Raw genomic sequence first — 72089 nt, 5'->3', positions numbered from 1 at the left:
TGCAGGGGGGCGCATTGCACAAACAGTTCACCAGAACTGTTTGTGCAATGTTAAATGCCAACAGCAAATGCTGACAGCATTCAGCGATGTCTGGCGGACATGATACGCTACAGCATATCATGTCTGCCATACATTGATAAATCGGCCCCTAAATCTTGACCCAACTTACTTGCCACTAGTATCTCTCTAAGAGATCCTTAAACAAGATTGAGCACTCGTGAAAGACTTTTATAGTGTACGAGCCTTCAACAACATATTTGAGCGGCATCCCAATTTTATCAGAAAGCAAAAAGCCATTTCGGGAGCAAATAGCCAATAGATTATGATCAACCCCTAAATTAAATAACATACAAGGAAAAGCCTCTTAAAATTGCATTCTCTATCTGAACCATGAATGCTTAATTTTGACTTTGTACATTTAAAGTCTGTGAATCTTAACAATGGTTGGCCTAAAGCTCAATATCAAGACTAGAGGGTAGTGCTAGTATGTAGATTTGTCATCTGCTACCATATATTATTGCTTTTGTAGTAAAATCCACCTATTTTCATTTTCAAATTTTAATGCTTTTTTTTTTTTACATTTTATTCCAGGGCGGGACAGTGAGAGCAGTGGAAAAAACACACAGGACCAGATTACGAGTGGCTTGTTAACAGTTTTTAAGAGGTTTATCGCGGCTGTTTGCGCATTTCCGGGTTTTCCGCTTGTATTACAAGTTGAAAGTGAGTGTGATTGCTTGAGCACATTTGAAGTTAAAGCGCATTGGGTTAGCATGACCTCAGAGCTCTGGTTAACTGTTTTGTGAAACAAAAAAAGTCTAAAAAACACATTACAAAGTACAGTTACACTCATAATAACGCCATCTAATAAAAATTATATATATATATATATATATATATATATATATAAATATATATTGCACAAAGAAGTTATAAAGGTTCAAAGATATGAGGTCCCAGGTGTTAGGGAAAAAGCAGGCAAAGGACTTTAATACTGAGACACATGCAGATACATGTCTGAAGATGGATATGTATGTGTATATATATATATATATATATATATATATATATTTATTTGTGTATATATGTATTTACAGATATATATATATACACATATAAACACATAAATACATATGTACACATATATATATATATATATATATATATATAAGTGCATTGTAGAAATATTCATATTTTAAGTGTTATAGTGTATATTTACTGTAAATATATCACATTACAATGTTCTGCACATAGCAGAATATGTACTATGTATTTAGAAATATATATATAAAACTATATAATATATACATTATATATATATATGAATAGAACATATTCTGCTATGTGCAGAACTTTAGAATGTGAAATATTCATATTTTCATGTCGGGTTGGGGCACTTGATAATATGAGATCGGGTTTGATTGCGAGTAGGTTTTTTTCCCACTTTGTTGCTCTATTGACTTCTATGGGGGAATATGTTATTGCACGCACAATATTCTAAGTTCAGCTTTTTAGCGCGCAAGGGATAGCAGTTCACATTCAACTTGTTATATGATCACAAGCGGACACGAGAAAAAGCTACCTTTTAGCGCAGTTAACGCTCGAGCAAGAGCGCTAAATAGCGCTCCACATGTAATCCAGCTTACAATTTGTACAATTAGAGGAAAGGTGGGCAAAATAAATAAGCACATTTTAAAGTTGTTTTGCTATAAGTAATTAAAGGGACATAAAACCCAATTTTTTAATTTAATGATTCAGATAGAGCATACAGTTTTAAACAATTTTCTAACTTACTTCTATTATAAAATGTTCTTTGTTTTGTTGTTATTCTTTGTTGACAAGCAGGGATGTAAGCTCAGGAGTGTGCACGTGTCTGCAGCACTATATGGCAGCAGTTTTGCAACAATGTTATACATTAGCAGGTGCACTAGATGGCAGCACTATTTCCTGTCATGTAGTGCTTCAGGCATGTGCATGCTACCTACCTAGGTATATTTTTTTTTTTTTTTATAATAATTTTTATTGAGGAATATGCAAAGGCATACAATAGTCATAAAAACAGGTTCTTGCATTGCATGCCACATACAGTAAGGTTTAGTATTACAAGAATGAAAAGACAAACACAGGAAATAAACGTAAGTGTAACAATTGACATATCATGCAACCATGAGATACATAGAATGCCAAACAGTGAGATGCCTTTTAAATAAAATCCTAGGCCACTCTTGGACCATCACAAGCATTAAGATAAAAGAAGGCATATGCAAACGAAGGAGACCACTTGTGGATCTCGTTAGTAAACCTCAGTTTTTTATAATTTTATCTCATACTAATATAAATAGTATGTAGGTTAAATAAATTGCTAAAGGGATAATATTATTACGTGCATGTATATATATATATTTGGACAATCTTACGTAGGTTAAGAGAGAAATAAAACTGAGTATAATGATAACCTGCAAGATTTAGCTAGAAAGGAGGGTAGATAGGTTGCGGTATATGTGAGAGAAACCGCATATTCAGTCCTCCCACTAGGGGAGGCATATTAGGTGGAGTGGGGGGGTGGAGGTGATGGGTTACCTTTGAGAAGCAGACAAGAGATGTCAGCATGTCTTCTGAATTTGCCAAACAGATGCACATGAAATGGGTTGTTATTGGGCAAACTGCTATAAGTGGTTGTTTAAACTAGGTAGGTAAAACTTAACAAGACTCTAATTAAGGTCTCAAGAGCATGTGGATAACTAGGGGAGAAGTAAATATAGATTAGCTATTTATAATAGTAACGCTGTAATAAGAGTGTTGCAAGTATATAGATCCCAAATAATGGGAATGTTAATGCAGGGCCAGCCCGCAACAGGAACATACCTGGAGTATTGAATTGGTGTTATACTTCATATTATGGTTGGGCGTGATTTTAATATGTATGCTAATCAATATATTATTGAGATAACAAACAAAAGATAGGGAGTAACATTATTCTACGTTGAAATTGGTATTTATCTAGGTCGAGGGGAGGAACAGAACCTACTGTAGGCAGGCTCAAACCTAATAGGTATTATTATTAGTAGCTAGTTATCTAAGGGGATCTTGCCCTTGAAAATATGTGAACAGGGAAGCGTCTCCTCACCCCAAAGAATTACGCATTTGGACTGAAGAGATATTCTGATATGCAGAAAAGTATAAAATGCAATTGCTATAGGAGGATGGTTCCTATAGGGAGTTACTCGGTATGAACTGGATTGTATAGCCATAGTAGCAGAACTATTATCACACAATAGTGGAGACGCTTAAAATGGACTAGGATGGACTGCATGACAACCTTATGTGTCAAAATAAGGCAGGGGAGTCTACTTGTTGTAGAGAAATAAAATTAGAACAAATGGTGTGTATGTCGGATGTGGGTTGGGAGGTGGAACAGGTTTTACTCAATATGCTCTGTATCTAATCATTTAATCTTGTATCCATATGTGTTCGCAGTGAATGAGCAATAAAAATATAGATTATAGGCTAAGGATTAACAGACGTTATGAAGATGCAAGAACAGAAATACTAAGATATCAAAAAGAGGATGCATGATATATAACTCCAGAGTAATGTTCTCTTGATCACGGCAAAGTGTATCATTTAACATTTAGTGTCAATAAAAACCCAACTTTTATAGTGTGAGAAAATAGATGTATAATTATAAATAAATGGTGTGAATCACACCCTGATATTACTGGAGTCTGCATTGATTAATGGGGTATAAACAGAAAACTCTGAGTTTCCCTACTTTTTAAGTGATGTAAGTTATATCTATAGAAAAAATAACAAATGTCCTATAGTTATTATAAGGAGAAATAGGTCAAGATCTAATAACATTAACTATTTTGTTAGCATAGCGTTTTTGTAGCTGTAGGAGAGACTCACATAAAGATAGTATAGTAGCTGCTATATATATCAAGGGCTACTAGAGTTTGAAACGATGGGTGATAAGTAAATGTGTTGAATATGAGCTCCCTACAAATTTGTCTTCCCTAAATGTCCGCTAGACATAAAGCATGTATAGTAATAACTTATACCCTCCACTTCAATAGAACAGTATCCAAATACTGGAACAAAACTCTAATAACTTAAGCCTTTCCTTATGATCATGATGTAATGAAGCCCCTGTAACATGTATTTCTGTATATATAAAATTAGATTATGGAGACATGCCACCTCGGCCGCTGGAGGCATACCGCTTGGTACAAGTGAAGGGGTTAGGTAAGAGAGGACAAATAGTAAGACACACTAGAAATATTCTCCTAGGTAAATAGTTACAAGCAACTACACAGTAAATAGGGTATTGGAGAGGAAGAAATAGTCACACCATCTAATACGTAATATTAACATCAGCAGTATATAAAAAAGATCTTAGTAATGAAGTAAGACAATGAACCGTTATATGAGACATCCCATGGTATATTGTAATAAGGAGACCAAGCTTGCTAATACCACAACGCTAGCTATCTCTGCATGAACATATAGGACAGTAGATTTTCCTGGCCCATTCTCTAACATACAATTGCAATGTAAATACCAGCAGACTCATCTTTAACTGTGTCTGTAAGCAGAGCATAATAAAATCAGGAATATAATTACACTGAGTCCAGACATAATAGTCTAAAGGCAAAAGAAGTATATATGGTCGCCCCCATTGTTCAAGAAAATGAAATACCAGTCTAGCCAATGCCACATCTCTGCCCGCACCTAGAAGCATCTTGTTGGAGCCTCAAAACATCGCAGTGTGTAGGGAACCTTTTACCAGCCTGTTTCAGGGACTCCTGCAGCGCCACAGCACCGTGAACAAACAGAGCAGTTCTCCCATCCGGCTCCCAACCTGCAGCACACAGGATAGGTGGTATATCAAAAAACAGGTAAGTATGACTAACAGGAAGATGAGCCTTTAAGTCCATAGAAGCCGGCCTCACAAGAAAAGCCGAGCTTGCAGTTGATTGGCACTCCCACGTGGCTCCATTTTCTCCTGACGGCTGACACACGGTTGTAGAGGCAATAGGCAGCAGTGACGGGGGCCCTACCGCCCTGCCACCCTCGCTATGCACTCCGATAACCTCAGACTTTAGGGTGATGAATGCTGCCTGCACAGTTCCTAAGAAGGCCAACCGGTGTTCATGTAGTAGTGAACTGATCGCTTCCAATATGGCGGCTGGGGTCATCATTTTCCTCCGTGTATAGTAGGAGCAGACAGAGCTATCAAGGCTAAAGGATGATGCTGCGATTGTAGTATTCTAGTAGTAGCACCTCATTAATAAATACACACCAGCAAACTTTAGGTGATGGCTCTCAAACTGTGCTGTAGTTTTTGCCCTGCGATCTTCCTGCCCAGCAAATGAGAAGGATGTCCATTTATATTGCAGCTGCTACTGGGTGCTAGATGTATGCTAGATGTCTTTGCTAGGGAGATTAGGCTTTCTTGAGATAAAATACCCTCAATTAGTAAACATTTTTAAGGCTATATTTAAGGAGCTTCAGGGATCTGCGTCTTGTCTCGTTGCAAGTTGGCTCCGCCCCCCCCTAGGTATATTTTTAACAAATGCCACATCTCTGCCCGCACCTAGAAGCATCTTGTTGGAGCCTCAAAACATCGCAGTGTGTAGGGAACCTTTTACCAGCCTGTTTCAGGGACTCCTGCAGCGCCACAGCACCGTGAACAAACAGAGCAGTTCTCCCATCCGGCTCCCAACCTGCAGCACACAGGATAGGTGGTATATCAAAAAACAGGTAAGTATGACTAACAGGAAGATGAGCCTTTAAGTCCATAGAAGCCGGCCTCACAAGAAAAGCCGAGCTTGCAGTTGATTGGCACTCCCACGTGGCTCCATTTTCTCCTGACGGCTGACACACGGTTGTAGAGGCAATAGGCAGCAGTGACGGGGGCCCTACCGCCCTGCCACCCTCGCTATGCACTCCGATAACCTCAGACTTTAGGGTGATGAATGCTGCCTGCACAGTTCCTAAGAAGGCCAACCGGTGTTCATGTAGTAGTGAACTGATCGCTTCCAATATGGCGGCTGGGGTCATCATTTTCCTCCGTGTATAGTAGGAGCAGACAGAGCTATCAAGGCTAAAGGATGATGCTGCGATTGTAGTATTCTAGTAGTAGCACCTCATTAATAAATACACACCAGCAAACTTTAGGTGATGGCTCTCAAACTGTGCTGTAGTTTTTGCCCTGCGATCTTCCTGCCCAGCAAATGAGAAGGATGTCCATTTATATTGCAGCTGCTACTGGGTGCTAGATGTATGCTAGATGTCTTTGCTAGGGAGATTAGGCTTTCTTGAGATAAAATACCCTCAATTAGTAAACATTTTTAAGGCTATATTTAAGGAGCTTCAGGGATCTGCGTCTTGTCTCGTTGCAAGTTGGCTCCGCCCCCCCCTAGGTATATTTTTAACAAAGAATAACATGAGAATGAAGGAAATTTGATAATAGACGTAAATCTGAAACCTTTTTACATTTGTATTCTCCATATGAAAAATGAAATAATAATTTTGGATTTCATGTCCCTTTAATCATTTATGAAGAGTCTTATGTTACTTTAAAGTTAAAGTTGATAATTCATATATTATTTTAATTACAATTTCTGAAAGCTTAATGACCAAAACTAGTCTGTGTGCTTTAAAAGTAGAAAATGATTGGCTTGAGTAACCTTAAACACTTGACTGCACCATTTTATATAGCAGTAAATTGCAGCCAAGTGATCAAAAGGACATTATAGCTATTATAATAGTTTATATCAGCAATTGAGTATTGAATTGCAAAGACCTACATACAAAGAATGACTTAAAAGCATTTAAAACATTCACTTAAAGGGCCATGATACCCAAATGTTTAAACACTTGAAAGTGATGAGGCATAGCTGTAAAAAGCTGACTAGAAAATATCACCTGAACATCTCTATGTAAAAAAGAAAGATATTTTACCTCAAAAGTTCCTCAGTAGCCACATCTCATTGTAAAGGACTTCTAAGCAGCAAATCAGTATGTCTGTCCCGGGACAGCCAAAGGGATGAGCCTCGTGCACTCTCATGTTATTTCCCTATTCAGTTTAAGGAAGTTTACTATGAAATCTCATGAGAGTTAAGTCAAATCTCATGAGATCACAGTGAAAGAGTTCATGATGACCTCAGCACTGTTGATGCTGATTGGCTGCTGTTCATTTCTTCATTTTTTTTTTTTTTTTTTACCTGCAGCTGTGCAGCAGCTGAGTATAACTTTTTACACAGAACTTACTCTGGTGAGCTGAGGAAATTGCGAGGTAAAATATCTTCCTTTTCTCCTACATTGGTGTATCCGGTCCACGGCTTCATCCTTACTTGTGGGATATCTTCATTCCCTACAGGAAGTGGCAAAGAGAGCACACAGCAAAGCTGTCCATATAGCTCCCCCTCTGGCTCCGCCCCCCAGTCATTCTATTTGCCGCTCTGAACAAGTAGCATCTCCACGGGGGTGGTAAAGAGTATGTGGTGTTAGTTGTAGTTTTTATTTCTTCTATCAAGAGTTTGTTATTTTAAAATAGTGCCGGTTAGTACTATTTACTCTACAACAGAAAGTGATGAAGATTTCTGTTAAAAGAGGAATATGATTTTAGCACCAGTAACTAAAATCCATTACTGTTCCCACGCAGGACTGTTGAAACCAGAGAACTTCAGTTGGGGGGAACAGTTTGCAGGCTTATCTGCTTCAGGTATGATCAGTCATTTTTATAACAAGACCAAGTAATGCTAGAAGACTGTCAGTTATCCCTTCTGGGATAGGTAAGCCATTTTCTTAGACTCAGTAACAGAATTAAGGCTTATAACTAGGGCTTTATGCTGGTTGACACTATTGTGGGCTAAGTCGATTATTTTTTATCATGTTTATGTGACATTTTAAGTGTTTTTTCAGTCTTGAAACACTTTTGGGGAATTTTATTTACGCCTGGCAGTTGTTTAGACACCTAGTCTTGTCAGAAAGGCCCCTTCACTCTGGAATGCAGAGGAAGGAGGCCTCATTTTCGCGCCTCAGTTGTGCAGTTGCTAGGACTGGGTTTTTACTCAAACCTGTTTGTAGTTCCCAAAAAGGAAGGAACTTTCAGGCCAATTCTGGATTTAAAAATCCTAAACAAATTCCTCAGAGTTCCATCATTCAAAATGGAAACTATTCGAACAATTTTACTATTGATCCAGAAGGGTCAATATATGACTACTGTGGACCTAAAGGATGCATACCTGCATATTCCGATCCACAAGGTTCACCATCAGTTCCTAAGGTTCGCCTTCCTGGACAAACATTATCAGTTTGTGGCTCTTCCTTTCGGATTGGCCACTGCTCCAAGACTTTTCACAAAGGTATTAGGGTCCCTTCTTGCAGTGCTAAGACCAAGGGGCATTGCGGTGGCACCTTACCTAGACGACATCTTAATTCAAGCGTCGTCCTTCCACAAAGCAAAGGCTCATACGGAGATTGTTCTAGCCTTTCTAAGGTCTCACGGGTGGAAGGTGAACGTAGAAAAAAGTTCTCTGTCCCCGGTCACAAGGGTTCCCTTCCTGGGAACAATAATAGACTCAGTAGAGATGAAAATTTTTCTGACGGTCAGGAAGTCAAAACTTTCAAATGCTTGTCGAGTTCTTCATGCCATTCTTCAGCCTTCTGTGGCTCAGTGCATGGAGGTAATCGGTCTAATGGTTGCGGCAATGGACGTAGTCCCTTTTGCCAGAATTCATCTCAGACCACTGCAACTGTGCATGCTCAAGCAGTGGAATGGGGATTATGCAGATTTGTCTCCCCAGATACAAATGGACCAGATAACCAGAGACTCGCTCCTCTGGTGGTTGTCTCAGGATCACCTGTCTCAGGGAATGAGTTTCCGCAGACCGGAGTGGATGATTGTCACGACCGACGCCAGTCTTTTAGGCTGGGGCGCGGTCTGGGACTCCCTGAAAACTCTATGATCTATGGTCTCAGGAAGAATCTCTTCTCCCGATAAACATCTTGGAACTAAGAGCGATATTCAATGCGCTCCTGGCATGGCCTCAACTAGGGGAGGCCAAATTCATAAGATTTCAGTCGGACAACATGACGACTGTAGCGTACATCAATCATCAGGGATGAACAAAGAGTTCCCTGGCGATGAGGCAGGTATCCAGGATCATCAATTGGGCAGAGGATCACTCCTGCCACCTATCAGCAATTCACATCCCAGGTGTAGACAACTGGGAAGCGGATTATCTGAGTCGTCAGACTTTCCATCCGGGGGAGTGGGAACTTCATCCGGAGGTTTTTGCACAGTTAACTCAACTATGGGGCATTCCAGATCTGGATCTGATGGCGTCTCGAAAGAACTCCAAGGTTCCACGCTACGGGTCCAGGTCCAGGGATCCCAAGGCGACATTGATAGATGCCTTAGTGGCGCCTTGGTCGTTCAATCTAGCTTATGTCTTTCCACCGTTTCCTCTCCTCCCCAGGCTAGTAGCCAGGATCAAACAGGAGAAGGCCTCGGTAATTCTAATAGCTCCTGCTTGGCCACGCAGGACTTGGTATGCAGACCTGGTGAATATGTCATCGGCGCCACCATGGAAGCTACCTTTGAGACAGGACCTTCTAGTACAAGGTCCATTCGAACATCCAAACCTAGTTTCTCTGCAACTGACTGCTTGGAGATTGAACGCTTGATTCTAGCCAAGCGTAGGTTTTCGGAATCAGTTATAGATACTCTGATCCAGGCTAGAAAGCCTGTCACCAGGAAAAATTACCATAAGATATGGCGGAAATATCTTTGCTGGTGCGAATCCAAGGGTTACTCATGGAGTAAGATTAGGATTCCAAGGATACTTTCCTTTCTCCAAGAGGGATTGGAGAAAGGTCTGTCAGCTAGTTCTCTAAAAGGACAGATATCTGCTCTGTTGGTCTTGTTGCACAAATGTCTGGCAGCCGTGCCAGATGTTCAGGCGTTCGTACAGGCGTTGGTCAGAATCAAGCCTGTCTACAGACCTGTGACTCCTCCATGGAGTCTAAACTTAGCTCTTTCAGTTTTTCAAGGGGTTCCATTTGAACCTTTACATTCCATAGATATTAAGTTATTATCTTGGAAAGTTTTATTTGTGGTTGCTATTTCTTCTGCTAGAAGAGTTTCTGAATTGTCGGCTTTGCAATGTAATTCACCCTATCTGGTGTTTCATACGGATAAGGTAGTTTTACGTACTAAGCCTGGTTTTCTTCCAAAAGTGGTTTCCAATAGGAATATTAACCAGGAAATAGTTGTTCCTTCTCTGTGTCCAAATCCAGGTTCTAAAAAGGAACGTTTGTTACACAATCTAGATGTGGTTCGTGCTTTAAAATTCTAGAAGCAACAAAGGATTTCAGACAGACATCATCCTTGTTTGTCGTCTATTCTGGTAAGAGGAGAGGTCAGAAAGCTACTGCGACCTCTCTCTCCTTCTGGCTTAAAAGCATTATCCGATTGGCTTATGAGACTGCCGGACGGCAGCCTCCCGAACAAATTACAGCTCATTCTACTAGAGCTGTGGCTTCCACATGGGCTTTCAAGAACGAGGCTTCTGTTGAACAGATCTGTAAGGCAGCGACGTGGTCTTCTCTGCATACATTTGCAAAATTTTACAAATTCGATACTTATGCTTCTTCTGAGGCTATTTTTGTGAGAAAGGTTTTACAAGCAGTGGTGCCTTCCGTTTAGGTAATCTGACTTGTTCCTTCCCTTCATCCGTGTCCTAAGCTTTGGTATTGGTTCCCACAAGTAAGGATGAAGCCGTGGACCAGATACACCAATGTAGGAGAAAACAGAATTTATGTTTACCTGATAAATTTCTTTCTCCTACAGTGTATCCGGTCCACGGCCCGCCCTGGCATTTAGTCAGGTTTAAATTTTTAATTTTGTACACTACAGTCACCACTGCACCCTATGGTTCTCCTTTTTCTCCTAACCGTCGGTCGAATGACTGGGGGGCAGAGCCAGAGGGGGAGCTATATGGACAGCTTTGCTGTGTGCTCTCTTTGCCACTTCCTGGAGGGAATGAGGATATCCCACAAGTAAGGATGAAGCCGTGGACCGGATACACCGTAGGAGAAAGAAATTTATCAGGTAAACATAAATTCTGTTTTTTACATAGAGATGCTCAGGTGATATTTTCATGTCAGCTTTTTACAGTTATACTGCATCAGTTTCAAGTGATTTAGCATATGAGTATTATGTCCCTTTAAGTGATGATTTGCAAAAGTGTTGAAAATCTGTCTAGTACGCTTCTCTTACCTTCCCAAACTGTGCACAATTAGAGCTAGTTTTAAATTACATTATCTTCTGTTCTAAGCAATCATGGCCTAGTTTGTAGTTGGTTTTGGCATTTTTCAGCATTTTGAATAAAACCTTTGTTACTTAGTTTGCCTTCAGGCTCTTTAGCAAGCATGGCACAAGCACAGATGTTACTAGGGATGGGTGAATGTGTTTATATTCAAATTTGAATGTTAGGACAAATGTTATTGTAGAAATTCGATTTACATAATGGAATTTTGATAAGAACGAATATTCTTAAAAATTCTATGATCGAATGTTATTTACAGTTTTCGAATGTCACCTTTAAATTTTTCAAATTTAAATATTACATTTATACAACACAGTTGTAGACTAGAAATACTATTTCAAATTTGAATGTTACATTCAAATTCGAAAGTAACATTTAAATTGGAATGTAGCATTTAAATAATACATTTATTAAACACAGTTGTAGACTAGAAAACATAATTTATGCTTACCTGATAAATTCCTTTCTTCTGTTGTGTGATCAGTCCACGGGTCATCATTACTTCTGGGATATAACTCCTCCCCAACAGGAAATGCAAGAGGATTCACCCAGCAGAGCTGCATATAGCTCCTCCCCTCTACGTCAGTCCCAGTCATTCGACCAAGAATCAACGAGAAAGGAGTAACCAAGGGTGAAGTGGTGACTGGAGTATAATTTAAAAGATATTTACCTGCCTTAAAACAGGGCGGGCCGTGGACTGATCACACAACAGAAGAAAGGAATTTATCAGGTAAGCATAAATTATGTTTTCTTCTGTTATGTGTGATCAGTCCACGGGTCATCATTACTTCTGGGATACCAATACCAAAGCAAAAGTACACGGATGACGGGAGGGATAGGCAGGCTCATTATACAGAAGGAACCACTGCCTGAAGAACCTTTCTCCCAAAAATAGCCTCCGAAGAAGCAAAAGTGTCAAATTTGTAAAATTTGGAAAAAGTATGAAGCGAAGACCAAGTTGCAGCCTTGCAAATCTGTTCAACAGAGGCCTCATTCTTAAAGGCCCAAGTGGAAGCCACAGCTCTAGTGGAGTGAGCTGTAATTCTTTCAGGAGGCTGCTGTCCAGCAGTCTCATAGGCTAAACGTATTATGCTACGAAGCCAAAAAGAGAGAGAGGTAGCAGAAGCTTTTTGACCTCTCCTCTGTCCAGAATAAACGACAAACAGGGAAGAAGTTTGGCGAAAATCTTTAGTTGCCTGCAAGTAGAACTTGAGGGCACGAACTACATCCAGATTGTGTAGAAGACGTTCCTTCTTTGAAGAAGGATTTGGACACAAGGATGGAACAACAATCTCTTGATTGATATTCCTGTTAGTGACTACCTTAGGTAAGAACCCAGGTTTAGTACGCAGAACTACCTTGTCTGAGTGAAAAATCAGATAAGGAGAATCACAATGTAAGGCTGATAACTCAGAGACTCTTCGAGCCGAGGAAATAGCCATTAAAAACAGAACTTTCCAAGATAACAATTTTATATCAATGGAATGAAGGGGTTCAAACGGAACACCCTGTAAAACGTTAAGAACTAAGTTTAAACTCCATGGCGGAGCAACAGCTTTAAACACAGGCTTGATCCTAGCTAAAGCCTGACAAAAGGCCTGGACGTCTGGATTTTCTGACAGACGCCTGTGTAACAAGATGGACAGAGCTGAAATCTGTCCCTTTAATGAACTAGCTGATAAACCCTTTTCTAAACCTTCTTGTAGAAAGGACAATATCCTAGCGATCCTAACCTTACTCCAGGAGTAACCTTTGGATTCGCACCAGTATAGGTATTTACGCCATATTTTATGGTAAATCCTTCTGGTAACAGGCTTCCTAGCCTGTATCAGGGTATCAATAACCGACTCAGAAAAACCACGTTTTGATAAAATCAAGCGTTCAATTTCCAAGCAGTCAGCTTCAGAGAAGTTAGATTTTGATGTTTGAATGGACCCTGTATCAGAAGGTCCTGTCTTAGAGGTAGAGACCAAGGCGGACAGGATGACATGTCCACTAGATCTGCATACCAAGTCCTGCGTGGCCATGCAGGCGCTATTAGAATCACTGATGCTCTCTCCTGTTTGATTTTGGCAATCAATCGAGGAAGCAGCGGGAAGGGTGGAAACACATAAGCCATCCCGAAGTTCCAAGGTGCTGTCAAAGCATCTATCAGAACCGCTCCCGGATCCCTGGATCTGGACCCGTAGAGAGGAAGTTTGGCGTTCTGGCGAGACGCCATGAGATCTATCTCTGGTTTGCCCCAACGTCGAAGTATTTGGGCAAAGACCTCCGGATGAAGTTCCCACTCCCCCGGATGAAAAGTCTGGCGACTCAAGAAATCCGCCTCCCAGTTCTCCACTCCCGGGATGTGGATTGCTGACAGGTGGCAAGAGTGAGACTCTGCCCAGCGAATTATCTTTGATACTTCCATCATTGCTAGGGAGCTTCTTGTCCCTCCCTGATGGTTGATGTAAGCTACAGTCGTGATGTTGTCCGACTGAAACCTGATGAACCCCCGAGTTGTTAATTGGGGCCAAGCCAGAAGGGCATTGAGAACTGCTCTCAATTCCAGGATGTTTATTGGAAGGAGACTCTCCTCCTGATTCCATAGTCCCTGAGCCTTCAGAGAATTCCAGACAGCGCCCCAACCTAGTAGGCTGGCGTCTGTTGTTACAATTGTCCAGTCTGGCCTGCTGAATGGCATCCCCCTGGACAGGTGTGGCCGATAAAGCCACCATAGAAGAGAATTTCTGGTCTCTTGATTCAGATTCAGAGTAGGGGACAAATCTGAGTAATCCCCATTCCACTGACTTAGCATGCACAATTGCAGCGGTCTGAGGTGTAGGCGTGCAAAAGGTACTATGTCCATTGCCGCTACCATTAAGCCGATCACCTCCATGCATTGAGCTACTGACGGGTGTTGAATGGAATGAAGGACACGGCATGCATTTTGAAGCTTTGTTAACCTGTCTTCTGTCAGGTAAATCTTCATTTCTACAGAATCTATAAGAGTCCCCAAGAATGGAACTCTTGTGAGAGGAAAAAGAGAACTCTTCTTTTCGTTCACTTTCCATCCATGCGACCTTAGAAATGCCAGAACTAACTCTGTATGAGACTTGGCAGTTTGAAGGCTTGAAGCTTGTATTAGAATGTCGTCTAGGTACGGAGCTACCGAAATCCCTCGCGGTCTTAGTACCGCCAGAAGGGCACCCAGAACCTTTGTGAAGATTCTTGGAGCCGTAGCGAATCCGAATGGAAGAGCTACAAACTGGTAGTGCCTGTCTAAGAAGGCAAACCTTAGATACCGGTGATGATCTTTGTGAATCGGTATGTGAAGGTAAGCATCTTTTAAATCCACTGTGGTCATGTACTGACCCTTTTGGATCATGGGTAAGATTGTCCGAATAGTTTCCATTTTGAACGATGGAACTCTTAGGAATTTGTTTAGAATCTTTAAATCTAAGATTGGCCTGAAAGTTCCCTCTTTTTTGGGAACCACAAACAGGTTTGAGTAGAACCCTTGTCCTTGTTCCGACCGCGGAACCGGATGGATCACTCCCATTAATAACAGATCTTGTACACAGCGTAGAAACGCTTCTTTCTTTATCTGGTTTGTTGACAACCTTGACAGATGAAATCTCCCTCTTGGGGGAGATAATTTGAAGTCTAGAAGGTATCCCTGAGATATGATCTCTAGCGCCCAGGGATCCTGAACATCTCTTGCCCAGGCCTGGGCGAAGAGAGAAAGTCTGCCCCCCACTAGATCCGGTCCCGGATCGGGGGCTCTCGGTTCATGCTGTCTTTGGGGCAGCAGCAGGTTTCCTGGCCTGCTTGCTCTTGTTCCAGGACTGGTTAGGCTTCCAGCCTTGCCTGTAACGAGCAACAGCTCCCTCCTGTTTTGGTGCAGTGGAGGTTGATGCTGCTCCTGTTTTGAAATTCCGAAAGGGACGAAAATTAGACTGTCTAGCCTTAGCTTTGGCTTTGTCTTGAGGTAGGGCGTGGCCCTTACCTCCTGTAATGTCAGCGATAATTTCTTTCAAACCGGGCCCAAATAAAGACTGCCCCTTGAAAGGTATATTAAGTAATTTGGACTTAGAAGTAACATCAGCTGACCAGGATTTTAGCCACAGCGCCCTTCGTGCCTGTATGGCGAATCCTGAGTTCTTAGCCGTAAGTTTGGTTAAATGTACTACGGCCTCCGAAATGAATGAATTAGCTAGTTTAAGGACTCTAAGCCTGTCCGTAATGTCGTCTAGCGTAGATGAGCTAAGGTTCTCTTCCAGAGACTCAATCCAAAATGCTGCCGCAGCCGTAATCGGCGCGATACATGCAAGGGGTTGCAATATAAAACCTTGTTGAACAAACATTTTCTTAAGGTAACCCTCTAATTTTTTATCCATTGGATCTGAAAAAGCACAGCTATCCTCCACCGGGATAGTGGTACGCTTAGCTAAAGTAGAAACTGCTCCCTCCACCTTAGGGACCGTTTGCCATAAGTCCCGAGTGGTGGTGTCTATTGGAAACATCTTTCTAAATATTGGAGGGGGTGAGAACGGCACACCGGGTCTATCCCACTCCTTAGTAACAATTTCAGTTAGTCTCTTAGGTATAGGAAAAACGTCAGTACTCGCCGGTACCGCAAAGTATTTATCCAACCTACACAGTTTCTCTGGTATTGCAACGGTGTTACAATCATTGAGAGCTGCTAAGACCTCCCCTAGTAATACACGGAGGTTCTCCAATTTAAATTTAAAATTTGAAATATCTGAATCCAATCTGTTTGGATCAGAACCGTCACCTACAGAATGAAGCTCTCCGTCCTCATGCTCTGCAAGCTGTGACGCAGTATCAGACATGGCCCTAGTATTGTCAGCGCACTCTGTTCTCACCCCAGAGTGATCACGCTTGCCTCTTAGTTCTGGTAATTTAGACAAAACTTCAGTCATAACAGTAGCCATATCTTGTAATGTTATCTGTAATGGCCGCCCAGATGTACTAGGCGCCATAATATCACGCACCTCCCGGGCGGGAGATGCAGGTACTGCCGCGTGAGGAGAGTTAGTCGGCATAACTCTCCCCTCGCTGTTTGGTGAAATTTGTTCAAATTGTACAGATTGACTTTTATTTAAAGTAGCATCAATACAGTTAGTACATAAATTTCTATTGGGCTCCACCTTGGCATTGGAACAAATGACACAGATATCTTCCTCTGAGTCAGACATGTTTAACACACTAGCAATAAACTTGCAACTTGGTTATAATCTTTTTTAGCAAAAAACGTACTGTGCCTCAAAGAGGTACTAAACGATTAAATGACAGTTGAAATAATGAACTGAAAAACAGTTATAGCATCAAACTTTAAAACAACACAACTTTTAGCAAAGGTTTGTTCCCATTAGAAAAATAACAATAATTAAATTTGACATAAAAATTACAGAGCAACGTTTTTATTCACAGTCAATATAAAATTCTCACAGCTCTGCTGAGAGAATCTACCTCCCTCCAAAGAAGTTTGAAGACCCCTGAGATCTGTCAGAGATGAACCGGATCATGCAGGAAATATAAGAGTAACTGACTGGAATTTTTTGATGCGTAGCAAAGAGCGCCAAAAACGGCCCCTCCCCCTCACACACAGCAGTGAAGAGAAACGAAACTGTCACAATTAAAACCAAACAACTGCCAAGTGGAAAATAATGCCCAAATATTTATTCACTCAGTACCTCAGAAATGTAAACGATTCTACATTCCAGCAAAAACGTTTAACATGATAAATACTTATTAAAAGGATTAGTGACTTTTAACAGAGTAGTTCCGGTGAAATACCATCCCCAGAATACTGAAGTGTATACATACATGTCATTATAACGGTATGGCAGGATTTTCTCATCAATTCCATTCAGAAAATAAAAACTGCTACATACCTCAATGCAGATTCATCTGCCCGCTGTCCCCTGATCTGAAGCTTTTACCTCCCTCAGATGGCCGAGAACAGCAATATGATCTTAACTACTCCGGTTAAAATCATAGTAAAAAACTCTGGTAGATTCTTCCTCAAACTCTGCCAGAGAAGTAACAACACGCTCCGGTGTTATTGTAAAATAACAAACTTTTGATTGAAGTCATAAAAACTAAGTATAATCACCATAGTCCTCTCACACATCCTATCTAGTCGTTGGGTGCAAGAGAATGACTGGGACTGACGTAGAGGGGAGGAGCTATATGCAGCTCTGCTGGGTGAATCCTCTTGCATTTCCTGTTGGGGAGGAGTTATATCCCAGAAGTAATGATGACCCGTGGACTGATCACACATAACAGAAGAAATACTATTTTGAATTTGAATGCTACATTCAAATTCGTATGTAATATTCAAATTTGAATATTACATTTCGAAATTGAATGTAATATAAAATACATAGCTAAACATTCTATTATTCGAATGAATATTTTCGAATGTTATTGAAAAATTTGAAACGAAAATTTAAAAATAGAATGTTAGAATGTTATATAAACATTTGAAATCTGATTGGAATGAACAAATATATCAAAATTCGGTTTAAATTTCGAATTTTTAGAAACATTCGCCCATCCCTAAATGTTACACAAACATAAGATATTTTACAGAATAAATAATATTATTATTATTAGTATTATTATTAGTTTATAAAACTATGCAAAATTATGTAGCACTGAAGCCTGGAACTGCCATAGGTTCGGTTTTAGATACTCTATACACCTATTAGTATTTTGTCCTTTATAATGTAGCATATCCTAGCACAAGTCTCTGCATATAGCTGTCCTGTTTTTTCTGTTTTCATCTGTCTGCTTTCGGTAAAAGATTTTCCCTGCAAGAGCAATTGAGCTCTCTCAGCAAAGTAATAATTTGATAGCTCTCAGGCAATAAATAGTGTATAAAAGTTTATTATCTGACGTGGTTGCATGTAACAATAGAAATGATTCACAATGCCAAACCAATTTATATAGTGTATAATGAAGCCGGAAACTAGAAATGTGTTTTAGTTAAGCAAATTTAAATATAGCTTTCATCTTGCAGAAATATAAATTCGCTTGAATGCGTCTACCCCCTCCTTCTAACCCCCCCCAATGTAATCAGCGGCAATTCAAATTACATTCCAAATATGTTACACAGATATAATTTATTTGCCTTTTTATAATATGAATCAAGTTTAAACTGCCTTTAGGTTATGAGTATGTTGACAATGTAAACTGCAAAATATCTCTAGGAAAGTAATATCAGGCTGTTTGGTGTGTGTGATAAGTAAATACAGCAGAACTATAATGAGGAATGGGAATTTAGATTTGTGAACACTGACAGTACCTGTACTTGGTGTAATACTTCTCTGGCAAGATATTCTTTTTCATTTTATATTATATTCTGATTCACAGGAGAGTATTAAAGAAAGATAATCACAAGAAAAATGTTTAGTTGTATTCGCAGTTATGGTAATGAGTTCAGAAAGTTAAAAGGATCTGGCAATGTATTTTAAAAATAAACAGCAATGAAGAGCTGCTCTAGAAAATAAATTCAAATTGTGTAAATGTAAAAAAATGTTAGCATAAACTTTCAATATTATTTTAGTCTTATTATTATGGGAATATAACTAAGATAAGTAGCCAATAAGCTACTATTTGCACCTGACGACTTTATATACTTTAATATAACTATTAAGAGCCAGATTATGAGGGTGACGCTAACAGTTGCACGTAAGCGATATCGGGTTTATTGCAACTGTTGGCACGCGTCAGAAGTAGATCGCATATTACAAGTTGAAAGTAAATGTATTGGCTTGAGTGCATTTGAATTTGAAGCGCGTTGGGTTAGTACAACCTCAGATGTTCTAGCTAATTAAAAATTAAAAATACGTTTAAACGCACAGTTACACTCATAATAACACCATCTAATAAAAAAAAATTAAAAAACATATTGCACAAAAAAGTTATAAAGGCTCAAAGATATGAGGTCTCAGGTGTAATAAAAAAAGGCAGGCAAAGGGCTTTAAGTTAGATATACAAGCATACACATATGTGTATATATATATATATATATATATATATATATGTATATATATATATATATATATATATATATATATATATATTTTATATGTGTGTACATATGTATTTATATGTGTATATATATATATATATATATATATATATATATTGTTTATATGTGTGTACATATGTATTTATATGTTGTTTATATGTGTGTACATATGTATTTATATGTGTATATATATATATATATACATATTGTTTATATGTGTGTACATATGTATTTGTATGTGTATATATGTATTTACAGACAAACAGTATATACACATATAAACACATAAATACATACTGTATAGGGTTAGTAATCTAGCCCTATATGAATATGACACAAACGACTCCTAAACACAGTAAAATAGCATAATCAGTAAATGCATAATACAATTACAATACAGAACATAGTATGAATTTTAAATGAGTAGTAGATATCTTTCTGACAAGTTTTAAAGTTAGTTCTATTTTCCCTCCAACGGCATCATGTGACAGCCAATCACTAAATGCATATCCATATAGTCTGTGATTATTGCAAATGCTCAGTAGGAGCTGGAACCTCCGTAAGTGCACAAATAAAAGTTTATGCACATTAAGATAAAGGAGGTGATGGGAAAGTTGTCTAAAATTATGAAAGTTTATTTTTGATTTTAGTGTTTCTTTATGTAACTAATCAGAAAGGAAGGAGGACTCGTTTCTGGCATAGATTAATGTCAAAGAGTTAAAGTAGTAAAATGGTTACTCTTTAAGTAATTTTTATTTCAATTTAAAGTAATGTCCTTAGCAAAAAATAACCATAATAATTAATTGTATTATTTTTACCATTGGATTTCATAGAGTTTGAAATGTGTATAACAAATTTAAAAACTGCATTGACTTAAAGAGGCATACACAATACTACATAAATGCTAAATAGAATGATGTATTAAAAGAAAATATTAGCATGAGAACAGCATGCAGATGTAATTTTTAATTATGGAGTCAATTCCAGACTTCCAGTAGTACAGATCATGTTTATAGGCTTTTTCAGCTCCCAATAAGCATTCAACATTGGAGTGGTTACGATCCAAATAATAAGACCATTTTAAATTGGAAAAATATCTGATTGGAAATTAGAAAAGTTACCCATATAATGCATTGACAAGATCAAATTCAGCAATCGCAATTGACCTGACCACAAGTTATTGACTAAATATTGACAACAAAATGGATCCATCAAATTCAAAAGCCAAAGTTATTTAATGATGTGCAAAACAGGCCTTGTTTACATGTTTGTGAGTATTTTAATATAATTTGGAATAATTCTATTATCGTATGCATGTGCAATACACTCTGACATCGCTACTGATGCCATTTTAGATGTACTGTATATTTGAATGTACAGTATCCCACAAAAGTGAGTACACCCTCACATTTTTGTAAATGTTTTATTGTATCTTTTCATGGGACAACATTGAAGAAATTACACTTTACTACAAGTGAGTGTACATCCTGTATAACAGTGTCAATTTGCTGTTCCCTCAAAATAACTCAACACACAGCCATTAATGTCTATATATATATCATAGGGAAATATTTAAAAAAAAACATCAAAGGCTCTGTTTCTGTTTAAAAGCAGTGATAGGAAAAATGCTATAAACTCTCTGGTATTTTTGGCAAGTTTTTTTCTGAAATTCCTGATAGAGAAGATGTTAATGACTTTGTTTTTATTTCATACTAGCATTTTGGGGATTGTAAAGTACACTACTCTCATCTTTGGAAACAGAGGCCTAGATTACGAGTTTTGCTTTAGAGGCTATGCAGTGCTAATGAGCAGTTTTGTCTCACCGCTCACTTGCATGCAGCGCTGGTAATTGCGAGTTTTCAGAAACCCGGCGTTAAAAGACAAGAAGTGAGCGTTGAGCAAAATTTTGCTCATTACCGCACGCCAATACCAGCGCTGCTTAAGTCTGGTCGGTCGTGCACAATTTCCCCATAGGAATCAACGGGGAGAACCGGCTGAGAAAAAGTCTAACACCTACAAAAAAGCAGCGTAAAACTCAGTAACGCAGCCCCATTGATTCCTATGGGGAAATAAAATTTATGTCTACACCTAACACCCTAACATGAACCCGAGTCTAAACACCCCTAATCTTACACTTATTAACCCCTAATCTGCCGCCCCGACATCGCAGACACCTACATTATACTTTTTAACCCCTAATCTGCCGCTCCGGACACCGCTGCCACCTACATTATATGTATTAACCCCTAATCTGCTGCCCCCAACATCGCTGACACCTACATACTATTTATTAACCCCTAATCTGCCGCCCCCAATGTTGCCACAACCTACCTTCACTTATTAACCCATAATCTGCTGCCCCCAACGTCGCCACCACTATAATAAACATATTAACCCCTAAACTGTCGCACTCCCGCCTCGCAAACATTAGTTAAATATTATTAACCCCTAATCTGCCGTCCCTAACATCGCCGCCACCTACCTACATTTATTAACCCATAATCTGCCGCCCCCAACGTCGCCGCCACTATACTAAATGTATTAACCCCTAAATCAAAGTCTAACCCTAACACCCCCTAACTTAAATATAATTTAAATAAGTCTAAATAAAATTACTATCATTAACTAAATTATTCCTATTTAAAACTAAATACTTAGCTATAAAATAAATCCTAAAATAGCTACAATATAACTAATAGTTAGATTGTAGCTAGCTTAGGGTTTATTTTTATTTTACAGGCAAGTTTGTATTTATTTTAACTAGGTAGAATAGTTATTAAATAGTTATGAACTATTTAATAACTTCCTAGCTAAAATAAATAGAAAATTACCTGTAAAATAAAACCTAACCTAAGTTAAACTAACACCTAACACTACACTATAATTAAATAAATTAACTAAATTAAATACAATTACCTAAATTAAATTAAATTAGCTAAAGTACAAAAAAACCCCCACTAAATTACAGAAATAATAAACAAATTACAGATATTTAAACTAATTACACCTAATCTAATAGCCCTATCAAAATAAAAAAGCCCCCCCTCAAATAAAAAAAACCCTAGCCTAAACTAAACTACCAATAGCCCTTAAAAGGGCCTTTTGCGGGGCATTGCCCCAATGTAATCAGCTCTTTTACCTGAAAAAAACAACAACCCCCCAACAGTAAAACCCACCACCCATACAACCAACCCCCCAAATAAAATACTATCTAAAAAAACCTAAGCTCCCCATTGCCCTGAAAATGGCATTTGGAAGGGCAGTTAGCTCTTTTGCAGGCCCAAACCCTAACCTAAAAATAAAACCCACCCAATACACCCGTAAAAAAAACCTAACACTAATCCCTGAAGATCAACTTACCGGGAGAAGTCTTCATCCAAGCCGGGCCGAAGTCCTCAACGAAGCCGGGAGAAGTCTTCATCCAAGCCGGGCAAAGTGGTCATCCAGACGGGCAGAAGTCTTCATCCAGACGGCATCTTCTATCTTCATCTATCCGGAGCGGAGCGGGTCCATCTTCAATACATCCAACGTGGAGAATCCTCTTCATCCAACGACTAAAGATGAATAAAGGTACCTTTAAGTGACGTCATCCAAGATGGCATCCCTTAGATTCCGATTGGCTGATAGAATTCTATCAGCCAATAGGAATTAAGGTAGAAAAAATCCAATTGGCTGATCCAATCTATTGGCTATTTTGGGGGGGGGCTTTTTTATTTTGATAGGGCTATTAGATTAGGTTTAATTCGTTTAAATATCTGTAATTTGTTTATTATTTTCTGTAATTCAGTGGGGTTTTTTTTGTACTTTAGATAATTTAATTTAGGTAATTGTATTCAATTTAGTTAATTTATTTAATTATAGTGTAGTGTTAGGTGTTAATTTAACTTAGGTTAGGTTTTATTTTACAGGTACTTTTGTATTTATTTTAGCTAGGTAGTTATTAAATAGTTAATAACTATTTAATAACTATTCTACCTAGTTAAAATAAATACAAACTTGCCTGTAAAATTAAAATAAACCCTAAGCTAGCTACAATGTAACTATTAGTTATATTGTAGCTAGCTTAGGGTTTATTTTATAGGTAAGTATTTAGGTTTAAATAGGAATAATTTCATTTTTGATAGTAATTTTATTTAGACTTATTTAAATTATATTTAAGTTAGGGGGTGTTAGGGTTAAAGTTAGATTTAGGGATTAATACATTTAGTATAGTGGCGGCAACGTTGGGGGCGGCAGATTAGGGATTAATAAATGTAGGTAGGTGGCGACGATGTTAGGGATGGCAGATTAGGGGTTAATAATATTTAACTAATGTTTGCAAGGCAGGAGTGCGGCGGTTTAGGGGTTAATATGTTTATTATAGTGGCAGCGATGTTGGGGGCGGCAGATTAGGGGTTAAAAAGTGTAGGTAGGTTGCGGCGACATTGGGGCGGCAGATTAGGGGTTAATAAATAGTATGAAGGTGTTGGCGATGTTGGGGGCAGCAGATTAGGGGTTCATAAATATAATGTAGGTGGTGGCGGTGTCCAGAGAGGCAGATTAGGGGTTAAAATTTTATTATAGTGTTTGCTATGCAGGAGGGCCTCGGTTTAGGGGTTAATAGGTAGTTTATGGGTGTTAGTGTACTTTTCAGCACTTTAGTTATGAGTTTTATGTTACGGCGTTGTACCATAAAACTCTTAACTACTGACTTTTAAATGCGTTACGACTCTTGACAGGGTAGGGTGTACCGTTCACTTTTTGGCCTCCCAGGACAGACTGGTAATATCAGCGCTATGGAAGTCCCATAGAAAAAAGAATTTACGAAGTTTACGTAAGTCTAAAGGCTAAAGAAGTGTGCGGTGACCCTAAACCTTCAAGACTCGTAATACCAGCGGGCATAAAAAAGCAGCGTTAGGACCTCTTAACGCTGCTTTTTTGCCCTAACGCACAACTCGTAATCTAGCCGAGAGTTTCTCTTGGCAATAGCATTGCCCTGATCATGAGTTAAGTATTTACTCTTCACACTTGTTTGTTTAAAACTGCAATCTTCTTACAGTTATAAAACTGCCGGAAAGAGAAATCTTGTTCTGTACAGTGTGACTGAGGTTTGTAAATCATTTACAGTGGGTTTTCCAAATCACAATTTCAACAGTGATTTCTGCAACTTTAAAATATATTTAAAACTTAGTGGTTTCTAAAAAATCCCTTTATAGAAGATGAGATAAATTGTGTCCACTTTCCTTTTATGGATATTTATATCCCATGCAGTTATTATTATTATTATTATTATTATCAGGTATTTGTAGAGCGCCAACAGATTCCGCAGCGCAAGATTTTCCGATGGAAATCTTGCCAGAACATAAAATTAAGTTTTCTTAAAGAATATAAAAAATAAAAAATATACTTTAAATATATTAAAAGTTTAAAAAACTGGTCCACTTGGGATATACTTTTCACACAATAATCTGCAAGTGAATGCAACTCCTTGGGTCCACTTCCCATTCTAATCTATTCCCCCTCTTCCCTTTTTCTTTTTTTTTCTTTTCTCCCCATCCTATTTTCTAAAACAGCGATACCCTGGTAACAGCCATGTCTATTGAGATTTTACCTTGATTATGCACACATTGCTACTTCAAATCATCAAGAGCTAATAATTATAGGACTGCATCCTCCTCCAGAACACTCTGGAGGCAAGACATGCATTATGACAACTGTAATCTCTTCCTACATAAAGTTTGTCTAGTTTACTATTGTCGTTCCTTGGGTACCCTGTTTTTATTTGCTATATTTGACTATTATTTGATTATTATTTACAATATTAACTGTTATAATGTTGCAACAGACTTTTAAACATGTCTAGGGACCCGATAGTGGTCTTATACGTAGCTACCATATGCGCATAGTTTCCTGTACTAAGTGACCTTTTTTGGCCAGTCCAGTAGCTACTATCAAATGCTAGTGTATCACATTAAAATAGTCATCTATCTTTACTGCAAAATGTTACTCTGTTCCAACATTATGCCTTCATGTCATAATCTTTATGTTTGGTCTCCTTTTTGAAAAACTTCAATAAAAGATTATTGTTTATAAAAAACATAATTTATGTAAGAATTTACCTGATAAATTAATTTATTTCATATTGGCAAGAGTCCATGAGCTAGTGACGTATGGGATATACAATCCTACCAGGAGGGGCAAAGTTTTCAAACCTCAAAATGCCTATAAATACACCCTCACCACACCCACAATTCAGTTTAACAAATAGCCAAGTAGTGGGGTGATAAAATAAGGAGTAAAAAAGCATACAAAAAGAGGAACTGGAAAGATAATTATGCTTTTATACAAAAAATCATATCCACCATAAAAAGGGTGGGCCTCATGGACTCTTGCCAATATGAAAGAAATGAATTTATCAGGTAAGTTCTTACATAAATTATGTTTTCTTTCATGTAATTGGCAAGAGTCCATGAGCTAGTGACATATGGGATAGAAATACCCAAGATGTGGGTGACCTCAGAAGAGTCACTAGAAAGGGAGGGATAAAATAAAAAGTTATTTCCACTGAAAAAATTAAATCCGCAAAAAAATAAGTCTTTCTCACAAATTTCACATAAATTTCAAGAAAAAACTTAAATCATAAGCAGAAGAATCAAACTTAATAGCTGCCTGAAGAACGTTAATACCAAAGACTGCTTTAGAAGAAGCAAATACATAAAAATGGAAAAATTTAGTAAATGTATGCAAAAAAGACCAAGTTGCTGCTTTGCAAATCTGATCAACCGAAGCGTCATTCTTAAAAGTCCAAGAAGTGGAGACTGATCTAGTAGAATGAACTGTAATTCTCTGAGGCGGAGACTGTCCCGCCTCCAAATAAGCCTTGTGAATCAAAAGCTTTAACCAAGATGCCAAAGAAATGGCAGAGGCTTTTTAACCTTTTCTAGGACCAGAAAAAAACAACAAAAAGACTAGAAGTCTTCCTGAAAATTTTAGCTCTTACAACATCCAAAGAATTTAAAGATCTTTCAAGAATATTCTTATGATTAGGACACAAGGAAGGAACAACAATTTCTCTACTTATGTTGTTAGAATTCACAACCTTAGGAAGAAATAAAAATGAAGTCTGCAAAACAGCCTTATCCTGATGGAAAATCAGAAAAGGAGACTAACAAGAGAGAGCAGACTATTTGAAAACTCTTCTAGTTGAAGAGATAGCCAAAAGAAACAACACTTTCAAAGAAAGTAGTTTAATATCCAAAGAATGCATAGGGTCAAAAGGAGGAGTCTGCAAAGCTTTCAACACCAAATTAAGACTCCAAGGAAGAGAGATTGATTTAACAACATTCATGATACGAACCAAAGCCTGAACAAAACAGTGAATATAAGGAAGTTTAGCAATCTTTCTATGAAATAAAACAGAAAGAGCAGAGATTTGTCCCTTCAAGGTACTTGCAGACAAACCTTTATCCAAACCATCCTGAAGAAACTGTAAAATTCTAGGGCCTAGATTTGGAGTTCGGCGGTAGCCGTCAAAACCAGCGTTAGAGGCTCCTAACGCTGGTTTTGGCCGCCCGCTGGTATTTGGAATCAGTGATTAAAGGGTCTAACGCTCACTTTTCAGCCGCGACTTTTCCATACCGCAGATCCCCCTACGCCATTTGCGTAGCCTATATTTTCAATGGGATCTTTCTAACGCTGGTATTTAGAGTCGTTTCTGAAGTGAGCGTTAGAGCTCTAACGTCAAAATTCCAGCCGCCTGAAAATAGCAGGAGTTAAGAGCTTTCTGGCTAACGCCGGTTTATAAAGCTCTTAACTACTGTACCCTAAAGTACACTAACACCCATAAACTACCTATGTACCCCTAAACCGAGGCCCCCCCACATCGCCGACACTCGATTAAAATGTTTAACCCCTAATCTGCCGACCGCCACCTACGTTATATTTATGTACCCCTAATCTGCTGCCCCTAACCCCGCCGACCCCTGTATTATATTTATTAACCCCTAACCTGCCCCCCACAACATCGCCGCCAGCTACTTAAAATAATTAACCCCTAATCTTCCGACCGCAAAGCGCCGCCACCTACGTTATCCCTATGTACCCCTAATCTGCTACCCCTAACACCGCCGACCCCTATATTATATTTATTAACCCCTAATCTGCCCCCCACAACGTCGCCGACACCTGCCTACACTTATTAACTCCTAATCTGCCGAGCGGACCGGAGCGCTACTATAATAAAGTTATTAACCCCTAACCCGCCTCACTAACCCTATCATAAATAGTATTAACCCCTAATCTGCCCTCCCTAACATCGCCGACACCTACCTTCAATTATTAACCCCTAATCTTCCGATCGGAGCTCACCGCTATTCTAATAAATGGATTAACCCCTAAAGCTAAGTCTAACCCTAACACTAACACCCCCCTAAGTTAAATATAATTTGCATCTAACGAAATAAATTAACTCTTATTAAATAACTTATTCCTATTTAAAGCTAAATACTTACCTGTAAAATAAATCCTAATATAGCTACAATATAAATTATAATTATATTATAGCTATTTTAGGATTAATATTTATTTTACAGGCAACTTTGTAATTATTTTAACCAGGTACAATAGCTATTAAATAGTTAAGAACTATTTAATAGTTACCTAGTTAAAATAATAACAAATTTACCTGTAAAATAAATCCTAACCTAAGATATAATTAAACCTAACACTACTCTATCAATAAATTAATTAAATAAACTACCTACAATCACCTACAATTAACCTAACACTACACTATCAATAAATTAATTAAACACAATTGCTACAAATAAATACAATTAAATAAACTAGCTAAAGTACAAAAAATAAAAAAGAACTAAGTTACAGAAAATAAAAAAATATTTACAAACATAAGAAAAATATTACAACAATTTTAAACTAATTACACCTACTCTAAGCCCCCTAATAAAATAACAAAGCCCCCCAAAATAAAAAATTCCCTACCCTATTCTAAATTAAAAAAGTTACAAGCTCTTTTACCTTACCAGCCCTGAACAGGGCCCTTTGCGGGGCATGCCCCAAGAAGTTCAGCTCTTTTGCCTGTAAAAAAAAACATACAATACCCCCCCCCCCAACATTACAACCCACCACCCACATACCCCTAATCTAACCCAAACCCCCCTTAAATAAACCTAACACTAATCCCCTGAAGATCTTCCTACCTTGTCTTCACCATCCAGGTATCACCGATCCGTCCTGGCTCCAAGATCTTCATCCAACCCAAGCGGGGGTTGGCGATCCATAATCCGGTGCTGAAGAGGTCCAGAAGAGGCTCCAAAGTCTTCCTCTTATCCGGCAAGAAGAGGACATCCGGACCGGCAAACATCTTCTCCAAGCGGCATCTTCGATCTTCTTCCATCCGGAGCGAAGCGGCAGGATCCTGAAGACCTCCAGCGCGGAACATCCATCCGGACCGACGACTGAACGACGAATGACTGTTCCTTTAAGGGACGTCATCCAAGATGGCGTCCCTCGAATTCCGATTGGCTGATAGGATTCTATCAGCCAATCGGAATTAAGGTAGGAATTTTCTGATTGGCTGATGGAATGGGTGGCAGATTAGGGGTTAATAAGTGTAAGGTTAGGGGTGTTTAGACTCGGGGTACATGTTAGGGTGTTAGGTGCAGACGTAGGAAGTGTTTCCCCATAGGAAACAATGGGGCTGCGTTAGGAGCTGAACGCTGCTTTTTTGCAGGTGTTAGGTTTTTTTTCAGCTCAAACAGCCCCATTGTTTCCTATGGGAGAATCGTGCACGAGCACGTTTTTGAGGCCGGCCGCGTCCGTAAGCAACTCTGGTATCGAGAGTTGCATTTGCGGTAAAAATGCTCTACGCTCCTTTTTTGGAGCCTAACGCAGCATTTGATTAAACTCTCGATACCAGAGTTAAATTTATGGTGCGGCCAGAAAAAAGCCCGCGGAGCGTTAACAGCCCTTTTACCGCCGAACTCCAAATCTAGGCCTAGGAATCCTAAAGGAATGCCAAGAGAATTTATGAGAAAAACACCATGAAACATAGTTTTTCCAAACCCGATAATAAATCTTCCTTGAAACAGACTTACGAGCCTGTAGCATAGTATTAATCACTGAGTCAGAGAAACCTCTATGTCTAAGTACTAAGCGTTCAAATTCCATACCTTCAAATTTAGTGATTTGAGATCCTGATGGAAAAAACGGCCCTTAAGACAGAAGGTCTGGCCTTAAAGGAAGTGGCCAAGGTTGACAACTGGACATACGGACAAGATCCGCATACCAAAACCTGTAAGGTCATGCTGGTGCTATCAGAAACACATGCAATTGTTCCAATATGATCTTGGAGATCACTCTTGGAAGAAGAACTAGAGGTGGAAAAATGTAATCAGGTTGGTAAAACCAAGGAACTGCTAACGCATCCACCATCTCCGCCTGACAATCCCTGGACCTGGCAAGATACCTGGGAAGCTTCTTGTTTAGATGGGAAGCCATCAGATCTGTTTTGGCGAGACCCCACATCTGTATAATCTGACAATATACATCTGGAAGGAAAGACCACTCCCCTGGATGTAAAGACTGAGATAATCCGCTTCCCAATTGTCTACACCTGGGATATGTATCGCAGAAATTAGACAGGAGTTGGATTCCACCCAAGAAAGTATTCAAGATACTTCCTTCATCGCTAAAGGACTGTGAGTCCCCCCTTGATGATTGACATATGCCACAGTTGTGATATTGTCTGTCTGAAAACTAATGAATGATTCTCTGTTTAATAGAGGCCAAGCCTGAAGAGCCCTGAAAATAGCACAGTGTTCTAAAATATTGATTAGTAACCTCACCTCTTGAGGATTCCAAAATCCCCAACCTGTTAGACTTGCATCTGTTGAAATCACAGCCCAAGAAGGACAAACAAAAGAGGCCCCTTGAAGAATCTGATGATGGTCTAACCACCAGGACAGTGTCAAGGTATTTGAAATATTATTAAATAATATATAGAGGTATATTTGTCTTTATTTGATAGATCTGTGGATGTGAACATGGTCTGTAGAACAAAGGATTATCTCTGGGAGATCTCACACACTCAATATGTTAAATTATGCAATTGTATAATTTAACAAGGAACTAAAATATAACACAGTTTCAGGATACAGGCAAATATATGGAGACGAAATGTCTGGGTTACCCTTTTGGAGCTGATCAGGGTCGTGGAGAGGCAGCTTTTATGCACATGGGTGTTAATTATCAAATACACATCTGCACTGCTGGCTAAACAGGAAATATGCTGTTTTAAAGACTTTTACAACTCCTCATGGATTGACCCCATGTGGAGCAATGGAGGCCTTGAAAAACACAGACAAATGCTAAGGTGTGACTCTGGAAGCTCACATAAGCAGGCAGCAAATAGACATCAATTAATTTTTATTTTCTATTTGAATGCATGCCTCAGAATGTATCAAATATAGAAATTGAAAATTGTCTAATTCTCTATTATTACATGGATATTTACTAAGCTTGGGAGGTAACTGTTTTAGTCAGTCAAAAATGTGTAATAACCTCTGTTTTGCTTATATTTTTCAGACAGATAATCTCAAATCTACATAGAAATGAATGTGCATATATATGTATATATATATATATATATATATATATATAGTAGGAAAATGATTCAAAGCACTCTCTGGACTTTTGATAATAAAGGCAACTTTAATTGTGATAGTGACGTTTCGGGACCAAACCTGTCCCTTCTTCTGACAGTCAAACAATGCAAAAACCAAACTTAAATAGGCCATTCAGACCCTCCCCTGTATTGCTACCAATCACAGGTAAGCGTGTGCAAAAGTGAAGACCACACCAAAATAAGGTGTGGAAAAGTGGTTGTGTACAATGTGTAATTATAAAGGTGTCAAAACTTATATAAAACTGAAATCTCATATTAGTATGATAATCATATATGTTTCTAAGTGAGCTATGATCAAAATAGTTAAATTATAAGAGCAATTACTGCAATTTTTCAAAATACATATCAAGGATTCACCCCTCCTTTAGAGTGCACCAAATGGATACTACCACTATTCAAAGGAACCACCCCTATTCATTGATAGGTTCTAGTCCATAGTCATAACATTACTACATAATATAACTATCCTGGTCATCTAGCCACTGAACACAGCTATTTTCTATTGTTATAACATCACAGCACCCCATATATGTGGTATTATTAAACCACAACACAAAAACGATTATACAGACCCTGCGATCAACTAACCATTAGATGCTATTGATATCGTCGCATTTGCTGACACACCCCTCCTGCTCTCATAGGTTACGCCTAAACAGCACCTCTCAATTTTCATATGTGTCAAAAAAATAAAATAAAATAAGCGTTAGCAACCAGATCCTTATAAGATTAAATGTCAGAGGCTTTGGATACATATCTGGTTTAAGGAGTTTGCCACTCGGATGTTCTGATTATAACAGTATATATCGTGCGATCAGACCGCAACTGAGATCTGTTGTCATCTGTAAACACACCCCTCCTACTCTCATAGGTTAAGTCTAGACAACACCTCTAAAATTCCCTATGTATTGGAAAATGAAGTTAGCGTTAACACCAGGTTGAGTCTAACCATCATCTCTCAGTTTCCATATATGTTAGAAAATAAGTTAACGTAGGCAACAAAGTCCTTATTTGATTAAATGTCAGAAATTCTTTGGTGCGCATTTGCCTTGAGGAGTTTCACACTTGCATACTATAATTACAACAATGTAAGCCGTGCGATCAGATCGCAACTGTAATCAGCTGTCATCTGGAAACACACCCCCTCCTGCCCTAATAGGTCAGGAGTAAACCGTGCCTCTCCACTTTCATACCTACACAAAAAGCAACAACATGTATACATAGTTTAGTTGTTGACACCTTAATAGTGCATCTCCCATAGGCTTATAGCAAAATAGGAAGTGTGATCAGATCACCGCTGAAGGTAACAGTCATCCTGAAATCTGTCCCTCACGTTGTTATTGATCACAAATAACACCCGCTTCTCGCCCCAAGCGTAATCTAGAAAGTAAATAGGCAAAAAAACAAACCTATCTAAATCAACCCCTAGGGAATTACTTAAACCAAAATGCTACGTGTAAACAGTATATATGTTAAGATCCCACTGTCCAATCACAACCATACTGGAAGTCTCAGACGTGACGTCCTATATCGCTAATACCCTTCAGTATACATTTCATCAAAGCAGTCAAAAACGTGAAGGCACAGAGCCCTTGTTAATAATCAGGTAGGTGATGCCTCAGCATCACAGTAATCACTATTTCAGTATAAAGTAATATCAAACACAATAAGCAACAATCAAAACAACACAAAAAGGCATAACACCTAAGAGCTAATATAATACAGAATGTAAACATACGAAAAGAAGTTACAACCCCTACGTCTGCTATATAGATCCATTCTCGAATGTATATTCCCAGCATCGAAATAATTAAAAAGCAAATTAAATACCAAAACATATACATGAATAACACAACCTCTATGAAGGCTATGAACAGGAGGGGTCAAAATGATAAAATTAAGGTATATAGGGCCAAAAAGTTACCTAAAGACAAAACATCCCAATTGGGCACTCAAGGGGTGTGAATCTTACCAGTAGAGTTGATCAGGCTCTAATGAAAATAAGTGAACATATAACGGTGTATTACAAAACTCTATGTGATACATAGTGAAATGTGAAAATAGTTAAAATCATATATTACACATACTAGACATAAAATTAAAATAAAAGCACTGGTATCTATTGTATGAAGACATAACTATAATGGGAAGGACCCATATGTACTGGGCCCCATATATAATACTAAATAAATGGAAAAGGCTAGGAGTACAATACTGTTACATAAGAGGCAAAAGCATGACTAGGCCATCATATTCTTTCCTTTATATATAATAATGAATCAGGACTCTCATTTGATCATACTGTCCTTGAGTTAACCCAAGAAGGCTTGCCATCCGGATTGTATGTTGAGGCCTCTGGGCACCAATGTACCCAATTCATGGATCCAGCGAGCCTCCTTTTGGAGCAGAATCTTTGCTCTGTTGCCTCCCCGTCTTAATGGTGGCACGTGATCAATCAGGCGAAACCTGAGATCAGTGACTGAGTGGTTATTGTCAAGAAAATGTCGAGCAACAGGCTGTCCCGATTTTCCACTATCTAGTGCAGCTCTAATGCTTGAGCGGTGGTTAGCCATTCGAGTTCTGGCATCATCTGTCGATTTTCCAATGTAAAATTTCCCACATGGGCAGTTGAGGAGGTATATAATATGTGTGGTAGTACACGTTAGGAACCAGTTGATCTTATACTTCTTCTTTTTTTCGGGGTGTTGGAACATATTACCAGTGTGCATACTATTACATGTAACGCAGCTTAAACACTTAAAGCACCCCTTTTTCTTTTTGAGCCATGATTGTTTTTCACTCAGTGGGGAAATGTCAGTTTTCATAAGACGGTCTCGTAGACTTCGCCCTCTTCTGTATGATAGTCTTGGTGCCTTCCAGTGTTTAAACGGTAAGTTACTGTCTGTTTCAATAATCTTCCACTCATCTTTGATTGCTCTCATGATACGATACTGATCTGGTGAATACGTTGTGACAAATGTCATCTGTTTTTCAGCCACATTACTAGTGGTCTTAGCCTCCGTCTGGTTGGTCCGATCACAAGTGGCTAGTAATTCTTTCTTCTTATACCCTCTTTGTGTGAATCTTTCTGTCAACTCAGTCAGCTGAGTGAGGCATAAATCATCATCTGTGTTGTTTCTCCTGACCCTCTGGTATTGGGCTTTGGGTATATTCCTGATCAGTGATGGTTGATGACAGCTTCTGGCATGTAATACCGTATTCCGATCTGTGCTTTTCCTGTAAAGTGTAGTGCCAAGTACGCCATTCTTCTTAAATACTCTTACGTCCAAATAATCAACAGTGTCTTTACTGGCCACATTTTGGAGCTGATCAGGGTCGTGGAGAGGCAGCTTTTATGCACATGGGTGTTAATTATCAAATACACATCTGCACTGCTGGCTAAACAGGAAATATGCTGTTTTAAAGACTTTTACAACTCCTCATGGATTGACCCCATGTGGAGCAATGGAGGCCTTGAAAAATACAGACAAATGCTAAGGTGTGACTCTGGAAGCTCACATAAGCAGGCAGCAAATAGACATCAATTAATTTTTTTTTTCTATTTGAATGCATGCCTCAGAATGTATCAAATATAGAAATTGAAAATTGTCTAATTCTCTATTATTACATGGATATTTACTAAGCTTGGGAGGTAACTGTTTTAGTCAGTCAAAAATGTGTAATAACCTCTGTTTTGCTTATATTTTTCAGACAGATAATCTCAAATCTACATAGAAATGAATGTGCATATATATGTATTTATATATATATATATATATATATATATATATATATATATATATATATATATATATATGTTTTGAAAACATGAAAGATCTTACTTAGCCTCTGTGTTTTTAAGAATATAAATAAATACTTATGGACCATAGACATATAAATGCTTGGATCATCTCTAATAATTATTTCTATTTTTATTGCAGACAACCATTGATCATGAGCATCAATCTATGCACTTAGAAAGAGATGGAATGCCTGAATGAAATGAAATGTCATATCATATAAATGTGAAACAAATGTTTATAAAGTTTTAAATACATCTCTTAAAATATAGTGAGATGAAGATATGGAAGTTACTTTGATGTGATATGACTGAGATATAAATTTTCTATTAGGCTAAATGAAATATAAATTATTTTAATATAATGTTAGATATGTGATGTTTCATATCAAAATGATCAGAAAATTCATTAAGATATAACTTATCCAAAACAAATATTATGAATAGATGTCGCAGTAAATTATGATAAAATTAATAACCATTTCATAGAAATACTGACTTAAGTTGTTTAAAATGTTGCTGTGTCTGTTTGTGCTGCCACCTGGTGTTATGTTGCGAGAACTACAGCCAGAAGGTTCTCTCTGGCTGTTAAAAATGAAATTTCCAAGGGCCAATCCGATTTAGACTTCCCAGATAACCAATGGGAAGGTCAGCTCCCGCAGGGCCACCCACAATTTACCAATGATGGAAAAACCAAATAAAAAGTGAATGCAATGGAGAGAAAGGGACAGATTTTCTGCTGAAGCTAAAACTTGTAACTGGTTCCCGCTGGGTGTGAGATACCACTTTACTTGAGCAAAGCTAATCTACCCTTCTCATTGATTGCGATATACACTTATTGGTGATCTGAGGTAAAATAATTCCTACCAAGGAATATCGGATATCGACTGCTTTTTACTTTGGTAACGTATTCAAGGTTTTGTAAGATAAGTTATATGCATAGTTAATTTGTATTTAATAGATTTAAAGAAGCAGTGTTTTTTTTTTTTTCAAGTTAGCATTTCACAGCCTATATATATATATTGTTTAAATATATATTGACCAAGTAACTCATCTATGCAAGTTCTGATATTGTCAGTTAATTTTGTATTAGGATAAATTGCAGTTAAATAGCAGAATATATATATTATCCTATTGTTTTATAAACACTGTTTAGAATTGTATTGCTTGGATGTTAAAGGTTTTTAGTCCCATTGTGTTAAATAAATAAGGCTGAATTGTGAAGGTATATTGTTCTGGGTTTTGTAAGAAGGATAGCATATCTTAAGAGTTGGTTTTAACGCATATAAATTTTATTTAGTTTCCTTTTATTGCAAATATAGTTCAATATGTTCATGGATATTAACTAAATAAAAGAATTCAGGTATTTATATTAATTGTATGGTCTATTAGATGCATGGTTAATTAGGGTTTCTATTTTTTTTTATTGTGTTTGTAACCCTGCCATAAACTTATATATTATTTGGATAGCACTACTAAGATTTTCATAAATATACTGACATAATAATTGGAGGCACTTTGCATGAGATTTAATAATATCCATCATAATTGATATAATATATTTGTAAGTAAATAGAAATTATTATAAAAGAGAAAAAAAATAAAAAATTCATATTTCGATATTAATATTTTGAAGATATAATTTTTTTTTGAAAAGTTGAAATATTAATTTTCATATTTCGAGATTGACATTAATATCTTGAAATATTATTAAAGATTAATTTTGAAAAATTAATAAAAATATTAATTTTTCATATTTCAAAATTAATCAAAAATATTAGTTTTTCATATTTCAAAATTAATCAAAAATATTAATTTTTCATATTTTCAAAGTTAATCAAAAATATTAATTTTTCATATTTCGGAATATTAATTTTTCATATTTCAAAATTAATAATATTTTTTTTTTGAAATATATAATTTTTCTCTCTTTTTATTGGCAAAAATTGTATTAGCATTTTAGTTAAATAAATACTAAACCAATACAATAATGTCTGTAGCCAGAAGTGACTCATTTAATTCTATACATAGCAATGAAATTGGTCCCATAACCATACCTATTACTAAAGGTCAGGTCCTTAAGAAAGATATCTTAAGTTACCTTAAAGGGAAGTTTAATATTGCGGGTGAATTAAATGATTTTATGGATATGCTTGAAACTAGGGCTAAAAATATTACCGTTAATAATAATATGTGGAATGAAGAAAATGAATTCTTCCAGGAATTATTAATGATTAATCAATGCGAAGCTCCCAAAAAGCGAGACGAACTAATACTAAAATCCTGGCCCCTTTTTATATGCATAATTGACGAAATGTCGTTTTGTGTCACAGACAAACGATTGCAAATACAGGAGCTAGAAAATAGTATTCGTTCCTCGCGCAGACGCGAAGAGGGTTTAAAAATAGCTAAAAATAAAATGGATGAATTTGCCCAAAACCTAGCCGCCTTACATAAGCATAATACAGACTTAATCGCGCAGATACAAGATTTAAATAAACAGCTTGCGCAAAGCCAGAGAGAATTAAGCAATTTAAAAAGGTCATATCGCCATAATGAAAACCCCTATATTAGCAATGAGAATAATACAGATAATGCTAACTCCTTTAGCGAACGCGTCAGGGACGAGGTACGAAAATATATAGAACAACATAGACAAATGACCCCTAACGGGTCAGAAGTAGATTTCCCAAATAGACAATCCCCTCAGGATGTAAATCCAGAGGACAGCTGTAGCGCAGCTGATGCGGGGGAGGGAAACTCTAACAGAGAATCCCAAAATAAGTCTGATAAAGTCTATGATTCCCATAAAATAATCACCTTCGTACAACGCGCAGTACCTATATTCTCCAATAAGGGAACAACATCTGTAATTGATCATTTACAGGCTTTTGAAAATGCGTTAGCTATAATGAATGTTACAAGTGAGAAATTGAAAATTGAATTTCTGCCTTGGGTATTTGACAGTAAGCATCACAAATTCTTTGCCTCACTAAAGGATATGAATATTCATTCCTGGAATGGGGTAAAACGACAATGCAGAAAAGAATTCGGGCAATATCGCACTAAAACTGCCGCGAAGATAGCGGTATATGGTTTAAAGTGTCGTGCGAATCAGAGTCCAATCGAATTCCTTTCTGTATTGAAAAATGCGTACAGTATGGCTGAAGATAATCCCAAATTTGATGGCTCAGAATTTGTAAATTTATTTTTTGAAGCACTGCCTACACCCATCAAAATCAACTTAGCTAGAGATTTTGATGAGGACTGCTCATTGGAATGGCTGATCAAAGAGAGTACGAAGTTATACTCTATTCAGCAGTCCAGTGAGCAGGGGGTTAAAAAGGAATCAAAACCCAAAATTGTAGCAGAAACTAGGGTGTCACCTAAACCCCTCAATTTGGAGTCTAACAAGAGAACTTATGCAGAGGTGGCCAGTCAAAACAGGCCATCTCCACAGAGGTTTAATTCTGCCCCTCCCCCTACACAGGTTGAGGCGCAGGGAGACTAAAACCAAAGTGGGGGACATAATCAGGTGAATAATTACTCACAAAGAGAATACCCACCAAATAATTGGTATCCACGCAAGGGTAGATACAATAGACGGCGAAGATATTCTCAGGGTAACCAGACACCCCAGGTATATAATGCTCCCCAAAGTACTAATGCTGAACAAGCTGAACCCCAGGGGCAACCACGCCAGAATAGAAATAGTGGCCCTGATTCTGAGGGAACCCAATGGTCCAGGAATCAGTACAATGGGGCACCAAGAGATAGGCCCAGGGGTAGAGGTAACTTGTACAATCAGGTAGATATGCTGTTTACCCAATTAAATCGGTTGAGCGAACAAATCGCTAATATGAGTCAAAAATCTACGGCTCAGCAACCGAACAATACTTTTTTAGGGGTACAGCCAGTGGTCAGCAGTGGACCACAGTCACAGTCATAAATACTGCAGTATCACCTGAAGGGGAGGGGAGAGATATACAAAATGTAGTAATAAATATCAATGATACTAATCATGTTATCTCCCCACAGACCGGAAACGGACAAATTAGCTGTGACAATGAGCGACATCAGCCGGGAAAAATTAACCAAACTTTTCCTCTGCAGTGTTCTCTTAACATTATTTCCACAGATGCAGTACACAAGAACCCAGCTGACCTTGTCATAGGGGAAACAGGTAGGTATGAAATTTCCTCTGCATCACATGACACAGCGGATCCTGGTAAAACGTGGCGAAGCCCACAGATGTACAAGAATGCAAATTTTATGTGTGAAATGATAGAAACTGCAGGAAGATATTATGTACTAGTTGAGCTGCAAGATTCAGTCTCCAACCCTATCAGGGGATTAATTGACACTGGGTCACAGGCAACTATCTTATCCCACAGGTACTACACACAGCTAAATGAGCTAACACCCCACAAACCCAAAATAAGAGAATTTGACGGTTCTCTAATAGGTGTTGGGGGTGACTCCCTAAAAGTCTACGGTACTGCCTGGTTAAAATTTAAATTGGGGAACAGGGTCATAAGACACCCTGTCATTATAGTGGATCTGCCAACTGATCGTTTAATTATTGGTAGTGATCTCCTGAAACGATTAAGCACCATAATTGATTGCATAAATAATGTAATTTGGTCGCAAGTTAAACGGCCTATCAATTATGAAAAATCTGGTATATCTCGCACCCGACATAGCTGTCACGTGGTGGAAGAGAAACCAGATGCTGTGGAGATTCATTTCAGGAATAACTCTGTACCTGAAATCACTATTCTACAAATAGATGATCAAACTCCTTTTAGTGGCTCTGATGGTAATACTTTTAAAATTTCGCCCGGAAAAATAGCGAATATCTCCCTAGATGGCGATATATTAACCATATCACTCCACAAGGGGGATCCTAAAATCCCTAAAGGGGGAGACCATGCTCAATACCTCACAGGGATTGAGAGAGTTAAAGAGGATCTATTTATCCCTATAGAAGTGCATGACCTTGGTAAAACCAAGTATGCTAAAATAAATTTAAAACAGGAAGCTAGCTATATAAGCGAAGGTTTATTAGCGCAAATAGCTGAACCTAAAGTGATTAAATATCTTTCTCCCCAAGACCACTGTGTCAACGGCCTGGATGACAGGTCTGAAAGCTATAACATCACAGCTAATTGCTTATTATCTATCTCTATTGGTAATAAGTCAGTGAAGCACCTGTTTTTAGTTTTAAATACTCCCCATAATCAAATATACATTGGCAATGATATCTTACATAGATATGCCATACAAATAGATTTGATTAATTCTTGCCTCTGGAGCAGGTTAAAGGGGGACCCTGAAATATTTCAGGATGAAAATGCAGCCCTGATATCAAACCAGCAATTGCCATATGCTGTGAATATGCAGGTATCTAGCGATGTTATAATTCCTGCTGGGGCTGATAAATTTATTTTACCCTTACAGGTAAAGAGAGGTCAGAAATTAAAAACTTCTGAAACACTGATTTGCCTCTCCCATAGAATACAAAATATGGGTGTCTCAGTAACCTACACTCCTATGGTGAATATTGGAACTGTTCCAATAAATATTATTGTGCATAACATGACCCCACAGGATATAACATTATCCAAGGGAACTACCATAGGATATGCACTGGAATCAAGTTATTACACTTTTGGATTCCAGAATAATGTAATTGGGCTAATACCTGAAGGATACCTAACTGAAGAACAATTAATAGAACAATCCTTTGCCAGAGGGTCTATTTAATATTCAGTCTATTTATCCCTTCAGCCCAGAGGAAGGCATCTGTAAAATTGAAGAAGCCTCTCTAGTGTTTGATCAGCCAATCAAACAGCAAGATTACCCCAATACCCAGAGTCATGGGAGCAATGTAAATTATAATCAAGGGGACCTCACCTCTAGGTTGGAAGAAGCCTATGAAATAGGACAGCCTGAAATCTTTCCAGGATTTCAGCAAATAGTCGAAGAGCAAATATCCTTAGCCAATGGCTGTTCTAGCGATGATGAATGCCAACAGCTGCGAGAACTCCTGATGGAGTACAAGGATATTTTCGCTAAGGATTCTTATGACTGTGGTACCACAGACTTGCACATTGCAAGAATACAAACAGATCCTAATGCGCCACCTGTATTTGTCAAACAATACAGACTTCCCTTAGCCTCATATGATTCTCTTGCAGAGATCATAAGGAATTTGGAAGAAAGAGGTATTATCAGACAGGTGCACAGCTCTTATAATAATCCTATTCTAGGTGTCCTTAAGCCCAATGGACAATGGCGTTTGTGTGCTGATTTAAGACAGCTAAACAAACGAGTATACATGTCTGGCTGGCCTGTACCATACATTGACCAGTGCCTAGCACAAATGCAAGGATCCAAAATATTCACTGCCATTGATTGTGCACAGGGATATTGGACCATAAAGGTACATGAAGAGGACCAATATAAGCTAGCATTCTCCTTCCAAAAGGTTCAGTATGCATTCCAGAGACTTCCATTTGGATACATAAATTCTGGACATGAATTTGCTGTATTCATGCATAAGGCTATGCCTGACGCACTGGAAAGGGGGACCTTTTCTTATGTTGATGATGTTTTAATCAAAAGCACAGACTTTGAAAAACACATCGCAGAGCTTAAACACGTCCTCAGCCAACTTAAAAGGGCAGGTGTCAAATTATCCCTGCAAAAAGCTCAATGGTGCCGCACTCGTGTAAACTTCTTGGGACATGAAGTTACCTCTGACGGATTAAATCCCCAGAAGAAAAAGGTGGAAGCTATAGTGAATTCTAAAAACCCAACTAACTTAAAGGAATTGAGATCATTGCTGGGTATGACGAATTATTCTCGCAAATTCATTGATAATTATGCGGAATTAGCTAAACCACTACTACTTCTTCTAAAGAAGGATGTGAAATGGCACTGGAGTGAGTCTCAAGAGACAGCCATCAGAGAGCTGAAGAGAAAACTCACTCAATCACCTTGCTTAGCGTACCCTGAAGGCGGTAAGCCTTTCTACTTAGAAACAGGGTACACAGATGTAAGCATGAGTGCTGTGTTATACCAAAAGCATGATAATTTGAACAAAGCCATTGCTTATGCGAGCAAAAATCTATCCCCAGTAGAAATAAAGTTTAACGATTGTGAAAAAGCCCTCTTATCTACTGTATGGGCTCTACAAAATTTCCGCAGCTATATACAGGGCGAGAAAATTATTGTAGAAACGGCCCACCAGCCTTTGCTATATTTGCAAAGTGAGAGAATAAGAGATGGGAATTTGTCTAATAGCCGCATAACAGCGTGGACTCTTTCCTTGCAAGGCTGGCCATTAGAAATTCGCTACAAGCAGAATAAAAAGAATCCAGTTGCACAAGGACTTGCTGAGCTCCATGACTGTACTGATAGAGATCCTGGGGAAGAATTATCAGAAGATGATTTTCTGGAAGAACAATTGCTTTCCCCATATAAAGTGTACAATGAGGACCATTGTCAAACATTACCTTGGGTATATGTTGATGGTTGTTCTTACCATGCCACTATTGATAATGAGCGCAGATTAGTCGCTGGCATTGGTATAACTGGGGCAAATGGATTCTCAAATATATCTGTAGGTTTCAACATTGGACCAAGATCCAGTCAAGTTGCAGAACTAACTGCTGTTTTCAAAACCATTGAAATGGCTATTGAACATGGTATTCATGAATTTGTGATCATAACTGACTCAAATTATGTGCGTGACAGTTTTGTTGAATACCTGCCAACTTGGAAAAGAAATGGCATGCAGAAAAGCAATAACAAACCAGTCAAGCATGGCAAATTGTTCTGCGAGATTAATAATCTGGTAGTATCCAATGATTTAACCATACACTGGAAAAAGACCAAGGGTCATTCCAGAATTCTAGGTCCGGATAAGGAAGGCAATGACCTTGCGGACTCATTAGCCAAACAAGGAGCCATAACTGGAGAACTCCTTAATATTGACCATTTAATGGGTGCAATTCAGGTAGAAGCCATTACCAGAAACCAGGCAAAACAACAGAGTGAGCCTAACTTGGTACAATGGAGTCAGGATTCTCCTAGTTAGGATCTGATCACTAGTCAAAAAGAAGACCCCATTGTAGGCATCTTCTATAAACACATAGAAGATCCTGAAAGCAACCCCATCTCAAAAGATGATTGTATTGGCAAAGAAGATCTGAGAATCTTAATAAAATCTAAATCACAATTCAAATTACAGGATGGTTTGTTAATTAGAACCTCCAAAACTGGCATCCAGCAGTGGGTAGTACCCACCAAGTTCAGAGGTCTAATGCTTCAACATGCCCATGATGCTCCCACATCTGGTCATCGCGGTGCCAAACTCACGTATGAAATATTGCGTGATTATGCTTTTTGGCCACACATGTTGAAAGATGTTCAAACCTACTGTCAAGGGTGTTTAATCTGCCCACAGTTCCAACCCACAGCACCAACGCATAGAGCGCCATTGCAGAAAAGGGGGATGGTAATGCCATGGTCAGATATACAAATTGATTTTATTGGTCCGGTAACAAGGTCATCAAGAGGTAACAAGTACATGTTAACAGTGACATGCCTGTTCACTAAATGGGTAGAGTGCATTAGTGCACCTAACAATAGTGCTGAAACATGTGCAGCATTGCTCATCAACCATGTATTTTCCAGATTTGGTTTGCCCCAAAGAATCGAATCAGATCGGGGGACCCACTTCACTAGCGAAGTAATGACAAAAATGTGGAAAATACTAGGGGTTAAAAGAAAGCTCCATATTGCTTATAGAGCTGCCTCAAGTGGTGGTGTAGAGCGTTACAACCAGTCTATTGTTAAAATCCTCAAAAAGTTTGTGAGTGAAACAGGTAAAGACTGGGATGTAAAACTACCTCTAGTCTTAATGGCATTAAGAGCAACTCCAAGTAGTGCTACCAAGATGTCACCTTTTGAACTGATGACTGGTAGAAGAATGGTTCTACCTCAGCATCTGCTGTACCGTACATCAGACCAAAACTTGATAAATGCTGCCAATACACATCAATATGTGGAAAACCTAAGAAAACAGCTGCAACATGCCTTTGCATTTGCTCAAAGGAATTTAGAAAGAGCCGCAACTGCCACTAAAACCTATTATGATCTCAAAACATCCAAAAAGGAATATGAAATAAATGATAAAGTTTATCTTTATAACTTTGGAAGAGATCAGGTTAGGGAGAAGAAATTTCTTCGCTCATGGAAAGGTCCTTTCGTCATTACTGACAAAATATCTCCAGTGGCCTATAAAATACGGATCCCCAAAAATGAAAGTTTCATAGATAAATGGGTCCATATCAATCAATTGCGAGCGTGTCATCCCAGGTCCCAACTACAAGTCATAGAGGGAGAATGAAGTGTCATATCCCCAAATGAACTAAAGACATACTGTAGTTTAAAGATGCCTAACTGATAAACATGAAGGTTCAAAATTGACAGACTATCTACATAGAAGACTGTCCATGATGTGTACGGTCAACATCCTCACCAAATACCACTAACTTTGATCCAATTCAAATACATGTGTCCTACATATTTTTGAATTAGAAAGGGGTATTTATGTCAAGGTATTTGAAATATTATTAAATAATATATAGAGGTATATTTGTCTTTATTTGATAGATCTGTGGATGTGAACATGGTCTGTAGAACAAAGGATTATCTCTGGGAGATCTCACACACTCAATATGTTAAATTATGCAATTGTATAATTTAACAAGGAACTAAAATATAACACAGTTTCAGGATACAGGCAAATATATGGAGACGAAATGTCTGGGTTACACTTTTGGAGCTGATCAGGGTCGTGGAGAGGCAGCTTTTATGCACATGGGTGTTAATTATCAAATACACATCTGCACTGCTGGCTAAACAGGAAATATGCTGTTTTAAAGACTTTTACAACTCCTCATGGATTGACCCCATGTGGAGCAATGGAGGCCTTGAAAAATACAGACAAATGCTAAGGTGTGACTCTGGAAGCTCACATAAGCAGGCAGCAAATAGACATCAATTAATTTTTTTTTTCTATTTGAATGCATGCCTCAGAATGTATCAAATATAGAAATTGAAAATTGTCTAATTCTCTATTATTACATGGATATTTACTAAGCTTGGGAGGTAACTGTTTTAGTCAGTCAAAAATGTGTAATAACCTCTGTTTTGCTTATATTTTTCAGACAGATAATCTCAAATCTACATAGAAATGAATGTGCATATATATGTATTTATATATATATATATATATATATATATATATATATATATATATATATATATATATATGTTTTGAAAACATGAAAGATCTTACTTAGCCTCTGTGTTTTTAAGAATATAAATAAATACTTATGGACCATAGACATATAAATGCTTGGATCATCTCTAATAATTATTTCTATTTTTATTGCAGACAACCATTGATCATGAGCATCAATCTATGCACTTAGAAAGAGATGGAATGCCTGAATGAAATGAAATGTCATATCATATAAATGTGAAACAAATGCTTATAAAGTTTTAAATACATCTCTTAAAATATAGTGAGATGAAGATATGGAAGTTACTTTGATGTGATATGACTGAGATATAAATTTTCTATTAGGCTAAATGAAATATAAATTATTTTAATATAATGTTAGATATGTGATGTTTCATATCAAAATGATCAGAAAATTCATTAAGATATAACTTATCCAAAACAAATATTATGAATAGTTGTCGCAGTAAATTATGATAAAATTAATAACCATTTCATAGAAATACTGACTTAAGTTGTTTCAAATGTTGCTGTCTCTGTTTGTGCTGCCACCTGGTGTTATGTTGCGAGAACTACAGCCAGAAGGTTCTCTCTGGCTGTTAAAAATGAAATTTCCAAGGGCCAATCCGATTTAGACTTCCCAGATAACCAATGGGAAGGTCAGCTCCCGCAGGGCCACCCACAATTTACCAATGATGGAAAAACCAAATAAAAAGTGAATGCAATGGAGAGAAAGGGACAGATTTTCTGCTGAAGCTAAAACTTGTAACTGGTTCCCGCTGGGTGTGAGATACCACTTTACTTGAGCAAAGCTAATCTACCCTTCTCATTGATTGCGATATACACTTATTGGTGATCTGAGGTAAAATAATTCCTACCAAGGAATATCGGATATCGACTGCTTTTTACTTTGGTAACGTATTCAAGGTTTTGTAAGATAAGTTATATGCATAGTTAATTTGTATTTAATAGATTTAAAGACACTGTTTAGAATTGTATTGCTTGGATGTTAAAGGTTTTTAGTCCCATTGTGTTAAATAAATAAGGCTGAATTGTGAAGGTATATTGTTCTGGGTTTTGTAAGAAGGATAGCATATCTTAAGAGTTGGTTTTAACGCATATAAATTTTATTTAGTTTCCTTTTATTGCAAATATAGTTCAATATGTTCATGGATATTAACTAAATAAAAGAATTCAGGTATTTATATTAATTGTATGGTCTAGTAGATGCATGGTTAATTAGGGTTTCTATTTTTTTTTATTGTGTTTGTAACCCTGCCATAAACTTATATATTATTTGGATAGCACTACTAAGATTTTCATAAATATACTGACAACAGAGAGAGTTGAATGTTGGGATTTAAGTATATCAACTTTGATATCCAAGTATAATGCCTGCACCATTCATTCAGCAAGGGGATCGCATTTGATGCTACAGTCATGAGACCTAAAACTTCCATGCACATAGCCACTGAAGGGAATGATCGAGACTGAAGGTTTCGACAGGCAGAAACCAATTTCATTTGTCTCTTGTCTGTTAAGGACAGAGTCATGGACACTGAATCTATCTGGAAACCTAAACAGGTGACCCTTGTCTGAGGAATCAAGGAACTCTTTGGTAAATTGATCCTCCAACCATGTTTTTGAAGAAACAACACAAGTTGATTTGTGTGAGATTCTGCTAAATGAAAAGATTGAGCCAGTACCAAGATATCATCCAAATAAGGAAACACTGCAATACCCTGCTCTCTAATTACAGATAGAAGGGCACTAAGAACCTTCAAAAAGATTCATGGAGCTGTTGCTAGGCCAAATGGAAGAGCAACAAATTGGTAATGCTTGTCTAGAAAAGAGAATCTCAGAAACCAATAGTGGTCTGGATGAATCGGAATGTGAAAATACGCATCCTGTAAGTCTATTGAGGACATGTAATGACATTGCTGAACAAAAGGCAGAATAGTCCTTATAGTCACCATCTTGAAAGTTGGGACCCTTAAAAATTGATTCAAAAACGTTAGATCCAGAACTGGTCTGAAATAATTTTCCTTCTTCGGAACAATGAATAGATTTGAATAAAAACCCAGACCCTGTTCCAGAAGTGGAACTGGTATAATTACCCCTGTAATCTCTAGATCAGAAACACACTTCAGAATGGCCTGAGCTTTCACAGGATTTGTTGGGACGTGAGAGAGAATAAATCTTCTCTGAAACATATTCGATACACCTGAGAGACAATATTCTGAATCCAATGATTCTGAACGGAACCTGCCCAAATGTCTTGAAATAACTTCAATATGCCCCCCACCAGCAGAACTGGCTTGGATTTATTCCAACTCGAGGATGGCTTCCAATTGGAGCCAAAGTCCTTAGGGGAAGGAGTGGTTTTCTGTTCTCTATTCTGATAAAAAGAACAAAACCGATTAGAATCTTTAAATTTGCCCTTAGTCTTTTTATCTTGAGGCAAAAAAACTCCCTCAACCCCCCCCCCCCAGCAATAGTGGAAATAATAGAATCCAACTGGGAACCAATCAAATTATTATCCTGAAATGATAGAGATAGTAACCTAGATTTAGATACCATGTCAGCATTCCATAATTTGAGCCATAAAGCTCTTCTAGATAATATAGTCAAAGACATAGATTTACCATTAATCTTGATGATATCAAAAATAGCATCACAGATAAAATGATTAGCATGTTGAAGCAAATGAACAATGCTATGCAAATCAGAGTCATTTTCCTGTTGTGCTAAGCTATCCAACTAAAAAGTTGATGCAGCCGCAACATCAGCCATAGAAAAGGCAGGTCTGAGAATATAGCATGAATGCAATAAGCTTTCCTTAGATACGATTCAATCTTCCTATCTAAAGGATCCTTAAAAGAAGTACTATCTTCCATAGGAATAGTAGTATGTTTAGCAAGAGTAGAAATAGCCCCATCAATCTTAGGGACTTTTTCCCAAAACTCTATTTTAGCCACTGGCAAAGGAAACAACTTTTTAAACCTTGAAGAAGGAACAAAAGAAGTACCAGGCTTAGACCATTCCTTAGCAATCACATCAGAAATAGCATAAGGAACAGGAAAAACCTCAGGAGTAGTCACAGGAGGTTTATAGACGGAATTTAATTGTTTACTGGATTTATTATCAAGAGGACCAGACTCCTCAATATCCAAAGTTATCAATACTTATTTTAACAAAGAACGAATATACTCAATCTTAAAAAGATAAGATGATTTATCAGTGTCAATGTCTGAAGTAAGATCTTCTGAATCAGAGAGATCCTCATCAGAGGAGCATATATCAGTATGTTGCTGGTCATTACAAATTTCATCAGTATTATGAGAAGTTTTAAAAAGACCTTTTACGTTTATTTGAAGGCGGTATAGCAGCCATGGCCTTCTGTATCGCATCAGCAATATAATTTTTCATATCAACAGGGATAACATTTACTTTGGATGTTGAAAGAACACCAGATACTGTACTAGCACTAATAGAAACCTTTTCTGCATCCCCCCCCCCGCGAGGGAAACCATAAAATCAAATAGGCAATACTCTCTTCACATGCCTCTGACAAACACTGTACCCTGAGAGGAATCTGGCTTCAGAATGCTTAGAAGCGCTTATCACAGAAGTAAACAAAAAAATCAAGCACAAATTTACTTCACCACCTCCATAGGAGGCAAAGTTTGTAAAACTGAATTGTGCGTGTAGTGAGGGGTGTATTTATAGGCATTTTGAGGTTTGGGAAACTTTGCCCCTCCTGGTAGGATTGTATATCCCATACGTCACTAGCTCATGGACTCTTGCCAATTACATGAAAGAAAAAAAGTTTAAAAAACATAATTGATCAAACAATTATTACCCATGATGCCCATATACTACTCCTATTTATATTGTTAACAGTTATCATAATGACCACTGTATCCAATTGCAAAACACAAACTTTGGATTCCATTAGCCCCTCTAACCCATTTGTAATTTTAGTGATCAGTTCTTAGTGCCATTGCGGGAAAATGGAGATCAAATCTCATGAGTTGTTTACAATCTCAGCTGTGTTTGACTTGGAAGGATTGTGATCATTTTATTAATGAATAAACAGTCATTCACAAATTTTCAACATCGGAAGAAAAAATCGGAATCAAACCCATAGTTTTAGCATGGCTAAAAATTTGCTTTAGAAAAATCAAATATGTTTAATGACAAATTGTAACATATGGAAATTATTATTATTATTATTAGGTATTTGTAGAGCACCAACATATTCCGCAATATGTTAAAAAAAAGATTCAGAGCTAATAATCTTTACTAATATATTTTTCTATGCAGCCTCTTCATTAAAATAATGTAAAACATAATATTTTGTGAATAAGTCCTTAAAGGACCAGTCAACATATTAGATTTGCAAAATCAACAAATGCAACATAACAACACAATGCAATACCACTTAGTCTGAACTTCAAATGAGTAGTAGATTTTTTTATAACAAATTTCAAAGTTATGTATATTTCCACTCCCCTTGTACCATGTGATAGCAATCAGCCAATCACAAATGCATATACGTATAGTCTGTGAATTCTTGCACATGCTCAGTAGGATCTGGTGACTCAAAAATTGTAAATATAAAAGACTGTGCACATTTTTTTTAATGGCAGTAAATTGGAAAGTTGTTTAAAATTACATGCTGTATCTGAATCATGAAAATTTACTATAACCTGAGTGTCCCTTTAAAGGGACATTCCAGACAAAATTGGAATCCACATGGATGCATTTCAGTTTTGATTAGAAGGATTTTTGTAATATTCATGTGTTAGCAAAAATGCTTCTAGTAAAAATTATAGCTGTTTTAAAAGTGTATTTAAGTACCAGCATTTTAAACACAGCAGTTGCTCAGAGAGCCTAAGGTGCTTGTATCATCTGGTAATGACTACATTTGTTAATTGCTGACATAATAAACAAGCCCCACTGGGGCTCTGAGCAATTGCAGTATTTAAAGTTCTGGTGCTCTACATTTATATTACAAATATGTAATTCATCTATATGCATTTAACTTTTAACCAGAATGTCCCTTTAAGAATAGCATAGGGGTTACTACTGGAGTCAATGTTCTTTAATATTATTTAATGTTCTTTAATTTAAAGGAAGATTGTATTGTAAAATGTTCTCCTCTGAGTGTATTAAATGTTTTACAAAGAGCTCCTTAATCTTTATTGCATCATTTGAACTAAGCGATTTTTGCCAAGTGAAACGTTATTAGATAGTAAATATATGAAAAGTACATTTTAATTTATTAAATAATATTGACTATAGAAAAGTGATGAAAGCAGCAAAGAAATCAACCACCCATTGTGGCCACCTTATTTAAATGAACAGTATACACTAATTTTAATTTAACTGCATGCAATAGGCACTACTATAAAGAATAATATGCACAGATACTGATATAAAAATCCAGTATAAAATTGTTTAGCTCTGTTGAAAAGATTAGCTGGAACACTCACTGAAAGTGGTAAAATAGCAAAAAGAGCACCCCCCCCCCCCTTGTATATGAAAAGACTCTTTACACAAACAGGAGCAAGCTGAAGTAGGTATACATCAGTATTCTTCTAAAACTTTGGGGCTTGGTTAGGAGTCTGAAAATCAGTGCAATGTTATTTAAAAATAAGCAAAACTATACTTTGTTTTGGGGTTTTAAAAAGCTGTATATGCTATACAAATGGATCATCTACAAAACATTTATGCAAAGAAAAATCTAGTGTATAATGTCCCTTTAAAATGGTTTTCCTTCAGCTGCTTTGAATACAAGAAACTCTTATCAGCTGGTTGCCTGAACCTTTTAAGCAGGGTATGATGATGAAAGGGACATGAAACCTAATGTTTTTATTTCATGATTCGGGTAGAGCATTCAATTATAAACAACTTTCCATTTCACGTCTAATATAAAACATGCTTTGGAAACTTGTGATGAAGGAGCAGCAACCCCCAACTGGGAGCTAGCAGAATATATTGGGTGAGCCAATGACAAGAGGCATATGCATTTTACCAGGGCCGGTGCTAGGATTTTTGGCCACACAGGCGAGGATACATTTTGCCGCCCCCCCCCCCATTACATACCATCCCATTGCTAGTTAAAGGGATGTAAAACCTAATTTTTTTTTTGAGCATGAAATTTTAAGCAACTTTTTAACTAAAGGGACAGTCAACACCAGACTTTTTGTTGTTTTTAAAAGATAGATAATCCCGTAATTACCCATTCCCCAATTTTGCATAATAATACACGTTTTGCCTCTGTAATTACCTTGTATCTAAGCCTCTGCAGACTGCCCCCTTATCTCAGTGCTTTTGACAGACATGCAGTTTAGCCAACCAGTGCAGACTCCTAAATAACTCCACGGGAATCGCAACCCAGGTTCTGAACCAAAAATAGGCTAGCTCCTATGCTTTACATTCCTTTTTCAAATAAAAATACCAAGCGAACAAAGAAAAATTGATAATATGAGTAAATTAGAAAGTTGCTTAAAATTGCATGCTGTGTCTGAATCATGAAAGTTTAATTTTGACTTTACTGTCCCTTTTAATTAGTCATGAAACCCCTGGTTCCTAGCATTTTGCGTTATACTGTTTATATAGAGTACAAGAATATCTGTCTCCTAATTTTCATATACATTTGTCAAGCCTTGTAAACATCAGATGTATATGGATATGCATTAAAAAGGTACAGCAAACTAATGACACCTAGAGATAACGTTACCCCTCAGTCAAAGGAGATTCTTAAAAAAACACAATGTTTCACATACACACACAGATACACACAGACACAGACATACATATACACACACACAGAGACATACATATACACACATACATATACACACACACACAGACATATACACACACAGACATACATACATACACATACATACATACACATAGACATACATACACACACACACATTAACACACAAACAAATAGACACATACATATCTACACACATAGACATACACACACACATACATAGTTAAACACACACACACATATCTATGATGGGTGTCAAAAGGTTCTTTAGCCAATTATTCCCTGTGGATCTATTTTTTAGGAAATGTACTGTGGTTTAGCAGTGAGGGGAGAGGACAGAATAGTATGTTACTCTCTAAGGTCAAATTAAAAAAAAATTTTATGAGGGGGGATAGGGGGCTGTGTGCAGAGATCTGGATTGTGCAAGTCCCTCAAGGTATTTTGTAAGATTTAGGGAAAGGGCACAAACTTCACATGAATATGAAAATAGCAAGTACATTAATTAATAATTTTGCATCTTATTCTACAAACATTGTGTGCAACATCAAGACCTTTGAAGAGAATGGGTTAACTAATGACTGCACTAGCAACAACCGTTTAAATCATTTTAACGGTGCAGTCAGCTATCTGCATTCCAATCTATCCTAACATCATTTACAGCCCATAAACATTAGGAACTCCCCACAGCAAGTAAGAGGGAAATGTTTAACTAAACACTCTGCTGGTGTTACCCTCCTGATTCAAGCAAGGACTTTAACTGTCAGAGGTCTTTCCCGGGCTCACAGTTCTGATAGAGAGCGAGGCAGATCAGGCAGTTACATATCAATGAGCATGCTGGCTCAAACATGCTACTTAAGTTAGATTTAATTGCCGAGGTGTTGGAATGGAATCAGGAGGGTTAACTCACTGACAGTGGTCGTTCCCAGGCTCACAGTTCTGTAGGAGAGTGAGGCAGCTCAGGCAGGCAGGCACACAGATCCATGCACACGCTGCTCAAACATGCTACTTTATCTTTATTTACAATTTATTTGCCGATGTCCCACCTGAGGAATGCTTTACTCAGCAAGCATCACTACACACGGTCGTTGTCACAGGAGCAAAAGTTTATCACCTACCTCCATGGTGATCAGCCCCAGCTCCGCTCAGTGACAAGTTTCTTCATATGAGCAGCAGCCGCTGCTGCCGGGACCTCAGTGCACCTTATCCTGGATAGAGATCAATTCAGGCACAGACAGCCGTGTGTGCGGCCCCCGCCCCATAGTCACACCGGGACAAAAGGCGGGACTCACCGCTTAAAATTATTGTCCCCCAACTCACGCTGGCTCCCAGAGTTCCTTAATCCCATGCTATCCTGGCAGGAGTTTACGCGCGCCTGTGTCACTGCTGGGTCTGGGTCAGTGTTCCGGGAGGTATTGGTTGGACTGTGGGGGCGTGCCTTGCGCTGCGTGCACTATTACCCAATTTGCATTAGAAGTTAAGGCAAATTGGCTGAGTCTTATGCAAAAAAAATAAGGGACATAAAAAAAAAAAAATCCAGGCTGCTCTAAATTGCGCCCCCCTGCTGAGGCGCCCTAAGTTGCCTTATACCAAACGCCGGCCTTGCATTTTACTACCCATCAGCAGCTAGCTCAGAGTAGTTAAGTCAGGATATCATGAGAAAGAAGCAAATTAGATAATAAAAATAAATTTGAAAGTTGTTTAAAATTGCATGCCCTGTCTGAATTATGAAAGTTCAATATTGACTTTACTGTCCTTTTAATTAAAAGAAACACTTAAAACTATAACTTTGGATAACATTATGAAAATATTACTGGTAAACTGCATTGTGCTTTATTCTCAGTAGCTGTATCTGGACTGTTTTATTAGTGGAAAGATGGAAACTTTGCTATCAGTGAAAAATCATCTTTGGTTAAAGGACTAGTGACTACCTCAACGTACTTACATCTTTTTCTTTGTGTCTTGTTTTGCCTTTTGAAAAATAAAATAGATAAGAGCTTGTTCAGCCAAAAATCTATTACAAAATATTGCAGACAGAAGAGAGAAATCTTTTTTTATATATCTTGATATTTTTTTTAATATATATCTTGATGTTTTTGGCAGAGTAAAATACTGCGCTCTAGAACGCAGGAAAAAAAAACACATCAAAGAGATAGATAAAACTGTCATGTGCGCCCTATAGGCAGAGTATGGAATTGATGGATAGCTTTTTTGTAACAGGTATACAATACCATTTATTTCTAAAAGAAGATACAAGAAATTTTGTTGGTTTATACAAAGTGCCTTAAAGTTGCTAACAAAATCCGCAATTTATGTTTCCTGTGTTTTATATAGTTTAAATATTCTTTTTTTATATAAAACCCATGGATTGAACATCATAATAACAACAAATGAAATAAGCACATCAATCCAGACTGAATAATTGAGACCAGAATTCAAGGGAATGGATTTCAAGCCTGAAAACCAAGAAACACTGCCAAGTAATCAGTGAGATTGCCACCGAACAGATGACTGGTGTAATAAAATTAGCAACGAAAGCTACTTGTATATAATACAAAACCAAAGGCTGTGTGAAAAGAAAGATGAGCAAAATAGTACACATGCTAGCAAACATCTTAGACTGCTATTAAAATCAGGGTTACATTCTTGCTCTGAGTGTTACTGGCATCTAAGGGTTTTAATAAGTGTCTGGGTGTTACTGGCAGCTAAGGGGTTAATGCATTGTGTTGTGTGTTAGTGGCACAAATGGTAGTTAATCACTATTTATTTGTGTATTATTGACAGGTTAAGGGTTAATAACTGCACAGAAAAAAATATGTATTGAATAATTTGGGCAGGCAATAGGAGGGGATATTGAATTTTCCCTTGGCATTAAGCCTTCAGTAGGATAGCAACATCCTTCTTTCCAAATTTACCCAAGTATAATTTTTTTTCAATTACATAAAATCTAATGCATGTGTTTTAAATCATTAGTAAGATAAAAAGCAGAAAAGTGCACCAGTTTTTGCCAACGCTAAATATTCTTTGGCATTTTTATTACTTTTTTTTTTGTTTTTTTACTTTTTTGGTAAGGTAAAAAGTTTTTACATTTTAATTGTTCTATATAATTAATTACACACAGTACATTTGTCTACACATAGTCAAAAAAATTGTCCATAACCTTGCATTATGGTACCCATTTTAGATAAAAAGTAAGATAATATAGAGCAGCTTTCTTCAAACCGTGTGTTGGGACCCATTATTGGATCGCAACACCATGTTTACTGGGTTGCGACTTGTGTGTGTGTGTTGTAGGAAAGTGCATGTGTTACATGAGAGAGAGTGTGGTGTGTGTTGTATGACAGTATGTTTGTGTTGTATGAGAGTGTGTGTGTGTTCTATGAGAGTCTGTGTGGTGTTTGTGTTATTACTTTTATAACACTTTATAGTTTGACTACAATCAGGAATAAAGTACACACACATTTTAGTCACTTTGGCAAAAATTGCAGCTATATTGTTGTATATTACTTCAGAAAATTTGAGACCAAGCATAAAAACAGGGTTGCAATGGTATGTGGTGTCATGCTACTGGGTCTTGGAAAAAAAGTTTGAAGCTCCCTGATATAGAGAATATAAAGAATCCCTATTTTGGCACACAATTAATGATTGATATGCAAAAAGTAAATATTGAACATACAATTTCAGATAAATGTAATATTGAGTCTTATATGCAGATACAGAAGGATTACTTAAATTAGGTTATGTTTTAATAGGAAAACTTCATCTGAAAAACACCAAACTTACAAGATCAAGATCTCATTTTTTTTTTTTGCAATTGGAGAATTACATACTGAAGACAAATGCCTGCATGCAGCAAAACTAAATCTTTATATTATTTTGTTTTAATCCATTTCAGTGCTCTGCAGTGTTGTTGCACACTTGAAAGGACATGAACCATAATATAATGCACTCAGAAAGCAATTGTTTTTTCTTTTACGTTTGTTAAGGAAATAATCATCACAGATGTATAAATTATGTTATCAATAGTAATAAAAATGTCTAAGTAGGAAGTAATATATTAAACATGTGGGGAGCAACCGTTTGAAGATTCTGTGAAACTTTACAGATAATCAAGATTATCTAAAAAGATGTGATAGAGAGGTCCTTAATGAGATTCAAAAAATGTAACTGTTTCTCACTAATGTCTTTCAGTCTAACCTTTAACCACTTAATGACCACATCCTACCATGTATGTTGTTGGCTATTAAGGGTTTTCTTGTTTATAGTAGCGCATTTCCCACCTGAAGTGGTTGGACCATGCTATTATACCCTCCCTCCTCCCTTCTAGTCACCGGAAATAGTGCGGTCTCACCGCTGGTGATGAGACAATGCTATTTATAACGCAATCCCAATAGAAAGACCAGCAACATACAGGGTGTGTCGCTGGTCCTTAAAGGACCAGTCAACAATACAGTACACTATAATTAATAGATGTATCATCAAGAAAGTAGTATATCTAACTGTACCTTTCTAAGTTTCTTCAAGTATTCGCCATAAACTATCGTTTTATGCATTTGTGTGTTTTCCCTGTCCCCCAGGGTCACGTGGGTGAGAATACCGAATGAAAAATGCATATACGTATATGCATTTTTCACTATCTGTGCATGCAAAACCGGAAGTGGTGACGTCACACGTGACGTCACCGGCACATCGGCATCGCGCTTCTATGGTGAAGCTGTGCACATAAAAGGTTGTGCACTGTCCACAGAAGCAGAAGGGCGCCTGCGTGTACAGAAGACACAGAATCTGCCTGCATGTTATTCTATCGCAGGTATAGTTTATTTTTATGCTGCTCTGGGCTGCTCTGTGTTAAAAACACTTACGCCTAGATTTAGAGTTTTGCGGCCAAAGGGGTGCGTTAGCTACGCATGCTTTTTTCTGGCCGCACCTTTTAAATACCGCTGGTATTTAGAGTTCACAGAATGGCTGGGTTTTCAGTGCGTTAGGCTCCAAAAAGGGAGCGTAGATCATAATTTAACGCCACTGCAACTCTCGATACCAGCGGTGCTTACGGACGCAGCCAGCTTCAAAAACGTGCTTGTGCACGATATCCCCATAGAAAACAATGGGGCATTTTAAGCTGAAAAAAACCTAACACCTGCAAAAAAGCAGCGTTCAGCTCTTAACGCAGCCCCATTGTTGTCTATGGGGAAACACTTCCTACGTCTGCACCTAACACTCTAACATGTACCATGAGTCTAAACACCCCTAACCTTATACTTATTAACCCCTAATCTGTCACCCCCGCTATCGCTGACCCCTGCATATTTTTTTTAACCCCTAATCTGCCGCTCCGTAAACCGCCAACCCCTATATTATATTTATTAACCCCTAATCTGCCCCCCACAACGTCGCCTCCACTTGCCTACACTTATTAACCCCTAATCTGCCGAGCGGACAGCACCGCTACTATAATAAAGTTATTAACCCCTAATCCGCCTCAATAACCCTATAATAAATAGTATTAACCCCTAATCTGCCCTCCCTGACATCGCCGACACCTAACTTAAATTTTTAACCCCTAATCTGCCGACCGAATCTCGCCGCTACTGTAATAAATGGATTAACCCCTAAAGCTAAATCTAACCCTAACACTAACACCCCCCTAAATTAAATATAATTTTATTCTAACGAAATAAATTAACTCTTATTAAATAAATTATTCCTATTTAAAGCTAAATACTTACCTGTAAAATAAACCCTAATATAGCTACAATATAAATTATAATTATATTGTAGCTATTTTAGGATTAATATTTATTTTACAGGCAACTTTGTATTTATTTTAACCAGGTACAATAGTTATTAAATAGTTAATAACTATTTAATAGCTAAAATAGTTAAAATAATTACAAAATTACCTGTAAAATAAATCCTAACCTAAGTTACACACCTAACACTACACTATCAATAAATTAATTAAATAAAATACCTACAATTATCTACAATTAAACCTAACACTACACTATCAATAAATTAATTAAATAAAATACCTACAAATAAATACATTTAAATAAACTAACTAAAGTACAAAAATTAAAAAAGAACTAAGTTACAAAAAAAAACAATTTTAAACTAATTACACCTACTCTAAGCCCCCTAATAAAATAACAAAGCCCCCCAAAATAAAAAAATGCTCTACCCTATTCTAAATTAAAAAAGTTCAAAGCTCTTTTACCTTACCAGCCCTGAAAAGGGCCCTTTGCGGGGCATGCCCCAAAGAATTCAGCTCTTTTGCCTGTAAAATAAACACATACAATACCCCCCCAACATTACAACCCACCACCCACATTCCCCTAATCTAACCCAAACCCCCCTTAAATAAACCTAACACTAAGCCCCTGAAGATCTCCCTACCTTGTCTTCACCTCACCGGGTTCACCGATCGGTCCAGAAGAGGGTCCAAAGTCTTGATCCAAGCAGCGGCTGAAGAACTCCATCATCGGGCTGAAGTCGGAAGTCCATCATCGGGATGAAGTCTTCTATCAAGCCGCATCTTCAATCTTCTTTCTTCCGGAGCGGAGCGGAGCCATCTTCTTCCAAGCCGACGCGGAACATCCTCTTCAAGCGATGCCTACTCGCCGAATGACGGTTCCTTTAAATGACGTCATCCAAGATGGCATCCCTCGAATTCCGATTGGCTGATAGGATTCTATCAGCCAATCGGAATTAAGGTAGGAAAATTCTGATTGGCTGATGGAATCAGCCAATCAGATTCAAGTTCAATCCGATTGGCTGATCCAATCAGCCAATCAGATTGAGCTCGCATTCTATTGGCTGTTCCGATCAGTAGGCGTCGCTTGAAGAGGATGTTCCGCGTCGGCTTGGAAGAAGATGGCTCCGCTCCGCTCCGGAAGAAAGAAGATTGAAGATGCGGCTTGATAGAAGACAGACTTCGGACCCTCTTCTGGACCGATCGGTGAACCCGGTGAGGTGAAGACAATGTAGGGAGATCTTCAGGGTCTTAGGTTTATTTAAGGGGGGTTTGGGTTAGATTAGGGGTATGTGGGTGGTGGGTTGTAATGTTGGGGGGGGTATTGTATGTGTTTTTTTTTACAGGCAAAAGAGCTGAATTCTTTGGGGCATGCCCCGCAAAGGGCCCTTTTCAGGGCTGGTAAGGTAAAAGAGCTTTGAACTTTTTTAATTTAGAATAGGGTAGGGCATTTTTTTATTTTGGGGGGCTTTGTTATTTTATTAGGGGGCTTAGAGTAGGTATAATTAGTTTAAAATTGTTGTAATATTTTTCTAATGTTTGTAAATATTTTTTTATTTTTTGTAACTTAGTTCTTTTTTATTTTTTGTACTTTAGTTAGTTTATTTTATTGTATTTATTTGTAGGTATTGTATTTAATTAATTTATTGATAGTGTAGTGTTAGGTTTAATTGTAGATAATTGTAGGTATTTTATTTAATTTATTTATTGATAGTGTAGTGTTAGGTTTAATTGTAACTTAGGTTAGGATTTATTTTACAGGTAATTTTGTAAATATTTTAACTATTTTAGCTATTAAATAGTTATTAACTATTTAATAGCTATTGTACCTGGTTAAAATAAATACAAAGTTGCTTGTAAAATAAATATTAATCCTAAAATAGCTACAATATAATTATAATTTATATTGTAGCTATATTAGGGTTTATTTTACAGGTAAGTATTTAGCTTTAAATAGGAATAATTTATTTAATAAGAGTTAATTTATTTCGTTAGAATAAAATTATATTTAACTTAGGGGGGTGTTAGGGATAGGGTTAGAATTAGCTTTAGGGGTTAAAAAATGTATTAGAGTAGCAGTGAGCTCCGATCGGCAGATTAGGGGTTAATACTTGAAGTTAGGTGTTGGCGATGTTAGGGAGGGCAGATTAGGGGTTAAAACTATTTATTATAGGGTTATTGAGGCGGGAGTGAGACGGATTAGGGGTTAATAACTTTATTATAGTAGCGGTGCGGTCCGCTCGGCAGATTAGGGTTAATAAGTGTAGGAAGGTGGAGGCGACGTTGAGGGGGGCAGATTAGGGGTTAATAAATTTAATATAGGGGTCGGCGGTGTTAGGCACAGCAGATTAGGGGTACATAGCTATAATGTAGGTGGCAGCGGTGTACGGAGCGGAAGATTAGGGGTTAATAATAATATGCAGGGGTCAGCGATAGCGGGGGTGGCAGATTAGGGGTTAATAAATATAATATAAGGCTCGGCGGTGTTAGGGGCAGCAGATTAGGGGTTCATAGGGATAATTTAGGTGGCAGCGGCGTGCGGTCGGCAGATTAGGGGTTAAAAAATTTTAATAGAGTGGCGGCGATGTAGGGGGACCTCGTTTTAGGGGTACATAGGTAGTTTATGGGTGTTAGTGTACTTTAGAGCACAGTAGTTAAGAGCTTTATGAACCGGCGTTAGCCCAGAAAGCTCTTAACTACTGACTTTTTTCTGTGGCTGGAGTCTTGTCGTTAGATTTCTAACGCTCACTTCAGCCAAGACTCTAAATACCAGCGTTAGAAAGATCCCATTGAAAAGATAGGATACGCAATTGACGTAAGGGGATCTGCGGTATGGAAAAGTCGCGGCTGGAAAGTGAGCGTTAGACCCTTTCCTGACTGACTCTAAATACCGGCGGTAGCCCAAAACCAGCGTTAGGAGCCTCTACCGCTGGTTTTGACGGCTACCGCCCAACTCTAAATCTAGCCGTTAGAGTATTTGTAGGGAGTATAGTAATAAATTAAATTACATTTGCATTAAGTACATCATAGTTTGTTGACTAGAATTTGATTGTACTATACCCTTTTGTGAATGAGAAAAAGGAGAGAACCTCCATAATTTTTCATATATACCAATAACTAAAAAAGAAAGAAAACAGTTTACTAATGTAACATGTTGTAATTGGCATAAGGATGTTGTAATTCTGTCTGTTTTGCAATCAGCATATTTCATGTACATAAAGCAATATTTTTTATATTATGCACTATAATAGAATTTTTGTTTAATTGAAAATCGATCTGTGCCAATGTTAAGTTCTAAGCTAAGTTCTAATTTTAAAATTGCAGAAGTAACTAAATATTATATGAAATTCATAGTATAATATTATATATAATATTAATTTTATAGCATTCATAGTCATTCTTGACTTGGGTGTAATAATGATTATAATAATCAATTATCATCAATGTTGTTTTATCTTTTTTACATCTTAATACTTTTGTAAGTACTTATAAAATGGGATTCTATTGTTTATAATATTAATTAAAAATAAATTAAACTTTAAACACATATCTATTCATAATAAACTTATTTGAATATATTGTCTTTACTGATTTTTTTATTTGTATATTTATTTATATATACATACACACATATATATAAATATAAATATATATCTATACACACATGTATGCAACAGGGTTCGCCTGAATAAACACAGTAGAGTGCTTATAAAGGTATGAGATATAAAAATTGCTTTATTCCAAGAACCAAATTGCCTGCAAAGGATAAGTAAAAGACTATATTACAATGAAAAAGTAAATAAATATATGTAGCAGGGTTAGCCTAAAAAGTAAAGTTTCTGTGAATTTAAAAAATGAGCAGTTTTCTTCTTTAATATTTAATATATAAATTGCACATTTTGGTTTGCTTTAGTGTGTGTATGTGTGTGTATGTGTGTATGTGTGTGTGTATATATATATATATATATATATATATATATATATAAATACTGTATATGTCATAAATGTACTTTATAATTATCTATCTATTGAAGTACCCTTTAAAAATGATTTGGATACATTTCTGTTTCTGTCTATAAACAAAATTCATAGATATGATTGCTAGTATTAAATGCATGTAAGGCTTTGGCTTAGAAAGTATTAGCATTAATGAGGCAGTAGGGTGCTTGTAAAGGATTTTGCACAGATAAAAATACCTTACATGCAAAGGTGGAAATAACAAACGGAAAATATCTGCATAAAATTGAGTTCTAATTATGTTTTACATACAGATATGCAACATGGTTAGCCTTGAAACCAAAAACGTATGAAAATTATAAAAGCAAGTAAGGTGCTTTCTAACTTCATCTTTCTAAGGGTGCAAAATGACATGCTGGGTAACAAAGGATTGTAATATACAAAAGAAAGTACAAATGTATGTAGCAGGGTTAGCCTGTAGCAGGGTTCGTTTGTTATGTGGGTGCACTAATATAAATTAGACAGAAGCACTATATTGTGGCACCAATCCAACTGACATGAAAGGGAACACGTCCTGCTCTAAATGCTCTTCAGCAGAGAGGTGCTCCCTTTCATGCTGTGCCTGCTTGTAATTTATAAAGACAATGGTGCACACCCGAGGGTGGGTCACGGTCACGTGCACATGCAAGGGGGGGTGACGTGCACACTCCGGGGGCTCACATGCACACTCACATGCACACAATGGGGAAAAAATGCAAATAGGCTAATCTTGGATTGGAAGATAAAATCTGTCACTCACAGTGAGCCCATCCTCCTCTAGGCGTGGGAGGTGGTCAAGCCTAAGAACAATTGGTAAAACAGACAGGAGAAAAGTAAGTTTTCTAATAATTTTACTATCTAAGTTTTTATTTTGAATGCTCATATACATTATAAACTTAATCATCTATGTTGCTGTATATTTATTTTGGTTTTGTATTTTGTGCTGTGTTGACTGGTCCTTTAAGGGGTTAAAGCTCAAAAGAACCTCAAAACCATCTTTGATCAACCTCTGAGCTAGGTCTATCTGTTCCTATATTTACTACTTCCATCTTCCACTTAGAATCTCTGGAACTCTCTAGCCCACCCTACCAGACTGCCTTCCATGTGACATAGCTTAAAGCACTCAGAAAACCAACCAATTTGGAGAAGCTTAGCCTTTCTGCTCTGAAAATGTTAATATTTACTGTAACACACAAAACAAATCTTGCCTTATTTCATTGTTGCAACCACGATCCACATGAGATTTTACCCCATAGCTTCTATCTCCTTGCACCTCAGTTTGTAGAATTTAAGCTCTTCAAAGTATGACTCTTCTTCTATATTCATTTGTGGGGGGGAGGGGGGGTTCTCATTTGTATGTATCTGTATTTCTTTTTTACCATATTTGTTATTGTGTACCCATACTCATGTCCTTAGTGCTATGGAGTTTGTTGGTGCTTAACAATAAAAAAAATATGATAATAATAATAATAATAATAATAGTACTACTACTAATAATAATCTCTGAAAAGAACAGGCAAATGCAGTACAGCACATTGAATAAAAAATTCTACTCCATTTAGACTTTGAATTTTACCCAGTTTTGACTTTTGGATTTTGTAATTTTAGTTTCAGTCTATTTAGCCTTTATACTTGCTTCACAATATATAGGATCTATCTCTGGCAGCCTAAGGGTTAAATAATTTTAAGCAACAAAGGGGTTAAAGTATGGATATGAAATTGATTTCCTCTTTCATGGCTGTCAGTAAAGTGTTATTCATAATATAGCTTATTTTTTGTTTTGTTTTTTTGCACCCTAAATGCATAATTTTACATGTGTATTGATATATTTTACATCCCATTCACACTGTGTGTCATCTATGAAAAGAGAAGATTCTCCTTGATAATGCAAACACATAAACTTAGAGTTAGACACCCACATAATTGTAAAAGTGTTTGCTAGGGAATTGAAGAGCACTGTTCCTATCTGAACTCCAACATTAAAATATTGACATTCAGAAGGGTGTTTTTAAAATGCTGTAGAGCCTCAGTAGGGCAGTCATTTAGTTTCTCTTGCTATTCTCATTGTGGTTCTAATGTCAGTATGCTAATGGAAACACTGAGATAGTAAAAGTATTATATGAGAATTAATAGAGCTCAAGAACAGACAAGCTCAGATTCCTACCCATTGTAAACAATTTATAATTCAAGTGGAAATTATGCTATTTCATTATTACACATAGGGACAGTCTAGTCAAAATTAAACTTTCATGATTCAGATAGGGCATGCAATTTTAAACAACTTTCCAATTTACTTTTATCATCAAATTTGCTTTGTTTTCCTGGCATTCATGGCTGAAAAGTTAAACTTAGTTAGGGTCATAAACTGATTTCTAAGCCGTTGGAAGCCGCCTCTCATCTCAGTGAATTTTGTCAGTTTTCACAGTTAGACACTGATAGTTTGTGTGTGCCATATAGATAACATTGTGCTTACTCCAGTGGAGTTATTTATGAGAACCGAGTCAGAACTGATTAGCTAAAATGCAAGTCTGTCAAAAGAACTGAGATAAAGGGGCAGTCTGCAGAGACTTAGATACTAGGTACTGACAGAGGTAATAAGTGTATTAATATAACAGTGATGGTTATACAAAACTGGGGAATGATAGATGAATTATAGAATTTTAAACAATAACATTTTTTAAAGTAGACTGTCCCTTTAATTATAGAAAAAAAATTAAAACTGTATGTCTATGAAACAGAAAGCAGATACAAAAAGATTTTGCTTGAAGTACATGCTTAAAAGTGCTAAGCACTTTCCCACCTGGGTGCTAAGCTTTTTTATTTTTATTTTTTGTTTTTTTTTGTTTTATATTTTTTAAAATATATATTTTTTTAACTTTTTTTACTTTCAGATCCCCAAGACTTACACTGTTGGAAAGGTTAGGCGATCTAACAGCATGCTCCCTGCTCCTATATTTAACATTGTTAATGTTAAATAAAATTGCGCAACGACTTCACCGCGCATAACGTGAGCCCCGGCGATGCCTGTCACTATGCGGGCTCGATCGCCGGGGTAGGAGCGGGTGGGAGCCCCCAGATCTCCCTCAAGGTGGGAGAGTGCTAGCGACGGCTCTGAGCCATTATTAGCACCAGAGTGGGAAACTCTGCAATGGCTCAGAGCCGTCGTTAGCACTCAAGGGGTTAATGTACCATAATTGAAACAGATGGATCAAATTGTTTCAATATGAGTAGATGAATACTCATACGGATACATTAATAGAGAAGATCTTTTGCCGTCTACCAAAATAAGTATATTTATATAAACTTATGGTCATCTTATTAACATTGAAGGGATCCTCAAATTTCTGCGCCTTTTCTTGTTCAAAGATGTTTGCTTCAAAAAATGTACATTGGTCTACAAGGGCAGAAGACATAGCTGTTTCCTGGCCCAAAGTTGCAATGGGTTCTACCTGGCCTAATGAAAATCTGCTGTATTTCTGTTTCAGTATATGTCACATGATGTCTTTACCTACTCCTCTCTCTGGTATCACCCCATAACACCATTTTCCTTTCTATTTTAACCACTGATAGTGATAACAGCTGCCACAGGTTTTCAGCTAAGTCACATGGCATGAAAACATTGCAATATATCTTAAGGAAGGATGACAACCAAATGTTGAAGCACTTAAAAGTGATGCAGCAACTGTAAAAAAGCTGAATAGAAAATATCACCTGGAAGATATTTTACCTAAAAAATTTCCTAAGTATTCACATCCCACTGTAAAGAAACTTTAATCAGCCAATCAGGATGCTAGTCCCAGGAATTGCAAGGGAATGTTCATTTGGCATTTGCAGGCATAGTCATGTTATTTTCCAATTCAGGTTAAAGGGACAGTCTACTTGAAAATTGTTATTGTTTAAGAATATTTATAATTCCTTTATTACCCATACCCCAGTTTTGCATATGACTGCTGCTCCATAACTGGTTCACTGCCTCTGAGGCTGCGGTCTTCAATCTGCCCGATCCTATACGATCGGGCTGATTGACACCTCCTGATAGCGGCTGATTGTCTGCGAATCTGCAGGGGGCGCCATTGCACAAGCAGTTCACAAGAACTGCTTGGGCAATGATAAATGCTACATTGTATCATGTCTGTCCGCACTTTAATAAAGTCTCATTTTTCCTTTCTCTCATGTCACAAAAACTAAATGCATCATTTATATGAAGATATGAAATTAAAAAAAAAATGTAGTCTAAAGGACCAAAATATAGATTTAACACTATATTGTATTATATAGGGGCATATATACTTATTAATTGTAATGTTTTTTTTTTGTATTGCTATTGTTGGACTTGAACATTGGTCTTAAAAACCACATGGAACAAGCTTTACATTTAAACACCTGCATGATTAATGTGGTCTAATAAAACAATAATGACCTAATTGGACTTCTGTACTTTGTATTAAAAAAGGAGACTTTTTTTAATTACTGGTTCCTTTTAACATCAATATTGTAGTGATCCAGCATTGTGTTGTATACAGAATGTGTATTGAACAGTGAGGCAGTTCAGCCTTAAGTAAAAGATGAGAGAATAAAAAAAAGGTTTTAGAGCCTATAATTATCAGTGACCTTCAAAATCTTCTGTTTTTCAAACATTTACTGTTCCTTCTACAGGCATACGTTTCCTCTATATTTTAGAATGCAACTTGCACAATTTTTATTTACAGAATTATGAAAGTTAATATCTTGGGAGTTCCCGGAGCGTGAATGAAGTAAAGTAATTGATTTTTTTTTACAAAGCTAAGTTCCCAGCTGCCAGACTGTACAAAGAAAACAGAAATCAACTTTACAACAATGAAATGCAGTCATGCGCTCCATTCTAGGGGCTTGATATTGTAAGAGGCTATTTAGTTCTACTGTCACATTTATGTCATAGCTAAGAGTATTTTCATATTTTACAAATCCTTAACATGCTGTCAACATAGTGTAATAAGGAATGCAAAAATGCATCTTTGGGTGTGTTTCTTATTAACAACCGATACCTCTCCCTGGCACTAATTATATGCACTGAGAAATATGATTACATCAGCTTTAATATTTACAAACCATGCAAAAAACAGGCAGTTGGAAGATCACCAAAAAAAAATGATTTAGACACACTTGGCACCATAGTGCAGTGCCCACCTCTCAGCCAATGCTTCACTTGCTTCCTTTTGCATTCTCTGACATACAAAGCCCTCAACTGCATTGTTCCCCCCTATATCTCAGACCTTGTCTCCAAATACTCTCCCTCCTGTCCCCTTTGCTCTGCTCACAATATCCTCCTATGCTCCTCTCTTGTTACCTCCTCACATTCCATTCTCCAGACTGGCTCCCATCTTGTGGAAATCTCTGCCTCACTGCACAAGACTCTCCCCTAGTTTTAAAACTTTTCCTATCTCCATTGATATCCCCTTGAACCCCCTTAGCATGCAAGCCTATAAACCCAGCTGTTTGTAGATGACCTTCATAAGAGCCGACTACAACAGTGCAATTCTCGGCAGGGCCTTCTACCCATTTGATCCCAATAAATGTTATCTTGTATACCACCTATTCTTATAGCGCCACGGAATCTGTTGGTGCTCTACAAATACCTGATAATAATAATAATAAAAGTAGGAATCTTTTGGCAATCAAAACAAGATATGCACACATATACACAATACATAAAATACTCTTATTTAGTTAAACACTGTCAAAGGTTTTAACATAATTTTAAAATATTGATCAACAATTGGAATGTTATTACATGGAGATGACAGATTTCTCTGCAGTCTGTTAATTGTTGCCTGAGGACTACATTGAACTAAATAAAATCTATTGAAACTCATAAATATATAGCATTATGTAAACATTGTCAATTCACAACTTAGATCAATACACCCCTTGTTACTAAAATAGAAAATTGGCCAAAGGAGCAAACTACAGAAGATTATCTGCATATTATGGCCACCATTTTCTGAAGGATATTGTAGGTGAGACATGCATTTTACATTGAAAGTCATCACTGTTTATCTAATATCTGAAGATGGTTATTATGTTTTCTATCTTTTATATTATTTCACAAATAGTTTAATGATATTGTTCTTCGCCAAAGTAATTTGATTACAGAGATTTAATATAGCTGAGTTTAAATTTATTTTTCACAAAAAGGGCAACACCAGCTATGGGGGTGGCAGTTGCATGAATAGATTGCTTAGGCACTTTATTACATAAAAGGTATAGATTTAAAGCAGAGGAGGTAAGGAGAGGACAAATGTTGTAAAGGAATTTAAGAATGCTCGGGATACACTGAGTATACCTAGCAGATTACTTAAGCTTATACTTCAGAGAGAAATACTGGCAGACTAGATTGGCCTTCTGGATCTCATTCGAAATCAAAATAAATATTTGTTTATATATTCCTGTGTTATATTAAATGTAACCCATATGGTAGTTGTTCAGTGTGTTGAGGAAAATCATGACAACCTTGGCAGAGTTTTGATACTGTGGACATTAGATGACTGCCATGATTAAACTCAGTTATGTCCTATATTTGCATCACTAAATATGTATATATATTTATTTGCATGTTATATTGATGGACATTTTTACAGATTGATAACTTTTCCAGCAATTTTTTTTTTAATTTGTTGTTTGAGATTTTTAATTTTATTTTAATTAAAACTTTGTTCAGAAATAGTGTGTTACAAGTGGAAATACTATAATAAAACAGCTATAGGGGTAGATTTAATAAGCAGTGGATGCTGCTATCTACCCCCATAGTTTCAGTGTCACCAGAAACAGAAGTCAAGAAACAGCGGTCATAGGACCGCTGCTCCTTAACTACACTGCCACCTTTTAGGTGACGGACTAAAATCATCCCTATTAGATATGATCGGGATGACTAACACCCCCTGCTAGTGGCTGATTGGCCGTGAATGTGCAGGGGCGACATTGCACAAGCATTTCACCAGTATTTAGCAATGCCGAGCTACAGCCGAATCATGTCCGCCCAGCAATTAGTAAATACATAATTCCAGTTCCATTAAGAAAATGTAGATGGAAATGTATAAGATTCATTATAAAACAATGAAGAGAAAAAGATGGACTCAGAAGTAAAGAGCATTTACATTATCAAGAATATATTTTTTTTTCTTTAAAAAAAAGAAAGAAGTTTTCCAATTGATTAAAATATTCCAGGGTACATAGCAAGGTTACCAACAGAAAGAAAAACTATGATTATAATATGTTCTTGGCAATGATTGTGTTTATACACTGATGAACATCATTTTGCTTAATATTTTTGGCACATTTCTCTCTATGTCTAACAATTTCTTCATTATATGTGAATAAGCAACACTTTGGAAACAAGCTAGTGCTATATTATAACATTTGTGAAGATATTAATGCTATATTACTTCAAATATTGTTGCTGTGTTCCATTTCCCTTTGAACCATGGCAGGGGTCTTCCTGGCAATAATTTGTACCAGACTCTTCACAGCATTGCTGCTTTGTCTGCCCCTTGTCGACTTTCAATATACCACAAAGTTAGCTCTACTTAATATATTGGCAACCGGCTATCCCACAGAGATCCTGTACGCTGGCAGAGTATACTAGCCATTAATCACAAGCATTTTGTCAACCTTCAATCTGGGCAAAACATAGCATACAAATAAAAAAGATCCTTAAAATCTTAACAAAGGTATAAAAGCAGCTGGTTTTCCTTTTTCTCATGGTGCAAAATTATCAGAATAAAACCCAGACACACATACACACACATACATACCCATACACACACATACATACACGCATACACACGCATACACACACGCACACACATACACACAGTCACACATACAGACACATACATACACACACACACACACATACACACACACATACACACACACACACATACATACACACACATACACACACACATACACATACACATACACACACATACACACACATACACACGCATACACATATACACAGTCACACATACAGACACATACACATTCACACATACATACACACACACACATACATACACACACATACATACACACACACACACATACACAAACATACACACACATACACACAAACACACACACACATATATACACACACATACACAAACATACATACACACACATACACACACACACATACACTCACACACACACATACATACACACACATACACACAAACACACACACACATATATACACATACACACACATACACAAACATACATACACACACATACACACACACATACACTCACACACACACACACACACACACAAACTTGCATATAGGAAATGAGAAAAGAACACATCCATGTGCATAGGTAAACACGAACACACAAACATTCATATGTGAAGTCAGACAAGCATACATTTATGTGCACAGGCACACACACAAGTGTACACACAAATTCCATAGAAATATCTTACTATTGTGAGTAAGTTAAATTGCAGAAATGTCCAGTGCTGCTTATAACACTTGGCTAAAATGCTGCTAAGATTGTAAAATCTATTATTAACCTGACAAAACAGAAGTTAATCTGTTTAGTCGTTTTTAATTTTAAAGATATTTGTTAAAATATTAATATTGTTCATTGGTTCTACAAATAGTTACAAGATTATTAGCTCTAAAGTTAAAAGATAATAATGTACTTTTTCATATTTTTTAAAATTCCAGATAGAAATAATTATTGTATTTTTTATAAATCAATCAATCAATCAATCAATCAATCTATCTATCTATCTATCTATCTATCTATCTATCTATCTATCTATCTATTTATCTCTATCTATCTATACATTCATGTGTCTTGTGCACTGTATTGTAGAACTTCTAGAACTAATTCAGATGCTTTCTGTAAGTGTGTTTTTAACCTATTACTAAAGCTTGTATATAGTTATGAACTGTGGATTTCATGGTTAGGGCCTTTGTGTGTCTAGCCCACTATAATGCAGACAAAGTTTAACGTGACAGCAACAAGACTGCCTGGGGTATTCATAAATAGTCTAGTCTTGCCACTGTTAACAATACTAAACATGTGCGCTGCGGAAAAATTCATTTCGGTTCGTTTCAAACCGATTCAGATTTTTTTTCATTTCGGATCGATTCGAATTTGGATACATTTAAATGTATTCGTTTAGGCTTCATTTAGATTCAAAAAGAATTCGGATGTATTCGGATGTATTCTTTTTGGCTTTATTTAATAAATTCGGAAGTTCGGTATGTGTTATGCTGATTCAGATGGTTCCAAGTTACACAAAAAGAATTATTTCACTGTTCTATCTCACTAAATCTCGCTAAATTTAATTTTTATATTGAATTGTGATTATAATTTTTTTTATATACTGAATTGTGATTATAAATTTAATTTTTATACTGAATTGTGATTAGTCACTGGCCATTCAAATGTAACGAATAAATGCAAACTAATTCAGATTTATTCATTACAAATGCATTCAGATTAGTTTAGTTTCGTTGCTAAGGTAATTCAGAAATTCAAATTGATTTGAATCTTTGAATTTGTCGAATTCGTCCGAATTTCAATTCCAAACCAAACGCATGTCTAAACAATACCCACCCTCCTACAGCTCTATCAAACCTTGTGACACCCAACAGCCTCAGAGGTGGTAGATTAAAATCAGACTGACCTGACCAGGGTGATGAAAGAGCAGGGAGCAGGACTACACAATAATAAATTGTACCAGCAAAAGTTCTATGAGTGGATGTTGGATCAATAGTGGTGAATGTGGATGGACATGTTCTCTGCCTGAGAACCTTATCCATTCACATTTTCTTAAATGTGGGCCAAAGTCTTCAATCACCTCTGGTAACTTATTGTGCAAAATGAAGCATTCCAGAAAGCAAAAGGAATATGGTTAAAAAGATCCAATGCTTTTCAAATGTGAATAACTGAGATTCAACAAGTCTGTTTAATATGGCCAACAAATGTGTTGATTCGAAGAAGAAAATTGCTTGTCAAAGTTACAAGTTTATTTGCCCTTATAAATTTTCACTTTTAGCCAAGTTACATTGTTGCCGATAATCAGCAGTAGTAAAGTGCTTATAATATTTATGCTCAAAATCCTGCATTGTCTACTGTTTTACACACAGATCTCGAAAAGTCGGCAGATATAAACACAAATCATCCATTTTTTCTTTAGTTTTGACCAGGCAACATGTAATTGCTTTTGTTTGCTTTGTTAGTGGGTAGGACTGATCTTTACATATTTATATATATGTATATTAGTGTTATCCCATACAACTAACGTGATCTCTTGAGAGATCTCGTGATCTCTCTCTGCAATTGTCTCTTAGTGATCAGGGGTAA

The sequence above is a fragment of the Bombina bombina genome, chromosome 1, assembly GCF_027579735.1.
Source record: "Bombina bombina isolate aBomBom1 chromosome 1, aBomBom1.pri, whole genome shotgun sequence".
Lineage (NCBI taxonomy): Eukaryota > Metazoa > Chordata > Amphibia > Anura > Bombinatoridae > Bombina > Bombina bombina.
Note: the sequence above shows the minus strand (reverse complement) of the source record.